The sequence below is a fragment of the Trifolium pratense genome, linkage group LG7, assembly GCF_020283565.1.
Source record: "Trifolium pratense cultivar HEN17-A07 linkage group LG7, ARS_RC_1.1, whole genome shotgun sequence".
Taxonomy (NCBI): domain Eukaryota; kingdom Viridiplantae; phylum Streptophyta; class Magnoliopsida; order Fabales; family Fabaceae; genus Trifolium; species Trifolium pratense.
The window spans coordinates 35,282,587-35,354,675 of record NC_060065.1 but is presented as its reverse complement, the minus strand read 5'-3'; the positions used below and the strand labels follow the sequence as shown (position 1 = coordinate 35,354,675).

The 72,089-nt window shown below is 30.5% G+C and overlaps 7 protein-coding genes across 23 annotated transcripts; 3 read left to right on the top strand and 4 right to left on the bottom strand.

Moving 5' to 3' along the window:
* The first annotated feature begins 2,127 nt into the window (after nucleotides 1-2,127).
* Nucleotides 2,128-2,968, top strand: LOC123899138. Its single transcript, XM_045950201.1, has one exon. It carries the CDS (start codon nucleotides 2,276-2,278, stop codon nucleotides 2,759-2,761), a length of 486 nt encoding a protein of 161 aa, XP_045806157.1. The 5' UTR covers nucleotides 2,128-2,275; the 3' UTR covers nucleotides 2,762-2,968.
* Nucleotides 2,969-8,472: 5,504 nt separating this feature from the next.
* On the bottom strand, nucleotides 8,473-11,215 carry LOC123899564 (nuclear intron maturase 1, mitochondrial-like). The gene is given in 2 exon segments (XM_045950730.1): nucleotides 8,473-10,645; nucleotides 10,647-11,215. Coding segments are annotated over 2 exon segments (2,070 nt in total). The 5' UTR covers nucleotides 11,087-11,215; the 3' UTR covers nucleotides 8,473-9,015.
* A 3,657-nt stretch (nucleotides 11,216-14,872) lies between these two features.
* Nucleotides 14,873-31,346, top strand: LOC123897127. Of its 9 annotated transcripts, none has more exons than XM_045947620.1 (12): nucleotides 14,873-14,960; nucleotides 15,079-15,135; nucleotides 15,900-15,961; nucleotides 27,828-27,889; nucleotides 28,570-28,672; nucleotides 28,754-28,819; nucleotides 28,913-28,978; nucleotides 29,072-29,137; nucleotides 29,227-29,289; nucleotides 29,383-29,520; nucleotides 30,464-30,711; nucleotides 30,787-31,346. In XM_045947620.1, exons 2-12 carry the CDS (start codon nucleotides 15,101-15,103, stop codon nucleotides 30,949-30,951), a joined length of 1,074 nt encoding a protein of 357 aa, XP_045803576.1. In that variant the 5' UTR covers nucleotides 14,873-14,960; nucleotides 15,079-15,100; the 3' UTR covers nucleotides 30,952-31,346. The 9 variants fall into 9 exon arrangements, with proteins under 9 accessions (XP_045803576.1, XP_045803573.1, XP_045803575.1 ...); XM_045947617.1 differs by having other exon boundaries at nucleotides 29,380-29,520; XM_045947619.1 differs by having other exon boundaries at nucleotides 29,224-29,289.
* On the bottom strand, nucleotides 21,338-23,142 carry LOC123897126 (nuclear intron maturase 1, mitochondrial-like). The gene has a single exon (XM_045947615.1). It carries the CDS (start codon nucleotides 23,012-23,014, stop codon nucleotides 21,473-21,475), a length of 1,542 nt encoding a protein of 513 aa, XP_045803571.1. The 5' UTR covers nucleotides 23,015-23,142; the 3' UTR covers nucleotides 21,338-21,472.
* Nucleotides 31,347-37,547: 6,201 nt separating the features above from the next.
* Nucleotides 37,548-40,288, bottom strand: LOC123899558 (nuclear intron maturase 1, mitochondrial-like). Its single transcript, XM_045950724.1, has one exon. It carries the CDS (start codon nucleotides 40,158-40,160, stop codon nucleotides 38,091-38,093), a length of 2,070 nt encoding a protein of 689 aa, XP_045806680.1. The 5' UTR covers nucleotides 40,161-40,288; the 3' UTR covers nucleotides 37,548-38,090.
* Nucleotides 40,289-43,952: 3,664 nt separating this feature from the next.
* LOC123897183 lies at nucleotides 43,953-71,003 on the top strand. Of its 9 annotated transcripts, none has more exons than XM_045947712.1 (12): nucleotides 43,953-44,040; nucleotides 44,161-44,217; nucleotides 44,982-45,043; nucleotides 67,484-67,545; nucleotides 68,226-68,328; nucleotides 68,410-68,475; nucleotides 68,569-68,634; nucleotides 68,728-68,793; nucleotides 68,883-68,945; nucleotides 69,040-69,177; nucleotides 70,121-70,368; nucleotides 70,444-71,003. In XM_045947712.1, the coding sequence occupies exons 2-12, from the start codon at nucleotides 44,183-44,185 to the stop codon at nucleotides 70,606-70,608; spliced, it is 1,074 nt and encodes a 357-aa protein (XP_045803668.1). In that variant the 5' UTR covers nucleotides 43,953-44,040; nucleotides 44,161-44,182; the 3' UTR covers nucleotides 70,609-71,003. The 9 variants fall into 9 exon arrangements, with proteins under 9 accessions (XP_045803668.1, XP_045803666.1, XP_045803667.1 ...); XM_045947710.1 differs by having other exon boundaries at nucleotides 69,037-69,177; XM_045947711.1 differs by having other exon boundaries at nucleotides 68,880-68,945.
* Nucleotides 60,935-62,803, bottom strand: LOC123897182 (nuclear intron maturase 1, mitochondrial-like). The gene has a single exon (XM_045947708.1). The coding sequence runs from the start codon at nucleotides 62,671-62,673 to the stop codon at nucleotides 61,132-61,134; it is 1,542 nt and encodes a 513-aa protein (XP_045803664.1). The 5' UTR covers nucleotides 62,674-62,803; the 3' UTR covers nucleotides 60,935-61,131.
* Nucleotides 71,004-72,089: the final 1,086 nt, after the last annotated feature.

The window sequence follows — 72,089 nt, the reverse complement described above, 5'->3', positions numbered from 1 at the left end:
TAATGGTGTGTTTGGTTTTGTGGAAAGCAAGTGTGGAAGAAAATAAAATTACGGAAATCAGTTGATGAACTTGGACTAAAGTTAGTACAAATTCATTTATCGGTTTCCGTCATTTTTTTTCCTCCCGCTTTTTTTTCTTCAAACCAAACAAAACCTAAATGTCCGATATATCAATATGATTAATTCTAGTGAAAAGAATTATAGAAAATAAAAAGAAAACAAATGAAGATACTATGATTTACTATAGAGATAAAAACAAAAACAACATTTTTTTAGTGAACATAATGTTTTATTAAATAGAGAAAAGCTGACAACCTGTTACAAATTAACAGGAATATTTCTTCCTTGCTTCATTTCTTCTCTTTTGTATTATTCCTTTTAGAATCTTCTCTTTGCTTTTAGTAGTATTATTTTATTTTTAAATTGTACGTTGCTGTTGTTCTAAGGTGTTAAAAAAAACAATAGAATCATTATGAGAATGGTTTCTTTTTTTTATAAATGAATGGTTACGTAATCCATAAGTAGCTTAGAACGAAGAAAGCAATGCAACTTATTATTCACTCTTTGACTATATATACACATCTAGACGGGGAAAAGAGGGTAAAAGGATGAGTAATAGTAACAAAACTTGTATTCAAAGTTTGAAACTTAAATTATATATGATGTAAAAATGAAATGAAAAACCATAAGTCATACTGATGCACATGTATGTTTTTTGAAATTAACATGTAGTCAATTTTTCTTTAAAAAATATAGTTAAATTGTTTTTATTTAAGTTGTAAGTTTTTGTAAATAAATTAGCTGTTAAAAAATTATTTTGTAAAAAAGCAAATTTTAGTTTGACTCCTAAATTAAATAAAATTGATTTTCATCTCTCAAACTTTGCATCACAATTTTTGGTGCCAAGAATTCATTTTAGAACAATCGAATAGAATTTTTATGTGATTTTGGACAGTCACAATACTAACACGACATCAAACACAATAATATATTTGAATGGTGAAAAATCACACTTTAATTTCTTAATGTTAATAATTATGGCATATTATAGAATACAAACTTCACTTCTCCTCCAAGCCAAATCCTAGATGACACTAACTTAATTATGGTTAAATCCATTTCATCAAAGGACTGCATAATGATCATACCATAATGAATGGCTAACAAAATGATGAGAATATATTTTAGTAAGAAAAAATGATAATGATATATTGTGTAGTGTCATGAAAATCATGACAATATTTGAACGGTATCTCTCATCGGTATAGTAATGTGATAGGATTCAACCCCATCCTTATTTTAACTACCACAAAAAAGTGTCATTGGTCCCTCCCTAGCTAAAAACAACACAACCCTTTTTCTTCCTATTCTAATTTCTTAAACTAGTGTTAATTTTAAGCGGATTTCAATAAAATTTGCTCATTCAAAAAGAAAAATAAAATTTACTGACTAGAATATATAACATACATTTCGAAGCATTTTTTATTTTGACGAAGCAACTTTTTTTTAAAAGCTAAATAGTCTGAACCCCTACTTCAGGTTCCTGGAGATGTCACTGGTCACAATACTAACACGACATCAAGCACAATAATATATTTGAATGGTGAAAAGTCACACTTTAAATTCTTATGTAAATAATTATGGCAAACCTCACTTCTCCTCCAAGCTAAATCCTAAATTACACTAATTAACTTAAGGGTCATGCTAAACAGTGCCCCTGGGGCACTAGTTAAGCATACTAAAAAAGGAAACAAAGGATAAAGTTAATGATGAGAGAGAATAACTTTTCACATCATTAAAACATTGAATGCACAATTTACAAGATAAAACTTTTATATTTGTATCCTTAACTAGTGCCCCGGGGGCACTGTTTAGCATTTTCCTTAACTTAATTATGCTTAAATCCATACCATAATGAATGGCTTTTTTTTGTTACAATACCATAATGAATGGCTAACAAAATGATGAGAATATATTTTAGTAAAAAAAAATGATAATGCTATACTAGTATTGTGTAGTGTCACGAAAATCATGACAATATTTGAACGGTTTCTCTCATCAGTATAATAATGTGATAGGTTTCAACCCCATTCTTATTTTAACTACCACAAAAAAGTGTCATTGGTCCCTCCCTAGCTAAAAACAACACTACCCTTTTTCTTCCTATTCTAAATCTAGGTAGTTCCCTTAAAAATTCCCATCTCATTGAACCTAAAACTAATTCCATAGCATTTTTCAACATGATCAAAAAATCAAATATATCAAACAAAAAAACATGGCAAACCCACATCAAATAATAGAACATCAAAGGGATGAGGCAGAGATATATGAGGGAGAGGAAATATGCAAGGAAAAATCACGTCTTCTCCTAGATGAAATTATGCTTCCAAAAGGATTGCTTCCTTTGGACAACATTTTTGAAATGGGTTATAATCGTATCACGGGTTTCGTGTGGCTCAAGCAACCACAAAAGAAGGTGCACCGGTTCGATGACATTGGTCGCACGGTTTCATTTGATACGGTTGTCACGGCCTTCGTGGAGGAATATCGTATGCGTAGAGTCACCGGTGTTAAGACTAAAGAGCTATTCGTGTGGGTCAATATATCGGATATCTTCGTCGATGAAGCTTCTTCTAATAAAATATCGTTTGCAAATTCCTCTGGGATTGCTAGGTCGTTTCCTCTCTCAGCCTTCAATCTTCAAGAAGAACACACACCGCACGAACATCTACATCCAGAGTCAACAATAAACTTAATTTGATTTTTTTTTTTATCTTTTCTTTTAGGATAATTTAATCAGGATTGAAATTAAAAATGAGTTACATATTTATACATACACTTCACAGATTTGTATTTTAATCTAGTGTTTGTTATTTTCCTGAATTTGGTTAGATATTTAATTAAAATAGTTATACAACATTTTCTTCATCTAAGAATGTTTTTTTATCCTGTTATGCATATAATAAATCTTTATTAATTCTCTAGTTGTTGGTATACGAACACTTATATTAACCTGTTGGCTAAACTTTTTTTTTTAATTTAAATATCCTAAATTACTCTACCAATATTCCCTTAAACCCTTTGCAATATAGGTATACGAAAGGAAAAAAAAAAAAGACTTTAGTAAAAGTTACTTTATTTTTTGGGTAAAAAAAAGGTACATTATACTGCGTAAAAAAAGTACTATAAGTAGTCCACAAATCCTAAATGTCGAAATTGCGTCGGGACTGGAGTTCGAACACTGGTCACTCCACTTTATGTGTGTGAGTTTTTAATGGTTTTGCCATTTTCGTCTATCAACCAAAAAAAATACTATAAGTAAAATAAAATGATCCATTTTTATTTTATTTAGTTTATTTTAAAATGATCCACTACTAAATACTAATACTATTAGGTGAGCACTCCGGTACACATCTTATGTGGACGTGTACCGGTACATTGTTAAGGTGTATACTTTTAATTGGTCCACATGTAATAATAATTTAACATGTCATTTCAAGACTTCTTTAAATAGAAATTTCCTAAATTACTCTTTTAATTTACAAAAAATTTAAAATGGAAATTAAAGAAATTTCCTAAATTGCCTTTTGTCAAAATAAATAGAGATGTTTTGTAAAAAATAAAATAAAAAGATATGGGATGGAGTAACATTTTCCTTTTAAATTCAATGTAAAGATGATGTATCTAGACTATAATGTTATCTAGATACATCAATTTTACAATAAATCTAAAAAATAAACTTTTTTTATATATATGATCGGATGGAGTAACATTTTCCTTTAGGGTATGTTTGTTTCAAAGTAGATGGAGTGAAGGGGAGGTGAGGAAATATTTGTAATAAAGGGTAATTTTGGTAGAAACTCTCAAATATCTCAAATGTTATATATTTTTTAAAAAACTCTCTCAAATATTATATATACGGTACCTTTTTTTTTTTGGAAAACTCTCAAATATATATATATATATATATATATATATATATTTGTAGAAACTCTCAAATATTTTTTTTGTACAATATTTGAGATATTTGAGAGTTTCTACCAAAATTACCCTTTACTAAAAATATTCCTTCAATTTTTTAAATCAAAAGACTGATTAACGGAGATGTCTTTAAGGGACCTATTCGGACTTTTTTTTCTTTAAGGGACCTATTTGGACTTTTTTTTTCTTTAAGGGACCAATATGAAACCAAAAATGTCTTTAAGGGACCATTTTACTAATTAAGCCAAAAAAAAAAGAAGTAATTCTACCAACTATGATTAAGGGTGCGTTTGATATGTTTAAACTTAAGGGACTTGACAGGACAACTTTAATTGTATTGTACGTGTTTGATTTTAATTTTTATCTCAAACAATTCAATACCACCTAATTGGAACGAGACCCATGACATTTAAATTTTTAGCAATATAATATTTCGATGTCAACTAATTGGATTACCTGTGAATCAAAAACCTAGTTATCAGAAAAGAATTATTAAGTTGCTACCAATTCTACCGATAAGAACCAAAGAAATAAATTGACCAAATTAAAATGTAAAACACTTAAGAATTTAAATGTCGATAATGTAACAGTTCAACATCAACTAGTTAGATTAACTATGACTCAAAAAACGTAATTCATATAAAATGAGTGTTAAGTCTCGACTAATTTTCTCAATTGTGACATAGGGAATCAATTCATCTCAGTTAATCTATTTAACTTGACCTAATTGAAATGATAAACACTTAAAAAATTGAATTTCAACATTCTAGCTAACAGTTCAATCTCATATTGTTGGACGAATTATTACACAAGAAACCTAGTTATTATGAAAGGATTGTTAAGTCACAACCAATTAGACTGAAAGGAACTAAGGAGATCAAACAATCTCAATCTCACTATTCAACTTGACCAAATAAGAATGAGAAACACTTAAGAATTCAAATTCTAAAATCAAACAATTTAACCTCAACTAGTTAGATTAACTATGACTTAAAAAAACATAGTTCAAATGAAATGACTATTAGGTCTCGACTAATAATGCCAATTGTGTAAACATAAATCAAAAAATTTAGATCAAACCCTTCAACTTGAAACATAGTTCATATGCAAACTTAACTAATTATACTTACTTTATTAAGGAATTAAATTTTTCTCAATCAAGTCGTTCAATATCACTTAATTGAACTAACAATAACTTATGAATTTAAATTTCGACAATTAAGCATGTCTAGAACAATATCAAAAGTTCATTTACAAAACTTTAACATTTTTTAATATGAGACGAATTAAATATGAATTTTGTAAATCAAAATATCAAGATAAAAGTAACGAATATTTTGATCTAGAAATCAAATTTTGTGCTCCTTACTTTTGGACAAACTTTTTATAATGCGCTATACATATTTGCAAAATCATCAGAAATATACATCAACTTTACAACATGACCAAAATTGCATGCATAAACATTTTGTGAGGATCAAAACATGACATTTTCTTATGAAGATGAAAAATTAAATTTAATAATTTTATATCGATAACAAACTTATTTAACCCTGTAAAATATAATGAATCACTAAAAATTAACAATATTACAATAAATATATAAACATATTAAAAAATTTAAGTTTTTTTTTACTAAAAAATAAATATTTTTTAATAATTATATGCACTAATGATTAGGTGGTAAATGAATATTAATTTTTATAAACTAATAATATTAAAAAAAATTGAAAGGTAATAATATTGAAATATTAAAATCGTAGTTGGATCAATCATATTAATAATTTTAAGTTTTTTTTGTTTGAATAATTAAAAAAGTTATTAAAATCATATTTTAATTTTTAAGAAAATAAAAAATACTAAAATAATATTATTTATAAGATATTAGAATAATATTAAAATATTTGAATTTTTTTTGAAGGAAAAATATTTGAATTTGTTGAAAATCATATATAAGTTGAAAGATATGATGCATGGTTTGATTTATTGTAGAATGATACATTTGCCAATATTAAAAAGTAGTGTTTAATATAAAAAACTTAATAAAGAAATAAAATCTGCATTCATTTTTTTTTGTTGACAAATCTGCATTAATTACTATATTACTTGTTAACCACATCAGCGGTGTACCGGTACACATCCACATAATATGTGTACCGAAGAATTCACCAACAAAAATTTCTCTCAAATCATTGGAAATTAGCGGCCGTGTTTGACATCGGACCACCGGTTCGCTGGCAATCTGGTGGGGTGGCGTGCCATAATTCTTTAAATATAATAATTTTTAAAATTACTCATTTTTAAATGCATGGAACATAGTGTTACTGTTGAGATTCTTAAGAAAATTGCACCAACAGATGTAAACTCTAAGGGGGTGTATTGGATTGAGATTTCGAAAGACTATTTTGGCAAAAAAAATCTTGAAGATTTTAAAAGACTTTGTGAGATTATATTGATTTTGTAAGATTTTAAAAAACTTTTTTAAAAGACTCTTTACAATCAAGAATCTGTGAGATTTTATAACAAGACTTTTGAGATTTCAAAAAACTTTATGAATTTTTAAGATTTAAATGACTCAATAAATTCAATACAAATTTCTTCTAAAAATATAATTAATCAATCAATCATTCCTTAAAATACATCAAGGACATAATATAAACAAATAAAATTATAAAAGTGAATAAAAAAAATGATAAATAAATTAAAATGTTTAAATAAAGAAAATAAAAATGGTTCTAATAATAATAACACAAAAAAGGAAAAAAAAATTAACGTTTTAACAAAAACAAATTGAAGAAAAATCAACATCATATTTATTTTTTACGGTAAGAAAAAAAGAAAAACATCATGTTTTTGTGCATATGTAATCGATATTTGAATAAAGAAACAAATGGATCAACGATATCATGTTGGTGTGATGATTAGCGTTTCAATCATATGCTATATATGTTAGGGTTCTTAACAAATGATGATATCCAGTGATTGAATCATGTTCCTGTAGTTTTTATTTGTGTGGACATATAATAACCTCAAGGTCGTTTAATTTAACCATATATATAGCAACATAAACAATAAACGATACAGGTATGCATAAAAATCGATGAACTTGATAGTAGTCTGCCGGTAAGTGGTAGAAAAAAAATTCTTGGAAAATTATAAAAAGTCTGAAGGGTTTGAGTGAGATTGTTGGATTGATGTTTTATGTGTATTTTTAACTAAAAAGTCTTTCAAAATCCATTCTACAAGAAAATCCATCAAAATCTATAGACTTTTGATTAGAGCTGTAAAAAGGGCCTTAAGGGGCCGGCCCTTTAAGGGGCGGACCCACTTATTCCTGATTATTAATTTTATTTAAATTTTAAACACAATTTTTTTAGGGTGCCGATCGTGGACAGTGCTGATTGAAGAAAAAGAGAATAAGTTCACGACACTAGAAAAATTGTTTAAAATTTAAATAAAATTAATAATCAGGAATAAGTGGGTCCGCCCCTTAAAGGGCCGACCCCTTAAGGCCCTAGCTCTACTTTTGAATACCAACAGACATTTTAAAAATACTAAGAAATCTTAATTGAATACCAACAAATTTTGTTGACTTAAAAAAATATCTTAATTGTCTTAATTGAATACCACAAGATTTATTTAACTTTTGTAAAAGTCTTGATTGAATACCACAAGATTTTTTTATCATAAAAAAGTCTTTTAAAATCCTTTGAAATCTCAATCCAATACACCCCCTAAAGTCGCGAATAAGACTATCCCTAAATCAAAGCAAGTCTTTGTTCAAACTAGGGATGATCGGAAAATTTCAGAGAAGAATGTGGTGGTGTTAATGCATGTACCTCAACGAATGATCAACAAAATCTTCTCGAAGATCCAAAGTTGATTACTGAGGTAACTGTTCTAAATGAGGGTAAGAATGATACTTCTGTAATCAATGATCATAGAGTTGACAACCCCGAGGTTGATGAAAATGTGTTTGTGGTCAATAATATTTCATCAGTGTTGAATCTACACAAGTTAATGATGATGAAATTCAGTTGCAAACTCTGAATTTGTTGATGAAATTCAAGTTCATAGTGATGAATGATGAGACTCAAAGCCCAAGTTCTGTAAATTTGGCTTCTCTTGAAAAGTTCTTTAGAGAGTCATGGACTAATATGGTTGAAATTGAGTCTCAAGAAAACATTGATGTTGCTTGTGGCAATAGTGATGATGATTTGATCAAAAGTTCAACTAGCCAATCTCCTCAAGCTGATGAGAGTCAATTTCAGTTGGTGAACAAGAAAAGTAGCAAGAATGAAAAGCCATATTACAAAGTCAATGGTCGGTAAATCCGAAATTGATCAATGAAGTGCCTCTTTTGGATTGGATCAGCTTTTTTTATTTGTCATCCGAAAACCGAACCGTGGGTAAATTTATTTTTGGATCGGATGAGTTTTTACCTCAAAACCGATTCAAACCGAACCCCGAGCACCCCTAACTGCAATACTTGAGCATCCGAAAGTGCAGACAATTGTAAATTGGATCAAACCTGTATTTGATCAGGTTTCTGAAAGGAAAAACAAAGTCATCCAAACATAACAAGAATTGTTACAACTTACAAGGTTACAGAAAATATATCACCAAACATTATGGTCTGATGCAGAGAGGAAAAGGATCCCAACATATTTAAATTTCAGCATTTATGTAAAATCTAATGAAAAAGCTTGACTTAAGCACAATTCTACAATGCAGAAAATTCTGTTAGTACATGTTGCCATGTTCAATATTGTTGGTAGTTAATTACAAGTTACAACACTGTGATATCTCAGTTTCACCCTTCCAAAGAACACATTCTACCTTTCATGTATAGATAATGTCAGCATGAACTAGTAACATTTCTTGTTAGATAGAATATAATCTAAAAGACTTTTACACTCAACATAGAAAATTGCTCAATAATGCACATAACCATATTTCTATGAGATGATCATCAATTTTGAAGCAGAGCCTTGATATTGAGAAGATTCCACTAATTTTCAATCAATACCAAACTTACTCAGTTATCTCCTTTAAATCAGCTTTTACTTCTTTATCCCTGTCAGATCGAAAATACCTAACACCGAGAGTTTTGTAGTCCCATACCATTTGAGAAATTTCATCTTGAGGAATACTTAAGCCTTTTTGCTTAATATATCTGAGCAGGTCACAGAAAAATTTAGGATTATCAAGTTTTATGTACTCATGCAACACCCTCTCATGATCTGGTATCCAGTTTCTCGGAAACGGAGTATAATCGCAAGATGGAATCAAGGACATATGCGAAAACTGAACACCTTCAATTGGATCAACCAACCCCATCCTCAAAAGATCTGAATACTCAGGTGCAGAATTGTTGGTACTCTCCCTCAGTGGCCGGCTGAGATTTCGCGAAGCTATTCCGTACACTTTGGCACGAGATTTCAGCCTATACCTAGCAGCATACAACTTAGCCAAAGAGCTGCGAACCACGTAGGCACAAAAGCCAACAACCTTTTTACGATTATCAGCATATTTATACCAATCAGCCATTGTCTCAAGGAACTTATTCATCTGTGAGTTTGTATGAGCTTGACCTGAATACAACATGGGATTACACGGAAGTGGCTCGGGGTCTTTATCACCCTTAACAAGCTCAATCCGCCTAAACTGACGAATGCATTGTTGTAAGCTAGCAGTAACCGAAAGCAAAGTTCCCACACCCTTCTTACTCACTATGTTACCTCCAGAACCTGTATATCTCAAGGTTGGATGTATCACCCTTCTGCATATTATATGATCCAAGAACTGAATACCCCTTGCAATATGGTCAATCTCCAACTTGGAATTATCTAACCTTATCCCAAAACTATTCTCACAAAACTCAACAATTTTCTTCCTAATTTCAACAGCATCCTCTCTAGGACCCCTAATCCCAATCAAAAAATGACCACCATATCTTATGTAATCCATCTTCCTAGTTTTCTCTTTACCACTCGACGGAACAAACTCAGGCCAAGCAGGGTTATGACAAGCATCATCAATTGAATATTTCCATATAGAATCAAACTTACAAGGTCTAAAAAACTCAACAACCATTTTTTCTATCATATGATCCAATTCATTAAGACAAACATTAGCAAGCAATGGACTTAAAATCCCACAATGACCATAACAAGGTACCTTAACAGCTTCCTCAGGAGCAAAACTAAAGAATGTTCTTAACCAATAAGGATCCGGTTTCGGTTCATTCTCTTTAAGAATCCTCTTCTTAGTAGCTTTCCTCTTCTTATCTTTCTTCAAAACCTCACCTTCCACTACTCTCCGTGACACACGACCCATCAATGCCGATTTTATCAAACCCAAAACTTTCTTATCTCTAGTACCCTTTTCAACACATTCCATCACAACATCAGTATCAACTCTATCAAAAATTTCACTCAAATCACCCTTCAAAAACCACAAATAACCTGCGAAATTACTCCGAATACTACGAATAACAGTATGTGCATTTCTCCCCGGTCTAAAAGCATGCGATTTCGGAGAAAACTTAGGTTCAAAAACCGGTTCCAGAATACTCAACAGAACCTCCTGAACAACCCTATCTTGAAAACAAGTCTCATTAGAATCAAGAAAAACTTGAAATTTCCGTTTTGATAATGGTTTTTTTGTAGGTTTTATCATTTGGGGGTTTAAGCAATTGATGAGTTTTATCATCCCAAACAAAACGACCGCGAATAACTGCGTTTCGCAAAGAAAGAAGATCGCGTAGGATATTGGTGTGAATGGCGTTTCTAGGAGGGAAAGTTCCGGTGACATGAGCACAAGAACGTTGATAAGAGAAGACCCAAAGATCGAAATTGGAGAGATAACCGGTGAGATATGGGAATGAAGTGGTTTTTGGGGAAGAGAAAGTTTTGACCCAAAGAGAAGTGCAAATTTCGATTGGGTCTTGTTTGAGAAGAGATTGTGGATCTTGGTATTGGTCTTGGTGGAGGGTTTGGGTTGTGGTTTGAAGAGAACGAGTGAAGAGAAAGGGAAATGGTGAGAGTTTTTTGGGTGTGATGTGAATGGGTTGAAGGTGTTTGATGAATTGCCTCAGTGACATGTTTTGTTTTTCACATTTTCGGGTTTGGGGGGAGTGGAGAAAAACTCAACACTGCGCTTTGTGTTATGCGAATTGTTTTGTAGGGGTTTACTGGGTTTGTTTGCGATGGAGGGAAAGAAAATGCCTTATACTACTTTGTTTGGTTTTCTAAAAATGAAATTGAGAGCAGAGAGGTGAGAAAAGAAGTTAAAAAAGTATATACTAAAATTGATTACCACCAAATTTACTAATTTATTATTTTTAGTTTTAACCACGTTGCAAGTTTTGTATATTTTGATTGTAATTTTACTAAAAAAAACATTAAAAAAATACAATAAAAAGATGATGTGTTTAAAAATAGAAACTAGACAGATTATGGATATAAATAAAACAGAACAATCTTTACATAAAAATAGAAACAAATAAAAAAATTATAAAATGTTTAGTTAATAATTTTTTTATAAAAAGAATATAAAAAAAAAAGAAATTGCATAAAACTAGAATATATAAATAACTCCGTTTAATTTAGTCTTTTCCATTAAGTTTTAATTTAGTCTTTTTCGTTAATTTTGTCACTAACTATGTTTGAACTATACACGTGTTAGTGTGTCCAAGTACCACGTGTATGTCCACATATGCAAACTGATTGCCACATGTGACAAAATTGACGGGAAAGACTAACTAATGTAAATAGTAAAAACGTAAAGGACCACATTGAAACCGAAAATAAACGTATGAGACTAAATGTGTAGTTAAGTCTATATAAACAATATTTTTCATAAAAAAAAAAATAAATAAAAAAAAACATAAAGTGAGTTCGCACTCGTGACAATATTTTATACTCAAATTCAATCAACATATACACCCCTAAATGAAAAAAGAGTTCGCTTTTTAGATAGTAAACTGAAAATCAAGTTTGCTTTATGGATAGAAAATTGCAAACCAAGTTCACTTTTTTGTTCATGAATTTTTTTCATTTAGGGAACGCAGACGATGGGTTTGCACTCAACACTTAGAGTACGAAAAGCAAGTCTCTTGGAATACTATTAAAAATACTCCATAAGCCTCTAACAGGCCATTTTGAATAAGCCCACAAACCAGTGACCCAAACAAAATGGTATAAATAAAAAAATATGTCTTAACAATTCTAAAAACCAGCCCTAATTTAACTGCTCGGCCGTAGCTCTTCTTCTCTTCCCTCTGTTTCTAATCTGCCGCCAGCTTCCATCCTCTTATTCTCTTCTCTTCCCTCTTAGATTATTTTTTTGATGATGTTGGTTGATAGAAAACAACAACGATCTCATCTATTATGAGATGAGATGAGATTGTTTATTTGACAATATCGGTCATTTATATTTTGTTCTTTGATTCAAAACACCTCATTTCTATGTTATTTGACACCATTATAATTTATCTCTCTATTTACTACTCCCTCCGGTCCTAATTATAAGAAGAGATTCATTATTTAGATACATTGAAGATTTGATACATCAAAATTTGAATATATAAGTGAATGTTTTCTTATAATTAGGACTAGAGGGATTATTATTATTATTATTATTATTATTATTATTATTATTATTATTATTATTATCCTAAGGTTTTTATCGATGGATTTGTTGCTTTTTATTTTTAACCTAGAACTGTTGTTAATTTATTTTTCCGATTTTGCAGTTTTAAACCAAGATCTGATTATGGCCCTGTTTGTTTCGGAATTTTCATCAAAAAATCTATTTTTATAAAAAAAATCATTTTTTTGATGTTACTTATGTTTGTTTAAGATTTTTCAAAAATCATTTTTGTAAAAAAAATAATTTTTTTTCTTCAAAATCATTTTTTTAAAAAGCATTTTCTAACAAAATAGATTTTTATGATTGTAAACAAAAAATCATTTTAGATTTTCTTCAAACAAATGGGGCCTATATTTTTAATATATATAGAAATTTTTCTTTTGGCTAAGATTTTTTCTATTTTTGTTGTTTATAACGATATAGCCTGAATGAATAAGCCATGAAAGGTAGTATTTATTTTATTTTCCTATTTGTGTTTTTATTACTGTTTATCTTTGTTTATTTAGTGTGATTTGAAGGTATGTACCATTTACACATGTTTATAAATGTCACACGTATACATTAAAGCTGGGTTTTTCATTTAAACTCTACGATCAGGCGGTTGTATGTTAAATATTTTAGATTATATAAGAATCAAAATTGTATCTGTATGATTTAAAATTGTAAAAATTTTATAAATGAAAAGTAGTAATTTTGCAATTTATATTAACTTATTAGTAAAGTTTTTTAAAACAACCCACTGAAGTGATTTGATATATGGGTTTTGGGTTAAGTTTAGTGATTATTTTATAAAATAATGCTATTAATATAGTTCAATAGCACGTAGGAAAACGTGTGAACGTCTTATTGGGAGTGTTGGCTTGCAATGTACATATGTTTTTTAAATAGATCATAAGTTTTAGAAGAGTGTTTAATTTAAGAATAATAATATTGTATTGATGGATTGCTATAATTTTAAAATCTAATGGTTGATTTTATTACTTGTATGCCATATTTTTACACATTAAGTAGCGGATATGTAAAAATTAGAAATTTTGAAAAAAAAAACCGTCTGATACTTAGATAGCAAACAATATTTAAGTAATCAGTATGACGACAAAAATAACTATCTATTTTTCCCTATTTTTTTATTGGTTCTAATTTTTTAACAACGCAAATATTTGTGACTGCGGGCCATTATTGGTTTAGATTTTTGTTCTAATCTAAACCCATAAACCCTCTTCTCTAGAGTAGCGAGTACTCAGTGAAGTAACTCTACTAAATCAGTTAAAAATAAGAATTACAGTAACAAATAAATATTTCATGACCCTCTAAGATCTGTTTGTTAATTTCCATTTTCCACTACTAGTACCTACTCTGGGCGATTGGATTCATCGCCCAACCTCACTCAGATCCCAAAATGTCGATCGGAGATTCTTTTCTGTGCTTACTACTCTTCGTTACTTATTCCATTTCATTTGCTTCTGCTGATTCCATCTATGGCTGCGGTGGATTTGTTCAGGTAAATAATCCAAACACCGATTTCGTCTTTTAGATCACTGTTTTAATTAGGTATTCGGATTGGAAAATTAAATGCACCGATCTGAAATTTATGCTCTAATCAACAATTCCTCTCGTTTTCAGCTGAATTCGGTTATTTATTTTTATTGTTACCGATTTCAGTATGTTGATATGATAGTGATGATATTTTTTTATTTTTTTTATTGTTATAACAGGCGAGCTCATCGTTGGTGAAGGCGAGAAAACAAACCGATGCTAAATTGGATTATTCACATGTCACGGTAAGTGTGTCTGCAATTTAATTCTGCTATTTGTTTTGTATTTGTAAATGATTTTGGATTTGAACTCTAATTATTTTGCACATTAACTATAATAATGCTAATCTGGCTTAGTGTTTTATTTGATATTTATTGGTCTCCTGCTGTTCCTATTGTTTATGGAATTTAATTCGTATACACTGCCAGTGTAAACAATTTTTACACTATCAGTTGACATCAATCATAAACGTCAGATCATTAGCAACAGTTGACTTTTATGGTAAATACTTCTAAAGTCAAACATATGATTGGCTGTGATCTGCTGACAGTATAGAACTTTTTACATCGACAGTGCATGAAAATTAAACTCTTTGTTTATTCGATAGATAGATGATATGATATACGTAGTACTACTTCGTCTAGACTAGTCTTATATTCACAACTTGTGCTGAACAACATTTAATTGTTTTTCTATTCTAGGTTGAGCTTCAAACAGTGGATGGATTGGTAAAGGATAGAACACAATGTGCTCCAAATGGATACTATTTTATTCCGGTTTATGACAAGGTAAAAATTGTTATTCTATTCAGCTTTTGCGCATGGAAAAAGAATCAGAAATGCTGAGTGTGTGTGTGTGTGTGTATTTTTTATTCAGTTCTTCTCAATGCAATTACTTTCATTGCAGGGTTCCTTTGTAATTAAAGTCAATGGACCTGATGGGTGGTCATGGGATCCTGAAAAGGTTTGTTATTTCTCTCTCGTTGATGAAATTTTTATCCTATGGATTTATTTTTCTCCTTTTTTGTCATATCTGTATGCAATTATGCATCTAATGGTTGATTTTATTCTGAAGAAGTACGGTATGAAACATTTGTTATAAGCTGTATCACTGTAATGAACATGGTTTTATTATATAAAAAATATGGTTATGGTAATTAATGCCCCGGATCCTTTACTAGTTAAGGAACCAAAAATAGTAACTTTTGCATTAAAAATATTTTTCATATTATAAATATATTTTTTGACTGCACAGATTATAAGATTAATATGCTATATTTGGTAAGTTATACCATAAATATGTTAAAGAAAGTAAAACGCAACATTGAAAGAGAGTCTTTGATATTTGAACTTTTGAAGATTATATATATTTATAACACTATGGAAAAAATATAACCAATGTTTGTAGGAAAGTTAATTGGATAAATATTTTAAGATACCAAATAGTTTTTCTTTTACTTCCATTTTTTTTTTAAATTTTTAAATAAAACTTAGTCTCTCCAATTGGGTTCCCATTTTTTCCCGCCAAAATATATATATATATATAGTGTTCCTTTTGGAGGAGCTAAATGCTTTCAATTAGAAATCACACATTGAGGTTTCAAGAAATTCTTTCTTTCTTTCATAGAAATCTCTTCTCATTTCTTTCAGGGTAGAAAAAAAACCACTTTGTTTATTTCTTCACTTTCAAGTAGAAACACGTTTCACTTCTTATTTCATCACTTTCAGGTGTCAAGAAATTCACACAATCCTCTCTTTCAAGAAGAAAACTCACATCAATTCTTTCACAGGTTGGTGTTTATTTTTCTCTGTGTTATCAGTGATCAATTACTTTTCAGATGTTGATGGTTACTTTTTTCTAATTAGTGTTTTTCAAATTAACATTATGGTGATTCTTGTGTTTTTACATCTTGATTATCCTAATATAATTTGATATTTATTCTAATTTAACATTGATTATGGTGATTCATTTTTGTTTACGGTGGTTCTTGTTGATTTTAACCAGTTTGTTAGAATTTGGTATCTAAGCAAAATTAACATTGATTAGGGTTTGAAAATGGAACATCAGAATTACTGTTTTCAAATTAACATTATGGTGATTCATGTGTTTTTACATTAGATCTTGATTATCCTAATATAATTTGATATTTATTCTAAGTTCAAATTGATTATGGTGATTCAATTGTGTTTACAGTGGTTCTTGTTGATTTTAACCAGTTTATTATAATTTGGTATCTAAGCAAAATTAACATTGATTAGGGTTTGAAAATGGATCATCAAAATTACTGTCTTTAAAATGATTATCATTGATAATTGTTGTTCTTTTATTTTTACACTCTGGTTCTTTTTTATGTTTATGACTGTTTGCCTATAATTGATATCTAATTCAATATTTGGTTATGTTAATTTTCAGTTTCTATGACTGTATAAGTTCAATGTGAATTTAATGTCAGTTATTGTCTTTGTTCAGTTTCAAAAAATGGATCATCAGAATGTAGGTCATCATCAGGTAGACCAGAACCTTAGGCCTATAGTGGAGCCATACCTCCCCCAAAATCCTCACTTTAATCAAGGTCTATATATGAAACCTTAGTCCTTTTAGTCTATTTTTCGTATTTTTAATTGTTGCTTTAATATTTTGTATTATTTTTCAGCTGTTCCGTTGATTGGCCAAAATCTGATGCCAATAATAGTCTATCAGCCATATCATATTCCTTTGGGTTCGTTTTTATAGAACCGTTTTATTCATTTGTTTAAAGTACCGTTTTATTCATATTTTTAATTGTTGCTTTATATTTTGTATTATTTTTCAGCTGTTCCGTTGATTGGCCAAAATCTGATGCCAATAATAGTCTATCAGCCATATCATATTCCTTTGGGTTCGTTTTTACAGCACTGTTTTATTCATTTGTTTAAAGTACCGTTTTATTCATATTTTTAATTGTTGCTTTATATTTTGTATTATTTTTCAGCTGTTCCATTGATTGGCCAAAATCTGATGCCAATAATAGTCTATCAGCCATATCATATTCCTTTAGGTTCGTTTGTATTGCTATTTTTTCCCTTTTTTAATATATGTATAATTTTAATCTGTTATTCTAATTTTGTTTGTTCCCTCTCCCAGCAGAATCTCAGAATTTAAATCCTATGGCCCAACCGTACTTTCCACAACCATATCATATTCCTTTAGGTTCGTTTGTATTGCTGTTTTTTTTTTTTCCTTTTTTAATATATACATAATTTTAATCTGTTATTCTAACTTTGTTTGTCCCCTCTCCAGCAGAATCTCAGAATTTAAATCCTATGGCCCAACCCTACTTAGGATCTGAGAACATACCGGGACCCTCTCATGCCCAAACTCAAGCTGGACCGTCACAACCTCAAAATGAGAAGCCAAGAGGCTTACCTCACGTACCTGCAGGTATGAATTTTGTTCTATTTAGTTCGTTTATTTATTCATAGTTTACTAATTTCATTCCTACATTATCCCAAAAATGGAAAACAGTTAGTAGTTTGTTTATTTATTCTACTTAGTAATCCATTTAATCTACAAGTAGCTCGTCATTTATTATTCTACCCAGTTTCATTGCTACTTTATAACAGTCCTGATTTTTCTCTGTGTTATCAGTGATCAATTACTTTTCAGATGTTGATGGTTACTTTTTTCTAATTAGTGTTTTTCAAATTAACATTATGGTGATTCTTGTGTTTTTACATCTTGATTATCCTAATATAATTTGATATTTATTCTAATTTAACATTGATTATGGTGATTCATTTTTGTTTACGGTGGTTCTTGTTGATTTTAACCAGTTTGTTAGAATTTGGTATCTAAGCAAAATTAACATTGATTAGGGTTTGAAAATGGAACATCAGAATTACTGTTTTCAAATTAACATTATGGTGATTCATGTGTTTTTACATTAGATCTTGATTATCCTAATATAATTTGATATTTATTCTAAGTTCAAATTGATTATGGTGATTCAATTGTGTTTACAGTGGTTCTTGTTGATTTTAACCAGTTTATTATAATTTGGTATCTAAGCAAAATTAACATTGATTAGGGTTTGAAAATGGATCATCAAAATTACTGTCTTTAAAATGATTATCATTGATAATTGTTGTTCTTTTATTTTTACACTCTGGTTCTTTTTTATGTTTATGACTGTTTGCCTATAATTGATATCTAATTCAATATTTGGTTATTAAGTTACAAGTAGCTCGTCATTTATTATTCTACCCAGTTTCATTGCTACTTTATAACAGTCCTGATTTTCTCCTGCATTATAAGTTATTAAGTTATTTTTCTTTCTTAGTGATGCTGGTTCCATAACTATTAATGCTTTCTTATTATAATGTAGGAAGAGACTATGTGATCAAGCCTGGTCATATGTTCTCAAAACGTTACGAAGATTTGTTTCCAGAACAGTACAAAGATTGTGCTAACTGTAGGCCAAACAACAATCATTTTTCGTTTCGTGCAAATTTGGTGCAGCCGGAGGACATTTGCGTTCGGTGTTTAGTTGCTGTTGGGCACTGGTCCAAAGACCTATATGCTGATTATATTGATGTGAAGAAACAAAATAGTGCTTTCTCAGCCCATTCGAAGGTCAATATTTTCTTATTTAACTTTATGGATTTCAATGTCAAGATAAATGCTAATAAATCTATTTTCTTGTTGTAGATTACATACAAAACAGAGTTATGTAAGTTTCATCCCAACTGCAATGAAGGTGTTGATTGTGTAAATGCTCATGGGGAAGCTGATAGAAGAGTGAATCAGCTTGAGCTTAATCCACATGTGCTTGCTGCTGTAATGAGTGTTGTGGAGGATGACAATCCTGAGTAATTTCAAGGCTTAGGGACTTCAGATCTGGGAAAATTTGTTACTGTACATTTTGCTTTTTAGTATTTTTACATTTAGGATTGGATATAGTTTAAGTTGTTTTCATTGTTCTATTCTCAGTTGTTTACATTTTGCTTTTTAGTGTTTTTACATTTAGGCTGTTGGATATAGTTTAAGTTGTTTACATTTGTGTTGCTTTTACTGATGTTTGTTAATATTACTTTCTTTGTGAGTTTTATTACTTTTTGGGTTTGTTTGACAGTTTTATTTCAATTTTAACTTCAGAGAAGGGATAACATCAGAGAAATGAGTCAAGTTCATGTTTTTTACAACCTATACTTGGCCAAGTATATGTTATGCAGATTTGCAAAAAATGGAATAACATTATGTTCATGTTATTTTGTGTCACTTATTAATGTAACGAGTATATTTTTTTTTTGTTGACAATGCTTTGCAAGTATTATTAGTTAAGTTCATGTTGTTTGTATCACTTATACTTGTAAAGCGACTTGCACTTTTTGCAAGTCACCCAATCCTTACAATGTTAGACATTGTTGCTTTATAGGTATAAGTTAAAATCAGCTATTGCAACAATGTCTAACCTTGTAAGGCTAAACTGTGTTATAGTGTCGAATACATCCCCGTCCCCTTGTCCCATAATCATGTTTCATTTCTTATTAACACAACACAGCGCTGCAAAACGAAAACCCTTGTCCCATATTCATGTTTCATTTCTGTTGCAGAGCATTGATTTGTCATAATCTCAGATTCAAAACCTAACACCTTCATTTCTTCTTCTTCTTTTTCTTCAACCTTTTTCTTCATCATCATCTTCACAAAATCTAACTTTCACAATCAACTACCTCATTGATCTTTGATTATCCCTAAAATTAGCTTCAAAACTCTCAACCCAAGTTCATTTCAACAATTCCCAAAACCCCAATCTAGTTCTTAACCTAATCAAATCCTATGGCTTTTCAACTTCCCAATTTTCATCCATCATCAAAATCTGCCCAATTATCCTCTCTTTTGATCCCAACAAAACCATTCTCCCTAAATTCAATTTCCTTCTCTCAAAGGGTGCTTCAAAATCCGATCTTGTTCACATCATCTCTCAAAATCCAAAAGTTTTTATATCAAAGTTTGGAAAATTCCATCACCCCCATTCTTACTTTCTGATCAAGCTACCATTGCCTCTATCAGACAACGACCTTCTTCGATTAATACTTGAATCCCATCTCAGAATATTCATTTTTTGATTCAAAATGGTGTCCCTCAATCAAAAGTTGTGATTTTGTTTAAAGATTGGTATCACATAAAGCTATTAGGGTTCGATCCTAAAACGACGTTTTTCATTACCGTGTTGCGTGCTAAGAGTTTGACATCTGATTGACAAAGGAAGGTTGGTGTGTATAAGAAATGGGGTTGGTATAAAGAAGATATTGTTTCAACATTTTTGAAACATCCTTGGTGTATGTTGGTATCCGTGGAGAAAATTGAGGCAGTGATGGAGTTTTTTGTGAAAGAGATTGGTTGGGAGTCTACTGTGCTTGCCAAATATCCGATAATTATTATGCTGAGTTTGGAGAAAAGGATTGTTCCTAGGGCTTATTCTACAAAGGTCTCTCTTAGAAGCCTAGACTCACAATTCCAATAAAGCTCGAAAATCATAATAATCAGTCTCTATTGTTGTTACTCATAAGACTTTCAAAGCTCTCTCATAGTATTTCATTGCTACAAATTAGCATGCATTATTAAAAAAAAGTTAAATGTTATTGGTTCTCTTAAATATTCAAAGTTTTGTTTTTAGTTCCTCTAAAAAATTTCATCGATTTTTAGTCCCCCAAAAATTTTCTATTTACACTTTTTATTCTCTGGTGTTAAATGGCTTTAACGGTAGCTGATGTGGCAGTGCCACATTGGCAATTCTTTATGATTGTACATTGACTAGACTATGCCATGTAGGATATTGATATACAATATTTTTTTTAAAAAAAATTGAAAAATGTATTTTAATTCTTTTCCCTCTCACCTACTCTCTGATTGTGATTTATGATCATCTTCTTCATCATCAAACTATCCAACAAATTTTCAGCCTACTTGACCATTTGTGTCTAGATTTATAATTTGTCATTTCTCCATTGTATTTGCACAATCGAATCACTTTTCTTTTTTGCCACGGTTTAAGTCATGTTTAGCCACGGTGGAACCGTGGTTAATCACCGGATTCCTTCATAACAAAAATACCATTTCTCCATCCAGATCTGTTTTCATTACGGAAAATAAAATCTTACAAATGGAGAACCATCGATTTGAAGAAACCACATAACTCATAAATTCATCCAAATAGTGTATATAAATTACCAATATTTATATATTATTAAGAAAATATCGTCAAAACAAAATATACAAATTGTGCATTTGAACAAATTATGTCATTGTCTCAAGGAACTTATTCATCTGTGAGTTTGTATGAGCTTGACCTGAATACAACATTCGGATTACACGGAAGTGGCTCGGGGTCTTTATCACCCTTAACAAGCTCAATCCGCCTAAACTGACGAATGCATTGTTGTAAGCTAGCAGTAACCGAAAGCAAAGTTCCCACACCCTTCTTACTCACTATGTTACCTCCAGAACCTGTATATCTCAAGGTTGGATGTATCACCCTTCTGCATATTATATGATCCAAGAACTGAATACCCCTTGCAATATGGTCAATCTCCAACTTGGAATTATCTAACCTTATCCCAAAACTATTCTCACAAAACTCAACAATTTTCTTCCTAATTTCAACAGCATCCTCTCTAGGACCCCTAATCCCAATCAAAAAATGACCACCATATCTTATGTAATCCATCTTCCTAGTTTTCTCTTTACCACTCGACGGAACAAACTCAGGCCAAGCAGGGTTATGACAAGCATCATCAATTGAATATTTCCATATAGAATCAAACTTACAAGGTCTAAAAAACTCAACAACCATTTTTTCTATCATATGATCCAATTCATTAAGACAAACATTAGCAAGCAATGGACTTAAAATCCCACAATGACCATAACAAGGTACCTTAACAGCTTCCTCAGGAGCAAAACTAAAGAATGTTCTTAACCAATAAGGATCCGGTTTCGGTTCATTCTCTTTAAGAATCCTCTTCTTAGTAGCTTTCCTCTTCTTATCTTTCTTCAAAACCTCACCTTCCACTACTCTCCGTGACACACGACCCATCAATGCCGATTTTATCAAACCCAAAACTTTCTTATCTCTAGTACCCTTTTCAACACATTCCATCACAACATCAGTATCAACTCTATCAAAAATTTCACTCAAATCACCCTTCAAAAACCACAAATAACCTGCGAAATTACTCCGAATACTACGAATAACAGTATGTGCATTTCTCCCCGGTCTAAAAGCATGCGATTTCGGAGAAAACTTAGGTTCAAAAACCGGTTCCAGAATACTCAACAGAACCTCCTGAACAACCCTATCTTGAAAACAAGTCTCATTAGAATCAAGAAAAACTTGAAATTTCCGTTTTGATAATGGTTTTTTGTAGGTTTTATCATTTGGGGGTTTAAGCAATTGATGAGTTTTATCATCCCAAACAAAACGACCGCGAATAACTGCGTTTCGCAAAGAAAGAAGATCGCGTAGGATATTGGTGTGAATGGCGTTTCTAGGAGGGAAAGTTCCGGTGACATGAGCACAAGAACGTTGATAAGAGAAGACCCAAAGATCGAAATTGGAGAGATAACCGGTGAGATATGGGAATGAAGTGGTTTTTGGGGAAGAGAAAGTTTTGACCCAAAGAGAAGTGCAAATTTCGATTGGGTCTTGTTTGAGAAGAGATTGTGGATCTTGGTATTGGTCTTGGTGGAGGGTTTGGGTTGTGGTTTGAAGAGAACGAGTGAAGAGAAAGGGAAATGGTGAGAGTTTTTTGGGTGTGATGTGAATGGGTTGAAGGTGTTTGATGAATTGCCTCAGTGACATGTTTTGTTTTTCACATTTTCGGGTTTGGGGGGAGTGGAGAAAAACTCAACACTGCGCTTTGTGTTATGCGAATTGTTTTGTAGGGGTTTACTGGGTTTGTTTGCGATGGAGGGAAAGAAAATGCCTTATACTACTTTGTTTGGTTTTCTAAAAATGAAATTGAGAGCAGAGAGGTGAGAAAAGAAGTTAAAAAAGTATATACTAAAATTGATTACCACCAAATTTACTAATTTATTATTTTTAGTTTTAACCACGTTGCAAGTTTTGTATCTTTTGATTGTAATTTTACTAAAAAAAACATTAAAAAAATACAATAAAAAGATGATGTGTTTAAAAATAGAAACTAGACAGATTATGGATATAAATAAAACAGAACAATCTTTACATAAAAATAGAAACAAATAAAAAAATTATAAAATGTTTAGTTAATAATTTTTTTATAAAAAGAATATAAAAAAAAAAGAAATTGCATAAAACTAGAATATATAAATAACTCCGTTTAATTTAGTCTTTTCCATTAAGTTTTAATTTAGTCTTTTTCGTTAATTTTGTCACTAACTATGTTTGAACTATACACGTGTTAGTGTGTCCAAGTACCACGTGTATGTCCACATATGCAAACTGATTGCCACATGTGACAAAATTGACGGGAAAGACTAACTAATGTAAATAGTAAAAACGTAAAGGACCACATTGAAACCGAAAATAAACGTATGAGACTAAATGTGTAGTTAAGTCTATATAAACAATATTTTTCATAAAAAAAAAAATAAATAAAAAAAAACATAAAGTGAGTTCGCACTCGTGACAATATTTTATACTCAAATTCAATCAACATATACACCCCTAAATGAAAAAAGAGTTCGCTTTTTAGATAGTAAACTGAAAATCAAGTTTGCTTTATGGATAGAAAATTGCAAACCAAGTTCACTTTTTTGTTCATGAATTTTTTTCATTTAGGGAACGCAGACGATGGGTTTGCACTCAACACTTAGAGTACGAAAAGCAAGTCTCTTGGAATACTATTAAAAATACTCCATAAGCCTCTAACAGGCCATTTTGAATAAGCCCACAAACCAGTGACCCAAACAAAATGGTATAAATAAAAAAATATGTCTTAACAATTCTAAAAACCAGCCCTAATTTAACTGCTCGGCCGTAGCTCTTCTTCTCTTCCCTCTGTTTCTAATCTGCCGCCAGCTTCCATCCTCTTATTCTCTTCTCTTCCCTCTTAGATTATTTTTTTGATGATGTTGGTTGATAGAAAACAACAACGATCTCATCTATTATGAGATGAGATGAGATTGTTTATTTGACAATATCGGTCATTTATATTTTGTTCTTTGATTCAAAACACCTCATTTCTATGTTATTTGACACCATTATAATTTATCTCTCTATTTACTACTCCCTCCGGTCCTAATTATAAGAAGAGATTCATTATTTAGATACATTGAAGATTTGATACATCAAAATTTGAATATATAAGTGAATGTTTTCTTATAATTAGGACTAGAGGGATTATTATTATTATTATTATTATTATTATTATTATTATTATTATTATTATTATCCTAAGGTTTTTATCGATGGATTTGTTGCTTTTTATTTTTAACCTAGAACTGTTGTTAATTTATTTTTCCGATTTTGCAGTTTTAAACCAAGATCTGATTATGGCCCTGTTTGTTTCGGAATTTTCATCAAAAAATCTATTTTTATAAAAAAAATCATTTTTTTGATGTTACTTATGTTTGTTTAAGATTTTTCAAAAATCATTTTTGTAAAAAAAATAATTTTTTTTCTTCAAAATCATTTTTTTAAAAAGCATTTTCTAACAAAATAGATTTTTATGATTGTAAACAAAAAATCATTTTAGATTTTCTTCAAACAAATGGGGCCTATATTTTTAATATATATAGAAATTTTTCTTTTGGCTAAGATTTTTTCTATTTTTGTTGTTTATAACGATATAGCCTGAATGAATAAGCCATGAAAGGTAGTATTTATTTTATTTTCCTATTTGTGTTTTTATTACTGTTTATCTTTGTTTATTTAGTGTGATTTGAAGGTATGTACCATTTACACATGTTTATAAATGTCACACGTATACATTAAAGCTGGGTTTTTCATTTAAACTCTACGATCAGGCGGTTGTATGTTAAATATTTTAGATTATATAAGAATCAAAATTGTATCTGTATGATTTAAAATTGTAAAAATTTTATAAATGAAAAGTAGTAATTTTGCAATTTATATTAACTTATTAGTAAAGTTTTTTAAAACAACCCACTGAAGTGATTTGATATATGGGTTTTGGGTTAAGTTTAGTGATTATTTTATAAAATAATGCTATTAATATAGTTCAATAGCACGTAGGAAAACGTGTGAACGTCTTATTGGGAGTGTTGGCTTGCAATGTACATATGTTTTTTAAATAGATCATAAGTTTTAGAAGAGTGTTTAATTTAAGAATAATAATATTGTATTGATGGATTGCTATAATTTTAAAATCTAATGGTTGATTTTATTACTTGTATGCCATATTTTTACACATTAAGTAGCGGATATGTAAAAATTAGAAATTTTGAAAAAAAAAACCGTCTGATACTTAGATAGCAAACAATATTTAAGTAATCAGTATGACGACAAAAATAACTATCTATTTTTCCCTATTTTTTTATTGGTTCTAATTTTTTAACAACGCAAATATTTGTGACTGCGGGCCATTATTGGTTTAGATTTTTGTTCTAATCTAAACCCATAAACCCTCTTCTCTAGAGTAGCGAGTACTCAGTGAAGTAACTCTACTAAATCAGTTAAAAATAAGAATTACAGTAACAAATAAATATTTCATGACCCTCTAAGATCTGTTTGTTAATTTCCATTTTCCACTACTAGTACCTACTCTGGGCGATTGGATTCATCGCCCAACCTCACTCAGATCCCAAAATGTCGATCGGAGATTCTTTTCTGTGCTTACTACTCTTCGTTACTTATTCCATTTCATTTGCTTCTGCTGATTCCATCTATGGCTGCGGTGGATTTGTTCAGGTAAATAATCCAAACACCGATTTCGTCTTTTAGATCACTGTTTTAATTAGGTATTCGGATTGGAAAATTAAATGCACCGATCTGAAATTTATGCTCTAATCAACAATTCCTCTCGTTTTCAGCTGAATTCGGTTATTTATTTTTATTGTTACCGATTTCAGTATGTTGATATGATAGTGATGATATTTTTTTATTTTTTTTATTGTTATAACAGGCGAGCTCATCGTTGGTGAAGGCGAGAAAACAAACCGATGCTAAATTGGATTATTCACATGTCACGGTAAGTGTGTCTGCAATTTAATTCTGCTATTTGTTTTGTATTTGTAAATGATTTTGGATTTGAACTCTAATTATTTTGCACATTAACTATAATAATGCTAATCTGGCTTAGTGTTTTATTTGATATTTATTGGTCTCCTGCTGTTCCTATTGTTTATGGAATTTAATTCGTATACACTGCCAGTGTAAACAATTTTTACACTATCAGTTGACATCAATCATAAACGTCAGATCATTAGCAACAGTTGACTTTTATGGTAAATACTTCTAAAGTCAAACATATGATTGGCTGTGATCTGCTGACAGTATAGAACTTTTTACATCGACAGTGCATGAAAATTAAACTCTTTGTTTATTCGATAGATAGATGATATGATATACGTAGTACTACTTCGTCTAGACTAGTCTTATATTCACAACTTGTGCTGAACAACATTTAATTGTTTTTCTATTCTAGGTTGAGCTTCAAACAGTGGATGGATTGGTAAAGGATAGAACACAATGTGCTCCAAATGGATACTATTTTATTCCGGTTTATGACAAGGTAAAAATTGTTATTCTATTCAGCTTTTGCGCATGGAAAAAGAATCAGAAATGCTGAGTGTGTGTGTGTGTGTGTGTATTTTTTATTCAGTTCTTCTCAATGCAATTACTTTCATTGCAGGGTTCCTTTGTAATTAAAGTCAATGGACCTGATGGGTGGTCATGGGATCCTGAAAAGGTTTGTTATTTCTCTCTCGTTGATGAAATTTTTATCCTATGGATTTATTTTTCTCCTTTTTTGTCATATCTGTATGCAATTATGCATCTAATGGTTGATTTTATTCTGAAGAAGTACGGTATGAAACATTTGTTATAAGCTGTATCACTGTAATGAACATGGTTTTATTATATAAAAAATATGGTTATGGTAATTAATGCCCCGGATCCTTTACTAGTTAAGGAACCAAAAATAGTAACTTTTGCATTAAAAATATTTTTCATATTATAAATATATTTTTTGACTGCACAGATTATAAGATTAATATGCTATATTTGGTAAGTTATACCATAAATATGTTAAAGAAAGTAAAACGCAACATTGAAAGAGAGTCTGATATTTGAACTTTTGAAGATTATATATATTTATAACACTATGGAAAAAATATAACCAATGTTTGTAGGAAAGTTAATTGGATAAATATTTTAAGATACCAAATAGTTTTTCTTTTACTTCCATTTTTTTTTTAAATTTTTAAATAAAACTTAGTCTCTCCAATTGGGTTCCCATTTTTTCCCGCCAAAATATATATATATATATAGTGTTCCTTTTGGAGGAGCTAAATGCTTTCAATTAGAAATCACACATTGAGGTTTCAAGAAATTCTTTCTTTCTTTCATAGAAATCTCTTCTCATTTCTTTCAGGGTAGAAAAAAAACCACTTTGTTTATTTCTTCACTTTCAAGTAGAAACACGTTTCACTTCTTATTTCATCACTTTCAGGTGTCAAGAAATTCACACAATCCTCTCTTTCAAGAAGAAAACTCACATCAATTCTTTCACAGGTTGGTGTTTATTTTTCTCTGTGTTATCAGTGATCAATTACTTTTCAGATGTTGATGGTTACTTTTTTCTAATTAGTGTTTTTCAAATTAACATTATGGTGATTCTTGTGTTTTTACATCTTGATTATCCTAATATAATTTGATATTTATTCTAATTTAACATTGATTATGGTGATTCATTTTTGTTTACGGTGGTTCTTGTTGATTTTAACCAGTTTGTTAGAATTTGGTATCTAAGCAAAATTAACATTGATTAGGGTTTGAAAATGGAACATCAGAATTACTGTTTTCAAATTAACATTATGGTGATTCATGTGTTTTTACATTAGATCTTGATTATCCTAATATAATTTGATATTTATTCTAAGTTCAAATTGATTATGGTGATTCAATTGTGTTTACAGTGGTTCTTGTTGATTTTAACCAGTTTATTATAATTTGGTATCTAAGCAAAATTAACATTGATTAGGGTTTGAAAATGGATCATCAAAATTACTGTCTTTAAAATGATTATCATTGATAATTGTTGTTCTTTTATTTTTACACTCTGGTTCTTTTTTATGTTTATGACTGTTTGCCTATAATTGATATCTAATTCAATATTTGGTTATGTTAATTTTCAGTTTCTATGACTGTATAAGTTCAATGTGAATTTAATGTCAGTTATTGTCTTTGTTCAGTTTCAAAAAATGGATCATCAGAATGTAGGTCATCATCAGGTAGACCAGAACCTTAGGCCTATAGTGGAGCCATACCTCCCCCAAAATCCTCACTTTAATCAAGGTCTATATATGAAACCTTAGTCCTTTTAGTCTATTTTTCGTATTTTTAATTGTTGCTTTAATATTTTGTATTATTTTTCAGCTGTTCCGTTGATTGGCCAAAATCTGATGCCAATAATAGTCTATCAGCCATATCATATTCCTTTGGGTTCGTTTTTATAGAACCGTTTTATTCATTTGTTTAAAGTACCGTTTTATTCATATTTTTAATTGTTGCTTTATATTTTGTATTATTTTTCAGCTGTTCCGTTGATTGGCCAAAATCTGATGCCAATAATAGTCTATCAGCCATATCATATTCCTTTGGGTTCGTTTTTACAGCACTGTTTTATTCATTTGTTTAAAGTACCGTTTTATTCATATTTTTAATTGTTGCTTTATATTTTGTATTATTTTTCAGCTGTTCCATTGATTGGCCAAAATCTGATGCCAATAATAGTCTATCAGCCATATCATATTCCTTTAGGTTCGTTTGTATTGCTATTTTTTCCCTTTTTTAATATATGTATAATTTTAATCTGTTATTCTAATTTTGTTTGTTCCCTCTCCCAGCAGAATCTCAGAATTTAAATCCTATGGCCCAACCGTACTTTCCACAACCATATCATATTCCTTTAGGTTCGTTTGTATTGCTGTTTTTTTTTTTTCCTTTTTTAATATATACATAATTTTAATCTGTTATTCTAACTTTGTTTGTCCCCTCTCCAGCAGAATCTCAGAATTTAAATCCTATGGCCCAACCCTACTTAGGATCTGAGAACATACCGGGACCCTCTCATGCCCAAACTCAAGCTGGACCGTCACAACCTCAAAATGAGAAGCCAAGAGGCTTACCTCACGTACCTGCAGGTATGAATTTTGTTCTATTTAGTTCGTTTATTTATTCATAGTTTACTAATTTCATTCCTACATTATCCCAAAAATGGAAAACAGTTAGTAGTTTGTTTATTTATTCTACTTAGTAATCCATTTAATCTACAAGTAGCTCGTCATTTATTATTCTACCCAGTTTCATTGCTACTTTATAACAGTCCTGATTTTTCTCTGTGTTATCAGTGATCAATTACTTTTCAGATGTTGATGGTTACTTTTTTCTAATTAGTGTTTTTCAAATTAACATTATGGTGATTCTTGTGTTTTTACATCTTGATTATCCTAATATAATTTGATATTTATTCTAATTTAACATTGATTATGGTGATTCATTTTTGTTTACGGTGGTTCTTGTTGATTTTAACCAGTTTGTTAGAATTTGGTATCTAAGCAAAATTAACATTGATTAGGGTTTGAAAATGGAACATCAGAATTACTGTTTTCAAATTAACATTATGGTGATTCATGTGTTTTTACATTAGATCTTGATTATCCTAATATAATTTGATATTTATTCTAAGTTCAAATTGATTATGGTGATTCAATTGTGTTTACAGTGGTTCTTGTTGATTTTAACCAGTTTATTATAATTTGGTATCTAAGCAAAATTAACATTGATTAGGGTTTGAAAATGGATCATCAAAATTACTGTCTTTAAAATGATTATCATTGATAATTGTTGTTCTTTTATTTTTACACTCTGGTTCTTTTTTATGTTTATGACTGTTTGCCTATAATTGATATCTAATTCAATATTTGGTTATTAAGTTACAAGTAGCTCGTCATTTATTATTCTACCCAGTTTCATTGCTACTTTATAACAGTCCTGATTTTCTCCTGCATTATAAGTTATTAAGTTATTTTTCTTTCTTAGTGATGCTGGTTCCATAACTATTAATGCTTTCTTATTATAATGTAGGAAGAGACTATGTGATCAAGCCTGGTCATATGTTCTCAAAACGTTACGAAGATTTGTTTCCAGAACAGTACAAAGATTGTGCTAACTGTAGGCCAAACAACAATCATTTTTCGTTTCGTGCAAATTTGGTGCAGCCGGAGGACATTTGCGTTCGGTGTTTAGTTGCTGTTGGGCACTGGTCCAAAGACCTATATGCTGATTATATTGATGTGAAGAAACAAAATAGTGCTTTCTCAGCCCATTCGAAGGTCAATATTTTCTTATTTAACTTTATGGATTTCAATGTCAAGATAAATGCTAATAAATCTATTTTCTTGTTGTAGATTACATACAAAACAGAGTTATGTAAGTTTCATCCCAACTGCAATGAAGGTGTTGATTGTGTAAATGCTCATGGGGAAGCTGATAGAAGAGTGAATCAGCTTGAGCTTAATCCACATGTGCTTGCTGCTGTAATGAGTGTTGTGGAGGATGACAATCCTGAGTAATTTCAAGGCTTAGGGACTTCAGATCTGGGAAAATTTGTTACTGTACATTTTGCTTTTTAGTATTTTTACATTTAGGATTGGATATAGTTTAAGTTGTTTTCATTGTTCTATTCTCAGTTGTTTACATTTTGCTTTTTAGTGTTTTTACATTTAGGCTGTTGGATATAGTTTAAGTTGTTTACATTTGTGTTGCTTTTACTGATGTTTGTTAATATTACTTTCTTTGTGAGTTTTATTACTTTTTGGGTTTGTTTGACAGTTTTATTTCAATTTTAACTTCAGAGAAGGGATAACATCAGAGAAATGAGTCAAGTTCATGTTTTTTACAACCTATACTTGGCCAAGTATATGTTATGCAGATTTGCAAAAAATGGAATAACATTATGTTCATGTTATTTTGTGTCACTTATTAATGTAACGAGTATATTTTTTTTTTGTTGACAATGCTTTGCAAGTATTATTAGTTAAGTTCATGTTGTTTGTATCACTTATACTTGTAAAGCGACTTGCACTTTTTGCAAGTCACCCAATCCTTACAATGTTAGACATTGTTGCTTTATAGGTATAAGTTAAAATCAGCTATTGCAACAATGTCTAACCTTGTAAGGCTAAACTGTGTTATAGTGTCGAATACATCCCCGTCCCCTTGTCCCATAATCATGTTTCATTTCTTATTAACACAACACAGCGCTGCAAAACGAAAACCCTTGTCCCATATTCATGTTTCATTTCTGTTGCAGAGCATTGATTTGTCATAATCTCAGATTCAAAACCTAACACCTTCATTTCTTCTTCTTCTTTTTCTTCAACCTTTTTCTTCATCATCATCTTCACAAAATCTAACTTTCACAATCAACTACCTCATTGATCTTTGATTATCCCTAAAATTAGCTTCAAAACTCTCAACCCAAGTTCATTTCAACAATTCCCAAAACCCCAATCTAGTTCTTAACCTAATCAAATCCTATGGCTTTTCAACTTCCCAATTTTCATCCATCATCAAAATCTGCCCAATTATCCTCTCTTTTGATCCCAACAAAACCATTCTCCCTAAATTCAATTTCCTTCTCTCAAAGGGTGCTTCAAAATCCGATCTTGTTCACATCATCTCTCAAAATCCAAAAGTTTTTATATCAAAGTTTGGAAAATTCCATCACCCCCATTCTTACTTTCTGATCAAGCTACCATTGCCTCTATCAGACAACGACCTTCTTCGATTAATACTTGAATCCCATCTCAGAATATTCATTTTTTGATTCAAAATGGTGTCCCTCAATCAAAAGTTGTGATTTTGTTTAAAGATTGGTATCACATAAAGCTATTAGGGTTCGATCCTAAAACGACGTTTTTCATTACCGTGTTGCGTGCTAAGAGTTTGACATCTGATTGACAAAGGAAGGTTGGTGTGTATAAGAAATGGGGTTGGTATAAAGAAGATATTGTTTCAACATTTTTGAAACATCCTTGTTTCAACATTTTCAAAGGAAGTTTTTTTTTTTGTGAAATTGACAAAAGGGTTTTAATATGTGTGTTTTTTTGCTTTTCATCAATTTCTATTATTTTTTATACTTATAGCACCACTCGTTTTGAAGTATTTCTTTCAATTTCTCGTAAAGTTCATATTTTTGTTTCATATATGCAATTTCAAGGTTTTTCAATTTCCGGCGGGTTTTTTTTTGTTTTTTTTTTTGTTTTAGGTTGTGGGTATCATTCTTCTCTTTCTTGCATCAAAAAATTCTTACTAAATACCCCCTCCGATCCTATATATAAGAAAAAATTTATTTTTAAATTCAATGTAAAGATGATGTATCTAGACTATAATGTTATCTAGATACATCAATTTTACAATAAATCTAAAAAATAAACTTTTTTTATATATATGATCGGATGGAGTAACATTTTCCTTTAGGGTATGTTTGTTTCAAAGTAGATGGAGTGAAGGGGAGGTGAGGAAATATTTGTAATAAAGGGTAATTTTGGTAGAAACTCTCAAATATCTCAAATGTTATATATTTTTTAAAAAACTCTCTCAAATATTATATATACGGTACCTTTTTTTTTTTGGAAAACTCTCAAATATATATATATATATATATATATATATATTTGTAGAAACTCTCAAATATTTTTTTTGTACAATATTTGAGATATTTGAGAGTTTCTACCAAAATTACCCTTTACTAAAAATATTCCTTCAATTTTTTAAATCAAAAGACTGATTAACGGAGATGTCTTTAAGGGACCTATTCGGACTTTTTTTTCTTTAAGGGACCTATTTGGACTTTTTTTTTCTTTAAGGGACCAATATGAAACCAAAAATGTCTTTAAGGGACCATTTTACTAATTAAGCCAAAAAAAAAAGAAGTAATTCTACCAACTATGATTAAGGGTGCGTTTGATATGTTTAAACTTAAGGGACTTGACAGGACAACTTTAATTGTATTGTACGTGTTTGATTTTAATTTTTATCTCAAACAATTCAATACCACCTAATTGGAACGAGACCCATGACATTTAAATTTTTAGCAATATAATATTTCGATGTCAACTAATTGGATTACCTGTGAATCAAAAACCTAGTTATCAGAAAAGAATTATTAAGTTGCTACCAATTCTACCGATAAGAACCAAAGAAATAAATTGACCAAATTAAAATGTAAAACACTTAAGAATTTAAATGTCGATAATGTAACAGTTCAACATCAACTAGTTAGATTAACTATGACTCAAAAAACGTAATTCATATAAAATGAGTGTTAAGTCTCGACTAATTTTCTCAATTGTGACATAGGGAATCAATTCATCTCAGTTAATCTATTTAACTTGACCTAATTGAAATGATAAACACTTAAAAAATTGAATTTCAACATTCTAGCTAACAGTTCAATCTCATATTGTTGGACGAATTATTACACAAGAAACCTAGTTATTATGAAAGGATTGTTAAGTCACAACCAATTAGACTGAAAGGAACTAAGGAGATCAAACAATCTCAATCTCACTATTCAACTTGACCAAATAAGAATGAGAAACACTTAAGAATTCAAATTCTAAAATCAAACAATTTAACCTCAACTAGTTAGATTAACTATGACTTAAAAAAACATAGTTCAAATGAAATGACTATTAGGTCTCGACTAATAATGCCAATTGTGTAAACATAAATCAAAAAATTTAGATCAAACCCTTCAACTTGAAACATAGTTCATATGCAAACTTAACTAATTATACTTACTTTATTAAGGAATTAAATTTTTCTCAATCAAGTCGTTCAATATCACTTAATTGAACTAACAATAACTTATGAATTTAAATTTCGACAATTAAGCATGTCTAGAACAATATCAAAAGTTCATTTACAAAACTTTAACATTTTTTAATATGAGACGAATTAAATATGAATTTTGTAAATCAAAATATCAAGATAAAAGTAACGAATATTTTGATCTAGAAATCAAATTTTGTGCTCCTTACTTTTGGACAAACTTTTTATAATGCGCTATACATATTTGCAAAATCATCAGAAATATACATCAACTTTACAACATGACCAAAATTGCATGCATAAACATTTTGTGAGGATCAAAACATGACATTTTCTTATGAAGATGAAAAATTAAATTTAATAATTTTATATCGATAACAAACTTATTTAACCCTGTAAAATATAATGAATCACTAAAAATTAACAATATTACAATAAATATATAAACATATTAAAAAATTTAAGTTTTTTTTTACTAAAAAATAAATATTTTTTAATAATTATATGCACTAATGATTAGGTGGTAAATGAATATTAATTTTTATAAACTAATAATATTAAAAAAAATTGAAAGGTAATAATATTGAAATATTAAAATCGTAGTTGGATCAATCATATTAATAATTTTAAGTTTTTTTTGTTTGAATAATTAAAAAAGTTATTAAAATCATATTTTAATTTTTAAGAAAATAAAAAATACTAAAATAATATTATTTATAAGATATTAGAATAATATTAAAATATTTGAATTTTTTTTGAAGGAAAAATATTTGAATTTGTTGAAAATCATATATAAGTTGAAAGATATGATGCATGGTTTGATTTATTGTAGAATGATACATTTGCCAATATTAAAAAGTAGTGTTTAATATAAAAAACTTAATAAAGAAATAAAATCTGCATTCATTTTTTTTTGTTGACAAATCTGCATTAATTACTATATTACTTGTTAACCACATCAGCGGTGTACCGGTACACATCCACATAATATGTGTACCGAAGAATTCACCAACAAAAATTTCTCTCAAATCATTGGAAATTAGCGGCCGTGTTTGACATCGGACCACCGGTTCGCTGGCAATCTGGTGGGGTGGCGTGCCATAATTCTTTAAATATAATAATTTTTAAAATTACTCATTTTTAAATGCATGGAACATAGTGTTACTGTTGAGATTCTTAAGAAAATTGCACCAACAGATGTAAACTCTAAGGGGGTGTATTGGATTGAGATTTCGAAAGACTATTTTGGCAAAAAAAATCTTGAAGATTTTAAAAGACTTTGTGAGATTATATTGATTTTGTAAGATTTTAAAAAACTTTTTTAAAAGACTCTTTACAATCAAGAATCTGTGAGATTTTATAACAAGACTTTTGAGATTTCAAAAAACTTTATGAATTTTTAAGATTTAAATGACTCAATAAATTCAATACAAATTTCTTCTAAAAATATAATTAATCAATCAATCATTCCTTAAAATACATCAAGGACATAATATAAACAAATAAAATTATAAAAGTGAATAAAAAAAATGATAAATAAATTAAAATGTTTAAATAAAGAAAATAAAAATGGTTCTAATAATAATAACACAAAAAAGGAAAAAAAAATTAACGTTTTAACAAAAACAAATTGAAGAAAAATCAACATCATATTTATTTTTTACGGTAAGAAAAAAAGAAAAACATCATGTTTTTGTGCATATGTAATCGATATTTGAATAAAGAAACAAATGGATCAACGATATCATGTTGGTGTGATGATTAGCGTTTCAATCATATGCTATATATGTTAGGGTTCTTAACAAATGATGATATCCAGTGATTGAATCATGTTCCTGTAGTTTTTATTTGTGTGGACATATAATAACCTCAAGGTCGTTTAATTTAACCATATATATAGCAACATAAACAATAAACGATACAGGTATGCATAAAAATCGATGAACTTGATAGTAGTCTGCCGGTAAGTGGTAGAAAAAAAATTCTTGGAAAATTATAAAAAGTCTGAAGGGTTTGAGTGAGATTGTTGGATTGATGTTTTATGTGTATTTTTAACTAAAAAGTCTTTCAAAATCCATTCTACAAGAAAATCCATCAAAATCTATAGACTTTTGATTAGAGCTGTAAAAAGGGCCTTAAGGGGCCGGCCCTTTAAGGGGCGGACCCACTTATTCCTGATTATTAATTTTATTTAAATTTTAAACACAATTTTTTTAGGGTGCCGATCGTGGACAGTGCTGATTGAAGAAAAAGAGAATAAGTTCACGACACTAGAAAAATTGTTTAAAATTTAAATAAAATTAATAATCAGGAATAAGTGGGTCCGCCCCTTAAAGGGCCGACCCCTTAAGGCCCTAGCTCTACTTTTGAATACCAACAGACATTTTAAAAATACTAAGAAATCTTAATTGAATACCAACAAATTTTGTTGACTTAAAAAAATATCTTAATTGTCTTAATTGAATACCACAAGATTTATTTAACTTTTGTAAAAGTCTTGATTGAATACCACAAGATTTTTTTATCATAAAAAAGTCTTTTAAAATCCTTTGAAATCTCAATCCAATACACCCCCTAAAGTCGCGAATAAGACTATCCCTAAATCAAAGCAAGTCTTTGTTCAAACTAGGGATGATCGGAAAATTTCAGAGAAGAATGTGGTGGTGTTAATGCATGTACCTCAACGAATGATCAACAAAATCTTCTCGAAGATCCAAAGTTGATTACTGAGGTAACTGTTCTAAATGAGGGTAAGAATGATACTTCTGTAATCAATGATCATAGAGTTGACAACCCCGAGGTTGATGAAAATGTGTTTGTGGTCAATAATATTTCATCAGTGTTGAATCTACACAAGTTAATGATGATGAAATTCAGTTGCAAACTCTGAATTTGTTGATGAAATTCAAGTTCATAGTGATGAATGATGAGACTCAAAGCCCAAGTTCTGTAAATTTGGCTTCTCTTGAAAAGTTCTTTAGAGAGTCATGGACTAATATGGTTGAAATTGAGTCTCAAGAAAACATTGATGTTGCTTGTGGCAATAGTGATGATGATTTGATCAAAAGTTCAACTAGCCAATCTCCTCAAGCTGATGAGAGTCAATTTCAGTTGGTGAACAAGAAAAGTAGCAAGAATGAAAAGCCATATTACAAAGTCAATGGTCGGTAAATCCGAAATTGATCAATGAAGTGCCTCTTTTGGATTGGATCAGCTTTTTTTATTTGTCATCCGAAAACCGAACCGTGGGTAAATTTATTTTTGGATCGGATGAGTTTTTACCTCAAAACCGATTCAAACCGAACCCCGAGCACCCCTAACTGCAATACTTGAGCATCCGAAAGTGCAGACAATTGTAAATTGGATCAAACCTGTATTTGATCAGGTTTCTGAAAGGAAAAACAAAGTCATCCAAACATAACAAGAATTGTTACAACTTACAAGGTTACAGAAAATATATCACCAAACATTATGGTCTGATGCAGAGAGGAAAAGGATCCCAACATATTTAAATTTCAGCATTTATGTAAAATCTAATGAAAAAGCTTGACTTAAGCACAATTCTACAATGCAGAAAATTCTGTTAGTACATGTTGCCATGTTCAATATTGTTGGTAGTTAATTACAAGTTACAACACTGTGATATCTCAGTTTCACCCTTCCAAAGAACACATTCTACCTTTCATGTATAGATAATGTCAGCATGAACTAGTAACATTTCTTGTTAGATAGAATATAATCTAAAAGACTTTTACACTCAACAGAGAAAATTGCTCAATAATGCACATAACCATATTTCTATGAGATGATCATCAATTTTGAAGCAGAGCCTTGATATTGAGAAGATTCCACTAATTTTCAATCAATACCAAACTTACTCAGTTATCTCCTTTAAATCAGCTTTTACTTCTTTATCCCTGTCAGATCGAAAATACCTAACACCGAGAGTTTTGTAGTCCCATACCATTTGAGAAATTTCATCTTGAGGAATACTTAAGCCTTTTTGCTTAATATATCTGAGCAGGTCACAGAAAAATTTAGGATTATCAAGTTTTATGTACTCATGCAACACCCTCTCATGATCTGGTATCCAGTTTCTCGGAAACGGAGTATAATCGCAAGATGGAATCAAGGACATATGCGAAAACTGAACACCTTCAATTGGATCAACCAACCCCATCCTCAAAAGATCTGAATACTCAGGTGCAGAATTGTTGGTACTCTCCCTCAGTGGCCGGCTGAGATTTCGCGAAGCTATTCCGTACACTTTGGCACGAGATTTCAGCCTATACCTAGCAGCATACAACTTAGCCAAAGAGCTGCGAACCACGTAGGCACAAAAGCCAACAACCTTTTTACGATTATCAGCATATTTATACCAATCAGCCATTGTCTCAAGGAACTTATTCATCTGTGAGTTTGTATGAGCTTGACCTGAATACAACATGGGATTACACGGAAGTGGCTCGGGGTCTTTATCACCCTTAACAAGCTCAATCCGCCTAAACTGACGAATGCATTGTTGTAAGCTAGCAGTAACCGAAAGCAAAGTTCCCACACCCTTCTTACTCACTATGTTACCTCCAGAACCTGTATATCTCAAGGTTGGATGTATCACCCTTCTGCATATTATATGATCCAAGAACTGAATACCCCTTGCAATATGGTCAATCTCCAACTTGGAATTATCTAACCTTATCCCAAAACTATTCTCACAAAACTCAACAATTTTCTTCCTAATTTCAACAGCATCCTCTCTAGGACCCCTAATCCCAATCAAAAAATGACCACCATATCTTATGTAATCCATCTTCCTAGTTTTCTCTTTACCACTCGACGGAACAAACTCAGGCCAAGCAGGGTTATGACAAGCATCATCAATTGAATATTTCCATATAGAATCAAACTTACAAGGTCTAAAAAACTCAACAACCATTTTTTCTATCATATGATCCAATTCATTAAGACAAACATTAGCAAGCAATGGACTTAAAATCCCACAATGACCATAACAAGGTACCTTAACAGCTTCCTCAGGAGCAAAACTAAAGAATGTTCTTAACCAATAAGGATCCGGTTTCGGTTCATTCTCTTTAAGAATCCTCTTCTTAGTAGCTTTCCTCTTCTTATCTTTCTTCAAAACCTCACCTTCCACTACTCTCCGTGACACACGACCCATCAATGCCGATTTTATCAAACCCAAAACTTTCTTATCTCTAGTACCCTTTTCAACACATTCCATCACAACATCAGTATCAACTCTATCAAAAATTTCACTCAAATCACCCTTCAAAAACCACAAATAACCTGCGAAATTACTCCGAATACTACGAATAACAGTATGTGCATTTCTCCCCGGTCTAAAAGCATGCGATTTCGGAGAAAACTTAGGTTCAAAAACCGGTTCCAGAATACTCAACAGAACCTCCTGAACAACCCTATCTTGAAAACAAGTCTCATTAGAATCAAGAAAAACTTGAAATTTCCGTTTTGATAATGGTTTTTTGTAGGTTTTATCATTTGGGGGTTTAAGCAATTGATGAGTTTTATCATCCCAAACAAAACGACCGCGAATAACTGCGTTTCGCAAAGAAAGAAGATCGCGTAGGATATTGGTGTGAATGGCGTTTCTAGGAGGGAAAGTTCCGGTGACATGAGCACAAGAACGTTGATAAGAGAAGACCCAAAGATCGAAATTGGAGAGATAACCGGTGAGATATGGGAATGAAGTGGTTTTTGGGGAAGAGAAAGTTTTGACCCAAAGAGAAGTGCAAATTTCGATTGGGTCTTGTTTGAGAAGAGATTGTGGATCTTGGTATTGGTCTTGGTGGAGGGTTTGGGTTGTGGTTTGAAGAGAACGAGTGAAGAGAAAGGGAAATGGTGAGAGTTTTTTGGGTGTGATGTGAATGGGTTGAAGGTGTTTGATGAATTGCCTCAGTGACATGTTTTGTTTTTCACATTTTCGGGTTTGGGGGGAGTGGAGAAAAACTCAACACTGCGCTTTGTGTTATGCGAATTGTTTTGTAGGGGTTTACTGGGTTTGTTTGCGATGGAGGGAAAGAAAATGCCTTATACTACTTTGTTTGGTTTTCTAAAAATGAAATTGAGAGCAGAGAGGTGAGAAAAGAAGTTAAAAAAGTATATACTAAAATTGATTACCACCAAATTTACTAATTTATTATTTTTAGTTTTAACCACGTTGCAAGTTTTGTATCTTTTGATTGTAATTTTACTAAAAAAAACATTAAAAAAATACAATAAAAAGATGATGTGTTTAAAAATAGAAACTAGACAGATTATGGATATAAATAAAACAGAACAATCTTTACATAAAAATAGAAACAAATAAAAAAATTATAAAATGTTTAGTTAATAATTTTTTTATAAAAAGAATATAAAAAAAAAAGAAATTGCATAAAACTAGAATATATAAATAACTCCGTTTAATTTAGTCTTTTCCATTAAGTTTTAATTTAGTCTTTTTCGTTAATTTTGTCACTAACTATGTTTGAACTATACACGTGTTAGTGTGTCCAAGTACCACGTGTATGTCCACATATGCAAACTGATTGCCACATGTGACAAAATTGACGGGAAAGACTAACTAATGTAAATAGTAAAAACGTAAAGGACCACATTGAAACCGAAAATAAACGTATGAGACTAAATGTGTAGTTAAGTCTATATAAACAATATTTTTCATAAAAAAAAAAATAAATAAAAAAAAACATAAAGTGAGTTCGCACTCGTGACAATATTTTATACTCAAATTCAATCAACATATACACCCCTAAATGAAAAAAGAGTTCGCTTTTTAGATAGTAAACTGAAAATCAAGTTTGCTTTATGGATAGAAAATTGCAAACCAAGTTCACTTTTTTGTTCATGAATTTTTTTCATTTAGGGAACGCAGACGATGGGTTTGCACTCAACACTTAGAGTACGAAAAGCAAGTCTCTTGGAATACTATTAAAAATACTCCATAAGCCTCTAACAGGCCATTTTGAATAAGCCCACAAACCAGTGACCCAAACAAAATGGTATAAATAAAAAAATATGTCTTAACAATTCTAAAAACCAGCCCTAATTTAACTGCTCGGCCGTAGCTCTTCTTCTCTTCCCTCTGTTTCTAATCTGCCGCCAGCTTCCATCCTCTTATTCTCTTCTCTTCCCTCTTAGATTATTTTTTTGATGATGTTGGTTGATAGAAAACAACAACGATCTCATCTATTATGAGATGAGATGAGATTGTTTATTTGACAATATCGGTCATTTATATTTTGTTCTTTGATTCAAAACACCTCATTTCTATGTTATTTGACACCATTATAATTTATCTCTCTATTTACTACTCCCTCCGGTCCTAATTATAAGAAGAGATTCATTATTTAGATACATTGAAGATTTGATACATCAAAATTTGAATATATAAGTGAATGTTTTCTTATAATTAGGACTAGAGGGATTATTATTATTATTATTATTATTATTATTATTATTATTATTATTATTATTATTATTATCCTAAGGTTTTTATCGATGGATTTGTTGCTTTTTATTTTTAACCTAGAACTGTTGTTAATTTATTTTTCCGATTTTGCAGTTTTAAACCAAGATCTGATTATGGCCCTGTTTGTTTCGGAATTTTCATCAAAAAATCTATTTTTATAAAAAAAATCATTTTTTTGATGTTACTTATGTTTGATTAAGATTTTTCAAAAATCATTTTTGTAAAAAAAATAATTTTTTTTCTTCAAAATCATTTTTTTAAAAAGCATTTTCTAACAAAATAGATTTTTATGATTGTAAACAAAAAATCATTTTAGATTTTCTTCAAACAAATGGGGCCTATATTTTTAATATATATAGAAATTTTTCTTTTGGCTAAGATTTTTTCTATTTTTGTTGTTTATAACGATATAGCCTGAATGAATAAGCCATGAAAGGTAGTATTTATTTTATTTTCCTATTTGTGTTTTTATTACTGTTTATCTTTGTTTATTTAGTGTGATTTGAAGGTATGTACCATTTACACATGTTTATAAATGTCACACGTATACATTAAAGCTGGGTTTTTCATTTAAACTCTACGATCAGGCGGTTGTATGTTAAATATTTTAGATTATATAAGAATCAAAATTGTATCTGTATGATTTAAAATTGTAAAAATTTTATAAATGAAAAGTAGTAATTTTGCAATTTATATTAACTTATTAGTAAAGTTTTTTAAAACAACCCACTGAAGTGATTTGATATATGGGTTTTGGGTTAAGTTTAGTGATTATTTTATAAAATAATGCTATTAATATAGTTCAATAGCACGTAGGAAAACGTGTGAACGTCTTATTGGGAGTGTTGGCTTGCAATGTACATATGTTTTTTAAATAGATCATAAGTTTTAGAAGAGTGTTTAATTTAAGAATAATAATATTGTATTGATGGATTGCTATAATTTTAAAATCTAATGGTTGATTTTATTACTTGTATGCCATATTTTTACACATTAAGTAGCGGATATGTAAAAATTAGAAATTTTGAAAAAAAAAACCGTCTGATACTTAGATAGCAAACAATATTTAAGTAATCAGTATGACGACAAAAATAACTATCTATTTTTCCCTATTTTTTTATTGGTTCTAATTTTTTAACAACGCAAATATTTGTGACTGCGGGCCATTATTGGTTTAGATTTTTGTTCTAATCTAAACCCATAAACCCTCTTCTCTAGAGTAGCGAGTACTCAGTGAAGTAACTCTACTAAATCAGTTAAAAATAAGAATTACAGTAACAAATAAATATTTCATGACCCTCTAAGATCTGTTTGTTAATTTCCATTTTCCACTACTAGTACCTACTCTGGGCGATTGGATTCATCGCCCAACCTCACTCAGATCCCAAAATGTCGATCGGAGATTCTTTTCTGTGCTTACTACTCTTCGTTACTTATTCCATTTCATTTGCTTCTGCTGATTCCATCTATGGCTGCGGTGGATTTGTTCAGGTAAATAATCCAAACACCGATTTCGTCTTTTAGATCACTGTTTTAATTAGGTATTCGGATTGGAAAATTAAATGCACCGATCTGAAATTTATGCTCTAATCAACAATTCCTCTCGTTTTCAGCTGAATTCGGTTATTTATTTTTATTGTTACCGATTTCAGTATGTTGATATGATAGTGATGATATTTTTTTATTTTTTTTATTGTTATAACAGGCGAGCTCATCGTTGGTGAAGGCGAGAAAACAAACCGATGCTAAATTGGATTATTCACATGTCACGGTAAGTGTGTCTGCAATTTAATTCTGCTATTTGTTTTGTATTTGTAAATGATTTTGGATTTGAACTCTAATTATTTTGCACATTAACTATAATAATGCTAATCTGGCTTAGTGTTTTATTTGATATTTATTGGTCTCCTGCTGTTCCTATTGTTTATGGAATTTAATTCGTATACACTGCCAGTGTAAACAATTTTTACACTATCAGTTGACATCAATCATAAACGTCAGATCATTAGCAACAGTTGACTTTTATGGTAAATACTTCTAAAGTCAAACATATGATTGGCTGTGATCTGCTGACAGTATAGAACTTTTTACATCGACAGTGCATGAAAATTAAACTCTTTGTTTATTCGATAGATAGATGATATGATATACGTAGTACTACTTCGTCTAGACTAGTCTTATATTCACAACTTGTGCTGAACAACATTTAATTGTTTTTCTATTCTAGGTTGAGCTTCAAACAGTGGATGGATTGGTAAAGGATAGAACACAATGTGCTCCAAATGGATACTATTTTATTCCGGTTTATGACAAGGTAAAAATTGTTATTCTATTCAGCTTTTGCGCATGGAAAAAGAATCAGAAATGCTGAGTGTGTGTGTGTGTGTGTGTATTTTTTATTCAGTTCTTCTCAATGCAATTACTTTCATTGCAGGGTTCCTTTGTAATTAAAGTCAATGGACCTGATGGGTGGTCATGGGATCCTGAAAAGGTTTGTTATTTCTCTCTCGTTGATGAAATTTTTATCCTATGGATTTATTTTTCTCCTTTTTTGTCATATCTGTATGCAATTATGCATCTAATGGTTGATTTTATTCTGAAGAAGTACGGTATGAAACATTTGTTATAAGCTGTATCACTGTAATGAACATGGTTTTATTATATAAAAAATATGGTTATGGTAATTAATGCCCCGGATCCTTTACTAGTTAAGGAACCAAAAATAGTAACTTTTGCATTAAAAATATTTTTCATATTATAAATATATTTTTTGACTGCACAGATTATAAGATTAATATGCTATATTTGGTAAGTTATACCATAAATATGTTAAAGAAAGTAAAACGCAACATTGAAAGAGAGTCTTTGATATTTGAACTTTTGAAGATTATATATATTTATAACACTATGGAAAAAATATAACCAATGTTTGTAGGAAAGTTAATTGGATAAATATTTTAAGATACCAAATAGTTTTTCTTTTACTTCCATTTTTTTTTTAAATTTTTAAATAAAACTTAGTCTCTCCAATTGGGTTCCCATTTTTTCCCGCCAAAATATATATATATATATAGTGTTCCTTTTGGAGGAGCTAAATGCTTTCAATTAGAAATCACACATTGAGGTTTCAAGAAATTCTTTCTTTCTTTCATAGAAATCTCTTCTCATTTCTTTCAGGGTAGAAAAAAAACCACTTTGTTTATTTCTTCACTTTCAAGTAGAAACACGTTTCACTTCTTATTTCATCACTTTCAGGTGTCAAGAAATTCACACAATCCTCTCTTTCAAGAAGAAAACTCACATCAATTCTTTCACAGGTTGGTGTTTATTTTTCTCTGTGTTATCAGTGATCAATTACTTTTCAGATGTTGATGGTTACTTTTTTCTAATTAGTGTTTTTCAAATTAACATTATGGTGATTCTTGTGTTTTTACATCTTGATTATCCTAATATAATTTGATATTTATTCTAATTTAACATTGATTATGGTGATTCATTTTTGTTTACGGTGGTTCTTGTTGATTTTAACCAGTTTGTTAGAATTTGGTATCTAAGCAAAATTAACATTGATTAGGGTTTGAAAATGGAACATCAGAATTACTGTTTTCAAATTAACATTATGGTGATTCATGTGTTTTTACATTAGATCTTGATTATCCTAATATAATTTGATATTTATTCTAAGTTCAAATTGATTATGGTGATTCAATTGTGTTTACAGTGGTTCTTGTTGATTTTAACCAGTTTATTATAATTTGGTATCTAAGCAAAATTAACATTGATTAGGGTTTGAAAATGGATCATCAAAATTACTGTCTTTAAAATGATTATCATTGATAATTGTTGTTCTTTTATTTTTACACTCTGGTTCTTTTTTATGTTTATGACTGTTTGCCTATAATTGATATCTAATTCAATATTTGGTTATGTTAATTTTCAGTTTCTATGACTGTATAAGTTCAATGTGAATTTAATGTCAGTTATTGTCTTTGTTCAGTTTCAAAAAATGGATCATCAGAATGTAGGTCATCATCAGGTAGACCAGAACCTTAGGCCTATAGTGGAGCCATACCTCCCCCAAAATCCTCACTTTAATCAAGGTCTATATATGAAACCTTAGTCCTTTTAGTCTATTTTTCGTATTTTTAATTGTTGCTTTAATATTTTGTATTATTTTTCAGCTGTTCCGTTGATTGGCCAAAATCTGATGCCAATAATAGTCTATCAGCCATATCATATTCCTTTGGGTTCGTTTTTATAGAACTGTTTTATTCATTTGTTTAAAGTACCGTTTTATTCATATTTTTAATTGTTGCTTTATATTTTGTATTATTTTTCAGCTGTTCCGTTGATTGGCCAAAATCTGATGCCAATAATAGTCTATCAGCCATATCATATTCCTTTGGGTTCGTTTTTACAGCACTGTTTTATTCATTTGTTTAAAGTACCGTTTTATTCATATTTTTAATTGTTGCTTTATATTTTGTATTATTTTTCAGCTGTTCCATTGATTGGCCAAAATCTGATGCCAATAATAGTCTATCAGCCATATCATATTCCTTTAGGTTCGTTTGTATTGCTATTTTTTCCCTTTTTTAATATATGTATAATTTTAATCTGTTATTCTAATTGTTTGTTCCCTCTCCCAGCAGAATCTCAGAATTTAAATCCTATGGCCCAACCGTACTTTCCACAACCATATCATATTCCTTTAGGTTCGTTTGTATTGCTGTTTTTTTTTTTTTCCTTTTTTAATATATACATAATTTTAATCTGTTATTCTAACTTTGTTTGTCCCCTCTCCAGCAGAATCTCAGAATTTAAATCCTATGGCCCAACCCTACTTAGGATCTGAGAACATACCGGGACCCTCTCATGCCCAAACTCAAGCTGGACCGTCACAACCTCAAAATGAGAAGCCAAGAGGCTTACCTCACGTACCTGCAGGTATGAATTTTGTTCTATTTAGTTCGTTTATTTATTCATAGTTTACTAATTTCATTCCTACATTATCCCAAAAATGGAAAACAGTTAGTAGTTTGTTTATTTATTCTACTTAGTAATCCATTTAATCTACAAGTAGCTCGTCATTTATTATTCTACCCAGTTTCATTGCTACTTTATAACAGTCCTGATTTTTCTCTGTGTTATCAGTGATCAATTACTTTTCAGATGTTGATGGTTACTTTTTTCTAATTAGTGTTTTTCAAATTAACATTATGGTGATTCTTGTGTTTTTACATCTTGATTATCCTAATATAATTTGATATTTATTCTAATTTAACATTGATTATGGTGATTCATTTTTGTTTACGGTGGTTCTTGTTGATTTTAACCAGTTTGTTAGAATTTGGTATCTAAGCAAAATTAACATTGATTAGGGTTTGAAAATGGAACATCAGAATTACTGTTTTCAAATTAACATTATGGTGATTCATGTGTTTTTACATTAGATCTTGATTATCCTAATATAATTTGATATTTATTCTAAGTTCAAATTGATTATGGTGATTCAATTGTGTTTACAGTGGTTCTTGTTGATTTTAACCAGTTTATTATAATTTGGTATCTAAGCAAAATTAACATTGATTAGGGTTTGAAAATGGATCATCAAAATTACTGTCTTTAAAATGATTATCATTGATAATTGTTGTTCTTTTATTTTTACACTCTGGTTCTTTTTTATGTTTATGACTGTTTGCCTATAATTGATATCTAATTCAATATTTGGTTATTAAGTTACAAGTAGCTCGTCATTTATTATTCTACCCAGTTTCATTGCTACTTTATAACAGTCCTGATTTTCTCCTGCATTATAAGTTATTAAGTTATTTTTCTTTCTTAGTGATGCTGGTTCCATAACTATTAATGCTTTCTTATTATAATGTAGGAAGAGACTATGTGATCAAGCCTGGTCATATGTTCTCAAAACGTTACGAAGATTTGTTTCCAGAACAGTACAAAGATTGTGCTAACTGTAGGCCAAACAACAATCATTTTTCGTTTCGTGCAAATTTGGTGCAGCCGGAGGACATTTGCGTTCGGTGTTTAGTTGCTGTTGGGCACTGGTCCAAAGACCTATATGCTGATTATATTGATGTGAAGAAACAAAATAGTGCTTTCTCAGCCCATTCGAAGGTCAATATTTTCTTATTTAACTTTATGGATTTCAATGTCAAGATAAATGCTAATAAATCTATTTTCTTGTTGTAGATTACATACAAAACAGAGTTATGTAAGTTTCATCCCAACTGCAATGAAGGTGTTGATTGTGTAAATGCTCATGGGGAAGCTGATAGAAGAGTGAATCAGCTTGAGCTTAATCCACATGTGCTTGCTGCTGTAATGAGTGTTGTGGAGGATGACAATCCTGAGTAATTTCAAGGCTTAGGGACTTCAGATCTGGGAAAATTTGTTACTGTACATTTTGCTTTTTAGTATTTTTACATTTAGGCTATTGGATATAGTTTAAGTTGTTTTCATTGTTCTATTCTCAGTTGTTTACATTTTGCTTTTTAGTGTTTTTACATTTAGGCTGTTGGATATAGTTTAAGTTGTTTACATTTGTGTTGCTTTTACTGATGTTTGTTAATATTACTTTCTTTGTGAGTTTTATTACTTTTTGGGTTTGTTTGACAGTTTTATTTCAATTTTAACTTCAGAGAAGGGATAACATCAGAGAAATGAGTCAAGTTCATGTTTTTTACAACCTATACTTGGCCAAGTATATGTTATGCAGATTTGCAAAAAATGGAATAACATTATGTTCATGTTATTTTGTGTCACTTATTAATGTAACGAGTATATTTTTTTTTTGTTGACAATGCTTTGCAAGTATTATTAGTTAAGTTCATGTTGTTTGTATCACTTATACTTGTAAAGCGACTTGCACTTTTTGCAAGTCACCCAATCCTTACAATGTTAGACATTGTTGCTTTATAGGTATAAGTTAAAATCAGCTATTGCAACAATGTCTAACCTTGTAAGGCTAAACTGTGTTATAGTGTCGAATACATCCCCGTCCCCTTGTCCCATAATCATGTTTCATTTCTTATTAACACAACACAGCGCTGCAAAACGAAAACCCTTGTCCCATATTCATGTTTCATTTCTGTTGCAGAGCATTGATTTGTCATAATCTCAGATTCAAAACCTAACACCTTCATTTCTTCTTCTTCTTTTTCTTCAACCTTTTTCTTCATCATCATCTTCACAAAATCTAACTTTCACAATCAACTACCTCATTGATCTTTGATTATCCCTAAAATTAGCTTCAAAACTCTCAACCCAAGTTCATTTCAACAATTCCCAAAACCCCAATCTAGTTCTTAACCTAATCAAATCCTATGGCTTTTCAACTTCCCAATTTTCATCCATCATCAAAATCTGCCCAATTATCCTCTCTTTTGATCCCAACAAAACCATTCTCCCTAAATTCAATTTCCTTCTCTCAAAGGGTGCTTCAAAATCTGATCTTGTTCACATCATCTCTCAAAATCCAAAAGTTTTTATATCAAAGTTTGGAAAATTCCATCACCCCCATTCTTACTTTCTGATCAAGCTACCATTGCCTCTATCAGACAACGACCTTCTTCGATTAATACTTGAATCCCATCTCAGAATATTCATTTTTTGATTCAAAATGGTGTCCCTCAATCAAAAGTTGTGATTTTGTTTAAAGATTGGTATCACATAAAGCTATTAGGGTTCGATCCTAAAACGACGTTTTTCATTACCGTGTTGCGTGCTAAGAGTTTGACATCTGATTGACAAAGGAAGGTTGGTGTGTATAAGAAATGGGGTTGGTATAAAGAAGATATTGTTTCAACATTTTTGAAACATCCTTGGTGTATGTTGGTATCCGTGGAGAAAATTGAGGCAGTGATGGAGTTTTTTGTGAAAGAGATTGGTTGGGAGTCTACTGTGCTTGCCAAATATCCGATAATTATTATGCTGAGTTTGGAGAAAAGGATTGTTCCTAGGGCTTATGTAACAATTAACAATTAGAGATCGAATATATTATATGAAATTAGAACACACTTACTTGATAGTCAGCAATCATGTTTACCGGAATAGCAGATATCGGAACCACCGATATGTTAGACAAGGTCTTCCTTTGCCTATCACATGCTCCGGTCTTTGAGGTCTTTGATGGGGAAGACAACAAATGAGCGTTCGATTGACAACGTGACGACAAAGGGGACCTAGCCTATCTATTTATAAGATAACAACCCTAGTACCACCCATCATGGACTCTAGAGTTGGGCCTACACTTTGTTTCTACACAAATCAGAATTAGTGTTCAAGCCCATTATTACTGATCACAATTATCGGGCTTAAGCATCATCAAATGGATCACAACATCAACCCGTTTTTATTAAAACCAAAACCCACAATTGATTGCAGCTCACATAATATTAGAAAATACTCTAACATTCTCCCACTTGGGCAAAATCAATTGTGTATAAATAATTTGAATAAAACATTTTGAAAAACGACTCTCGGGTTGATAACATATTTTAACGTGGCCACAAAGATCCCAAGATGCAACATCTAATTAAGACTCCGTCCAACAAAAGTTAAATGATATCGAATCATAGCGGTAATTATATCATTATCGATACAACACCTTCCATGGTTACAAATACCACCAAACTCCGTCGACTAGTCATCTGTGTAGAGTGTAGCGAGAAAACGATATGTTTGTGATCTCAACCATACTATCATTTTCTTCGTCAGTCCTCAATTTCTCTCAAATGCATTAAAGCCAGAGAAATTCAATGGTCCATAAGATACCACAAGTCCAAGCTCCCAAATGATGTTGACTACCGCGGTATAATGATCTAATCAACATCGAGCTCCAATATTTTTAGACATAATTTCTCTCAAATGCCTCAAAGCCAGAGAAATTACATGGTCCTTAAGATACCATAATGCCTCAGCTCCAAAATAGTGTTGATCACCGGCTAAGTGATCCCGACAACACTGAGCTTAAATTTATTTATGTTTACACATAATGCCTCAGCTCCAAAATAGTGTTGATCACCGGCATAGTGATCCCAACAACACTGAGCTATAATTTACTTATATAATATATCAACTTATCAACTTATATAATTTATGCCAGAAGCACATCATTGAAAATAAACAATTGTTTTATCATCATGGACAAATAAACTGCAGCTCATATTCAAATAAGTTAACACAAAAAGTCATGTCCCTGTTGTATCATGAAAATAAGCAATTTATATGATCCAAAGCCAAAACCATAATATCGTAAGCAATTTATCAGGAGAATAAATTCATGTAAAATTAAGGCTTGGACATGGGATTGATAAATCAATCTTCTAATACCACCAGATAAATAAACGTGATTGATTAGAAAAACAAATATATGGCATATATGAATTATGTTTATACGAGATTCATGTATCTCAATTTAACGATGCCTCGAATATATATCTCCATAAAACCATGATAGATGGTTATTTTAAAATGAATAAAAATTACCAAAAACTTCCAGCTGAAGAAAGGTAAAAGAACGTGTGAATGGATCTGCAACCATACTTTGTAAAATGGCACACTCAAACTCACACAAGCTTAGTTTAAATCAACAACCTGTTGATCTCTGCAACATATTAGCAAATCAAACTAAACCAAAATGGAGACTCAGAAAAATTATATAAAACTGGAATTCATTCATATCGAACTATATATATAAGGCAAAAGTAATGCATCACCAGTAGCATGAAAATTTTATAACCAATAGACTATTAAAATTATGTAAAAGAAAAGGATACACAAGTTTTACTCTTACATGATAGCAATCAAAACAAACTAGCAGTGACGGATTCACAGCGAACAACTTCATTTATTTATTAAAATTTTGATACAATATGAATGAAGACCCGGTCGATCTCAAATCACTTAAAACCAAATAAAAATAATTTAACATTACAAAGGAGTTAACATAAAATTTAAACTCCCACTAGTCAAGCATATCAAAGTAATCTTAATTATCTGTCACTTAATCAAATGTTCTTTTCAAACTCCCACTAATCAAGCATATTAAAAGAACTCACAATGTCCGTGTTTGCAATGTTACTCTTGAAAACAACGGACCTAAGTTTCTTGATTAAGGGATCAACTAATATAAATTTTTTAACAAGATCAATGTGACAATCAAGTAGTCAATTCTCTCCCACTTACCCAAATAATCCATTTATTCAGGTGTGCTCTCCACATTAATCATAGGCTTATTCTCCAAATATTGCTTCCATTTCTTATAATTTTATGATGTTTAAAATTTTGATGGAAGCATAACAATTATATGTGGAGAAATTCATACTTGAATTAAAACCAGAATGCATTAGTATTATCATAAGAGGCCAATATAATAGTGCAATCACCTTTGGGCATAATGCACAAACTAAGATTAATATCTCAGTAAAACCTCATGAGTCAATTATCTCAAGGACAAGATGTAGCTCAAAATCAAGAAGCTATCACAACGAGGCCAATATAATAGTACAATCACCTTTGGGCAGAATGTACAAACTAAGGTCAAATTCTCAGTCAAAACCTCAGATGAGTTAATCAATGAGTATACATTGAACTTTGAGATTTGTCACCTTTAGGCAGGCAAATTCCTCCGATCAATACATCCTCCAATAACTTCATCTTAAATTAATTTTTTTTTAATTATAACATATAATCATCACCTTTAGGCAGAAAATCACATGTCACAATTAAAAACATTCCTCAAGCTACAAAGAAAATTTCATCAAATCAATAATATAAGCGGTCCCAATTTGATGGTAACGGCCTATCAATGCATGAAATCTCTTGCATAGGAATCAATAATTAAAAGTTTCATTTATAACTATATGTCTTTAGTTGGGAGAGAGATCATTACTATGAAACAATCAACTGATAAGAGATCGTTACTGTGAAACAGTCAACTCATTATAATAAATAAATAATTTACGCAGCGGAAAAAATAAGAGACTTCAATTTTAAATCAAATGAGGATAAAAACCAAATAGTCCCGAACTTTTATAAATAACATAGGACCATATTTCATCAATTCAAGTCTCTATAAACATTTAGAAAATTGACATGTAAAACTCTCCCACTTGATAGAGAATTATAGTTGAATTACCAATCCAAAAGTGTTAAAATATTTAAACAAATACTCAACTATTTTCTCAATCACACAATGGACATGTCAAACAATGTCACACTAAATTTATATTTTTCCATAATAGAACTCTCAAAATATTAAACTTGAAATACTCCCACTCATTAGAGTAAAATTTTAAAATCGGAGTATATAACAAAAAATCAATTAATGATTATATAGAGAGTTTATAATTTAGAATATTCTGGAAAAACAACAAATCTTTCATATATAATTGCATATTTACTGTTTCAAAACAAATTTAGAAGCAAATTTCTCCTCATAAGCAATTATATATGCAGTCACAAGAGGACAAGTAATTGCACCACTAACCTCCAAGAGTGTGACTTTCATCCTTGCAAGTAGAGCCAATGAATTTTGTTGACTTGAGAGTATAGTCTTTTACGGTTTCATCTCAAACATTTCACAAATCATTAGTAAACCGTTATATCGTAATAAAAATACTCTAATAATAAATCAATGCAAGGACAATACAATTTTCAATTGCCTTTAATAATTGCTCAGAAGAATACTTTCAACAATAGTTTGTAAGTGAACATTCGAATAATAACAAGACATGCACTTATAAATAAGTCAACCAAAAAAAAAAAATTGATTTGAAAGCATAAGATCACCAAAACTAAATTCAAAAGTTTATATTTAATTTTAGAGTGATATAAAACATCCATATCCAAATAATTATCCTATTTTATCACACATATGGAAGCATTAGTCTGCTTTCAAAACTGTCAGCAAACCAAATTTACAAACATTATAAATTAATATAATGCCCAAGAATTACGCACTTTACAAAAACAATCATGTCTTGTTACCATAATTATCGATCCACATTATCAGTAAAACTTTAATTCCACAGTAGGAACTTATATAATATAAGTGACCAATTCCAAATAAAGTAATAATAATAACCACTGATATAAAAATAAGAAAAATATGGATCTCTCTGATTTATAAAGGAAACTTATATCGGTTCCAAAATTAAGGAAACAACCGAAACACTAATGTGTCGAAATTAAACAATACTATAATAGTGATTAACCGATATTATCTGGACATGCCAAATTGAATCCACATGTTTAGGAAATAAATAAGCTGACAAACATATCAAAAAGGTAAAATATTAGCAAAGCAAATTCAGTTTAATATTTCCCCAATATTTCAACGCATTCCCCATTCTTAGTTTTTAAATACTTCTCACACAAGGTCTTATTCAATAATTAAAATCACATTATTTTAGGACTCAAGAAATTTGATGATCAAGCATAAACTTATGCCAAGAGAACAAAAGGCATAATTGCAACCATTACACCGATATTTAACAATACCTCAAATTAAATTGATGGTTTCAACAAAGCTTTAATTCCCAATTATGAGAAATCATGTGTGTGCGTAAAAGGTGCAAGATTGCACAAATTTGTCTTATACTGTACCAATTTACATAAAACAGTGTCTATGATGAAAGACCCACGATGAACAATCTTTTACTTATACAAAGACAATTGAATCACAAAGTTAAAAAAAAAAATGTACAAGTCCGTTAAAACTTGATCCAAATAAAACATGAATCATGTAGCGGAAGGCTATAAACAAAAATTGTATCATGTGAATAAAGCAATACCTCAATGACCTTTAAGAAATAATTTTTGTTATACTCCATCAAGAAACTAAAACTAAAAGTCAATTGAATAAATTGAAAAATCAGTCCAAGGAAAAAGACATTTTTATGTCACGATTCACAAGTTACGTGCCTAGTCTTGTTACACTCGTTTTATAACTTCAAATAGTGACAATTCTGGAAGATGAATTTTACATAGCACATAAAACAAATCGAGAATCATGAAAAGCTAATCGAAATAAAATAAATTCATTCCAATGATATATTGAACTGATACCTAACACCGTATATTAAACTTCGCGTAACCAAAACAAATTATTGATTTTCGGTGGGAGTATTTTTATCATAAGAGGCTAAACCATATGAATAATGATAATCAAACTTAATTATATACATCAAAATCGATAAAACATATAATTGCATCACATGATGAACCCAAAAACTAGTTCATATATGCAGAGAAGCCGAAAACATTAGCACAGTAAATAAATAAATCCTTGCTAATAGCCAAAAATCAAATAAAATATCATCACATGGTATAGCCGAAATCATCAAAAAACATGATACGATAGGTACTATCTCATTAACGCAGAACACAACAATAAAGTATGAAAACTAACCATGCTCGAAGATACAATTCAAAATATTATAGCCGAAACAGTGTTTACACGGTTGATCCTCAAAAACAAGGGTTAGCTTTCACAATTAAAATTAGGGTTCTAAATCATATAATAAAAGCTCTGATACCACATGTAATAATTAATAATTTAGAGATCGAATATATTATATGAAATTAGAACACACTTACTTGATAGTCAGCAATCATGTTTACCGGAATAGCAGATATCGGAACCACCGATATGTTAGACAAGGTCTTCCTTTGCCTATCACATGCTCCGGTCTTTGAGGTCTTTGATAGGGAAGACAACAAATGAGCGTTCGATTGACAACGTGACGACAAAGGGGACCTAGCCTATCTATTTATAAGATAACAACCCTAGTACCACCCATCATGGACTCTAGAGTTGGGCCTACACTTTGTTTCTACACAAATCAGAATTAGTGTTCAAGCCCATTATTACTGATCACAATTATCGGGCTTAAGCATCATCAAATGGATCACAACATCAACCCGTTTTTATTAAAACCAAAACCCACAATTGATTGCAGCTCACATAATATTAGAAAATACTCTAACAATGGACATGTCAAACAATGTCACACAATAGGCAGAAAATCACATATAATTTGGAGATGAATTGATATAATGGTTTTCGATTCTGAAAACAAATTGAATAGGCAGCAGACTAATGTTCAGGTTTTGGCATATTATTGTATCAATAAGTAGTGCATCAAAATTCTTTATTGCTTTCTGTTACTTTTTCATGGCTATTCCTTGGTTTGATCGATAAATATTTTGTGGACATGGGTCTACGTTTTTGAGTAAGAGAGTATTTGGTCAATACACATTGTTGGCTGATTGATCAAAATATTGAATTGTACAGCGCATATATCCAATCATCCATCTGGTGTTTCGCCAACACTTATTTAGCCTATTCTCATGATATCTAACAATGAATTCAGGCATTATAAATTACTGCACCTTGGCCTTTGGTTATTTGATTAAATTTGTTTATTCAGATTTGTATTTATTTGCATCAGGATTATAATAAGGAAATATATTGTTTTCTTTGATTAATATTCATATATCAAAGGCAACTGCAGTTTGGTTTCATATTTAAGAGTTTGATTGATTTTCTTTTGTTCTATTAACCGATTGGTGCTTATGGTAAACCACATGAAAGTTTGTTTTGAAAATTGAAAGATTAATTTATTTATTTTGTTTGAGGTTGATCTTGGATAAAATCAACTCTTGTGCAGCAAGACTATGTATTATATGCCATCATGATTAGTATGATAATTATGCAAAACAATTTTTAATTTTGATGGCCTGTTTTCTGGTTAATGATTTGCTTGCTAATTGATATTTGCCGCTCTCTTTCTCATAAGAATACTACTCAGTTGTGGAATTTATTTTTAGTTTTGGTCTGACCTAAAACTTCTAGGCATAAGTATATTGCCTCTATCTGTAAATTGGTTGATGTAGTTTCAGCTATTGCTACAATTTTGTTTTTTGTCGACGAGTGATAATGTTTCATACTTTCATCAAATATATATATATATATATATATATATATATATATATGAATACTTTGCAAATTTCCCGTCTTGTTTGCAATTGAAACGGTAGTTTTCCATTATGTATCAAAGATTGTACTCTGTTCCTTTTCAAATCAATTAATTTGTTATTTGCTTCCACATAATATTGAGACCAAAGTACTTGAAGCCTGGGATAAAATATTATGCAATCGTTTGAAAATAATCTTAATTCCTTGCTTGCTTAAATCTATATCCCACTGTATCATTTTGATTATTTCTCAAATCAATGAATGACAGTATAAATACATTAAAAAACAGGATGGATTTTTGTTTCAAGTTTGATTGTAGAAAAGGAACATTAAGGAAAAGAAAGGCAGTAGAAATCACTGATTGATTTAGAACTCTAATTTTGGTTGAAATATCAAAGAAGAAAGATTCTTGGCATTTATATATCATTTTCTCCCACTGATTTGCTTAGTGATGATTTTTTTTGTTTTTTAATTTTCCTTATTTTTATTGACACTTTGATAAATATCACTCTCCCAATTTATGTGTCATATTAAGGAATTTATTCCATAATCATCTAATTCGATTTTTGTTTTATTTATGGAATAAAATTGTGATTTCATTTATGCCCAAATTTTCCTTATATATAATCAATTCAAGAATATTTGATTGATTTGAAAATTATATTATTAGTTCTTAGGAATGAGATTATTTTGTTAAATTTTTAAGTATTTGGTGTTGATTAATGTGAGAATCGTATACAATTTTTTTTTTAAAATTATATTCTCAAGTTTTGAGCCTAAAACATTATTTAAGAAAATCCCTTTTAAAGTTGTAACACTAATATTGTTAAATATTTTGTTAAGGTGTTACAAGTAGGAAATTAGTTTAGACTCAATTTTATTAATTATCACACGAAATATTTTAAGTTGCCTTGTGTTTTCTAACATGTTCACTTTTAAAAATTACTTATAATGTTTGTGAGCAATTATTAATTAAGGCAATTGGAAATTGAATTATCCTTGTATTGTTTATTATTAGAGTCGTTTTATTATGATATAACGGTTTATTGTTGATTTGTGAACTGTTTGAGATGACACCGTAAAAGACTTCATGGTACTCTCGGATCATCAAAGTTCATTGACTCTATTTGCAAGGATGTAAGTCACACTCTTGAAGGTTAGTTGTGCAATTATTTTTCATGTTGTGACTTATTATACAATTGCATATAAGGAGAAATTTGTTTTCAATATCGTCTACTCCTTTTGAAATAATAAATGTGCAATTATATATGAAATTTTATTGTTATTTTCCAGAATATTCTAAAATTAGAAACTCTCTAATCATTGATTGATTTTTTTGTTGTGTACTCCAATTTTAAAAACTTTACTTTATTGAGTGGGAGTATTTTAAGTTTAATATTTTGAGAGTTTTATTCTGGATAAAATACAATTTTAAATTTAGTGTGACATTACTTGTCATGTCCATTGTGTGATAGAGAAAATAGTTGAATATTTGTTTAAATATTTTAACACTTTTGGATTAGTAATTCAACTATAATTCTCTATCAAGTGGGAGAGTTTTACCTGTCAACTATTTATAAATGTTTATAGAGACTTATATTGAGGAGTCCTATGTTATTTATAAAAGTTCGGGACTATTTGCTTTATATCCTCAATAATATTCAAATAAAGTCTCCTATTATTCCGCTGCATAAATTATTTATTTATTATATTGAGTTGACTGTTTCACAGTAATGATCTCTTATGAGTTGACTGTTTCATAGTAATGATATCTCTCCCCAACTAAAGACATATAATTATATGTGAAAATTTTTAATTATTGTTTCCTATGCAAGAGATTTCGTGCGTTGGTATAGGCCGTTACCATCAAAGTGAGACTGCTTATATTAATTTATGGAATTTTCTTTGTAGTTTGAGGAATGTTTTTAATTATAACATGTAATTTTCTGCCCAAAGGTGATTATTATATGTTACGATTAAAAATTAATTTGAGATGAAGTTATTGGAGGATGTATTGATCGGAGGAATTTGCCTGCCTAAAGGTGACAACTTTCAAAGTTCAGTGTATACTCATTGATTAACTCATCTGAGGTTTTGACTAAGGTTTTGACCTTAGTTGGTGCATTCTGCCCAAAGGTGATTGTACTATTATATTGGCCTCTTATGATAATATTAATCCAATTTGGTTTTGATTCAAATGAATTTCTCCAGTTATGTTTCCATTGAAATGTTGAACATCTTAAAAATTATAAGAAATGGAAGCAAGTATTGGAGTTTTCTTTAAAAATTGTGAAGGAACGTTTGGATAAGTGGGAGTTTTAATATACCACTTGATTAGTGGGAGATAACTCATATTCTTTTGATATGCTTGATTAGTGGGAGTTTGAATTTTATATTAACTCCTTTTATAAATTTGAAATTATTTGAAATATAAAAATATTTGAGCTCAGTGTTGTTGGGATCACTATGCCGGTAATCAACACTATTTTGGAGCTGAGGCATTATGTGAAAACATAAATAAATAAGCTCAGTGTTGTCGGGATCACTTAGCCGGTGATTAACACTATTTTGGAGCTGAGGCATTATGGTATCTTAAGAACCATGTAATTTCTCTGGCTTTGAGGCATTTGAGAGAAATTATGTCTAAAATATTGGAGCTCGATGTTGATTAGATCATTATACCGCGGTAGTCGACATTGTTTTGGAGCTTGGACTTCTGGTATCTTATGGACCATAGAATTTCTCTGGCTTTAAGGCATTTGAGAGAAATTGAGGACTGACGAAGAAAATGATAGTATGGTTGAGATCACAAACATATCATTTTCTCGCTACACTCTACACAAATGACTAGTCGACGGAGTTTGGTGGTATTTGTAACCATGGAAGGTGTTGTGTCGATAATGATATAATTACCGCTATGATTCGATATCATTTAACTTTTGTTGGACGGAGTCTTAATTAGATGTTGCATCTTGGGATCAATGTGGCCACGTTAAAATATGTTGTCAACCCGAGAGTCGTTTTCAAAATGTTTTCTTCAAATTAAATATACACAATTGATTTTGCCCAAGTGGGAGAATGTTAGAATATTTTCTAATATTCTGTGGGCTGCAATCAATTGTGGGTTTTGGTTTTAATAAAAACGGGTTGATGTTGTTGTGATCCATTTGATGATGCTTAAGCCCGATAATTGTGATCAGTAATAATGGGCTTGAACACTAATTCTGATTTGTGTAGAAACAAAGTGTAGGCCCAACTCTAGAGTCCATGATGGGTGGTACTAGGGTTGTTATCTTATAAATAGATAGGCTAGGTCCCCTTTGCCGTCACGTCGTCAAGCTAGCAATAAGCTGAACGCTCATTTGTTGTCTTCCCCATCAAAGACCTCAAAGACTGGAGCATGTAATTAGGCAGAGGAAGACCTTGTCTAATATATCGATGTTTTCGATATTGGCGCGCTTCCGGTAACGATGGTTTGTGATTATGATTATCAAGTAAGTGTGTTCTAATTTCATATAATATGTCGATCTCTAAATTATTAATTATTACATGAGGCTTATTCTACAAAGGTCTCTCTTAGAAGCCTAGACTCACAATTCCAATAAAGCTCGAAAATCATAATAATCAGTCTCTATTGTTGTTACTCATAAGACTTTCAAAGCTCTGTCATAGTATTTCATTGCTACAAATTAGCATGCATTATTAAAAAAAAGTTAAATGTTATTGGTTCTCTTAAATATTCAAAGTTTTGTTTTTAGTTCCTCTAAAAAATTTCATCGATTTTTAGTCCCCCATAAATTTTCTATTTACACTTTTTATTCTCTGGTGTTAAATGGCTTTAACGGTAGCTGATGTGGCAGTGCCACATTGGCAATTCTTTATGATTGTACATTGACTAGACTATGCCATGTAGGATATTGATATACAATATTTTTTTTAAAAAAAAATTGAAAAATGTATTTTAATTCTTTTCCCTCTCACCTACTCTCTGATTGTGATTTATGATCATCTTCTTCATCATCAAACTATCCAACAAATTTTCAGCCTACTTGACCATTTGTGTCTAGATTTATAATTTGTCATTTCTCCATTGTATTTGCACAATCGAATCACTTTTCTTTTTTGCCACGGTTTAAGTCATGTTTAGCCACGGTGGAACCGTGGTTAATCACCGGATTCCTTCATAACAAAAATACCATTTCTCCATCCAGATCTGTTTTCATTACGGAAAATAAAATCTTACAAATGGAGAACCATCGATTTGAAGAAACCACATAACTCATAAATTCATCCAAATAGTGTATATAAATTACCAATATTTATATATTATTAAGAAAATATCGTCAAAACAAAATATACAAATTGTGCATTTGAACAAATTATGTCATTGTCTCAAGGAACCTATTCATCTGTGAGTTTGTATGAGCTTGACCTGAATACAACATTCGGATTACACGGAAGTGGCTCGGGGTCTTTATCACCCTTAACAAGCTCAATCCGCCTAAACTGACGAATGCATTGTTGTAAGCTAGCAGTAACCGAAAGCAAAGTTCCCACACCCTTCTTACTCACTATGTTACTTCCAGAACCTGTATATCTCAAGGTTGGATGTATCACCCTTCTGCATATTATATGATCCAAGAACTGAATACCCCTTGCAATATGGTCAATCTCCAACTTGGAATTATCTAACCTTATCCCAAAACTATTCTCACAAAACTCAACAATTTTCTTCCTAATTTCAACAGCATCCTCTCTAGGACCCCTAATCCCAATCAAAAAATGACCACCATATCTTATGTAATCCATCTTCCTAGTTTTCTCTTTACCACTCGACGGAACAAACTCAGGCCAAGCAGGGTTATGACAAGCATCATCAATTGAATATTTCCATATAGAATCAAACTTACAAGGTCTAAAAAACTCAACAACCATTTTTTCTATCATATGATCCAATTCATTAAGACAAACATTAGCAAGCAATGGACTTAAAATCCCACAATGACCATAACAAGGTACCTTAACAGCTTCCTCAGGAGCAAAACTAAAGAATGTTCTTAACCAATAAGGATCCGGTTTCGGTTCATTCTCTTTAAGAATCCTCTTCTTAGTAGCTTTCCTCTTCTTATCTTTCTTCAAAACCTCACCTTCCACTACTCTCCGTGACACACGACCCATCAATGCCGATTTTATCAAACCCAAAACTTTCTTATCTCTAGTACCCTTTTCAACACATTCCATCACAACATCAGTATCAACTCTATCAAAAATTTCACTCAAATCACCCTTCAAAAACCACAAATAACCTGCGAAATTACTCCGAATACTACGAATAACAGTATGTGCATTTCTCCCCGGTCTAAAAGCATGCGATTTCGGAGAAAACTTAGGTTCAAAAACCGGTTCCAGAATACTCAACAGAACCTCCTGAACAACCCTATCTTGAAAACAAGTCTCATTAGAATCAAGAAAAACTTGAAATTTCCGTTTTGATAATGGTTTTTTGTAGGTTTTATCATTTGGGGGTTTAAGCAATTGATGAGTTTTATCATCCCAAACAAAACGACCGCGAATAACTGCGTTTCGCAAAGAAAGAAGATCGCGTAGGATATTGGTGTGAATGGCGTTTCTAGGAGGGAAAGTTCCGGTGACATGAGCACAAGAACGTTGATAAGAGAAGACCCAAAGATCGAAATTGGAGAGATAACCGGTGAGATATGGGAATGAAGTGGTTTTTGGGGAAGAGAAAGTTTTGACCCAAAGAGAAGTGCAAATTTCGATTGGGTCTTGTTTGAGAAGAGATTGTGGATCTTGGTATTGGTCTTGGTGGAGGGTTTGGGTTGTGGTTTGAAGAGAACGAGTGAAGAGAAAGGGAAATGGTGAGAGTTTTTTGGGTGTGATGTGAATGGGTTGAAGGTGTTTGATGAATTGCCTCAGTGACATGTTTTGTTTTTCACATTTTCGGGTTTGGGGGGAGTGGAGAAAAACTCAACACTGCGCTTTGTGTTATGCGAATTGTTTTGTAGGGGTTTACTGGGTTTGTTTGCGATGGAGGGAAAGAAAATGCCTTATACTACTTTGTTTGGTTTTCTAAAAATGAAATTGAGAGCAGAGAGGTGAGAAAAGAAGTTAAAAAAGTATATACTAAAATTGATTACCACCAAATTTACTAATTTATTATTTTTAGTTTTAACCACGTTGCAAGTTTTGTATCTTTTGATTGTAATTTTACTAAAAAAAACATTAAAAAAATACAATAAAAAGATGATGTGTTTAAAAATAGAAACTAGACAGATTATGGATATAAATAAAACAGAACAATCTTTACATAAAAATAGAAACAAATAAAAAAATTATAAAATGTTTAGTTAATAATTTTTTTATAAAAAGAATATAAAAAAAAAAGAAATTGCATAAAACTAGAATATATAAATAACTCCGTTTAATTTAGTCTTTTCCATTAAGTTTTAATTTAGTCTTTTTCGTTAATTTTGTCACTAACTATGTTTGAACTATACACGTGTTAGTGTGTCCAAGTACCACGTGTATGTCCACATATGCAAACTGATTGCCACATGTGACAAAATTGACGGGAAAGACTAACTAATGTAAATAGTAAAAACGTAAAGGACCACATTGAAACCGAAAATAAACGTATGAGACTAAATGTGTAGTTAAGTCTATATAAACAATATTTTTCATAAAAAAAAAAATAAATAAAAAAAAACATAAAGTGAGTTCGCACTCGTGACAATATTTTATACTCAAATTCAATCAACATATACACCCCTAAATGAAAAAAGAGTTCGCTTTTTAGATAGTAAACTGAAAATCAAGTTTGCTTTATGGATAGAAAATTGCAAACCAAGTTCACTTTTTTGTTCATGAATTTTTTTCATTTAGGGAACGCAGACGATGGGTTTGCACTCAACACTTAGAGTACGAAAAGCAAGTCTCTTGGAATACTATTAAAAATACTCCATAAGCCTCTAACAGGCCATTTTGAATAAGCCCACAAACCAGTGACCCAAACAAAATGGTATAAATAAAAAAATATGTCTTAACAATTCTAAAAACCAGCCCTAATTTAACTGCTCGGCCGTAGCTCTTCTTCTCTTCCCTCTGTTTCTAATCTGCCGCCAGCTTCCATCCTCTTATTCTCTTCTCTTCCCTCTTAGATTATTTTTTTGATGATGTTGGTTGATAGAAAACAACAACGATCTCATCTATTATGAGATGAGATGAGATTGTTTATTTGACAATATCGGTCATTTATATTTTGTTCTTTGATTCAAAACACCTCATTTCTATGTTATTTGACACCATTATAATTTATCTCTCTATTTACTACTCCCTCCGGTCCTAATTATAAGAAGAGATTCATTATTTAGATACATTGAAGATTTGATACATCAAAATTTGAATATATAAGTGAATGTTTTCTTATAATTAGGACTAGAGGGATTATTATTATTATTATTATTATTATTATTATTATTATTATTATTATTATCCTAAGGTTTTTATCGATGGATTTGTTGCTTTTTATTTTTAACCTAGAACTGTTGTTAATTTATTTTTCCGATTTTGCAGTTTTAAACCAAGATCTGATTATGGCCCTGTTTGTTTCGGAATTTTCATCAAAAAATCTATTTTTATAAAAAAAATCATTTTTTTGATGTTACTTATGTTTGTTTAAGATTTTTCAAAAATCATTTTTGTAAAAAAAATAATTTTTTTTCTTCAAAATCATTTTTTTAAAAAGCATTTTCTAACAAAATAGATTTTTATGATTGTAAACAAAAAATCATTTTAGATTTTCTTCAAACAAATGGGGCCTATATTTTTAATATATATAGAAATTTTTCTTTTGGCTAAGATTTTTTCTATTTTTGTTGTTTATAACGATATAGCCTGAATGAATAAGCCATGAAAGGTAGTATTTATTTTATTTTCCTATTTGTGTTTTTATTACTGTTTATCTTTGTTTATTTAGTGTGATTTGAAGGTATGTACCATTTACACATGTTTATAAATGTCACACGTATACATTAAAGCTGGGTTTTTCATTTAAACTCTACGATCAGGCGGTTGTATGTTAAATATTTTAGATTATATAAGAATCAAAATTGTATCTGTATGATTTAAAATTGTAAAAATTTTATAAATGAAAAGTAGTAATTTTGCAATTTATATTAACTTATTAGTAAAGTTTTTTAAAACAACCCACTGAAGTGATTTGATATATGGGTTTTGGGTTAAGTTTAGTGATTATTTTATAAAATAATGCTATTAATATAGTTCAATAGCACGTAGGAAAACGTGTGAACGTCTTATTGGGAGTGTTGGCTTGCAATGTACATATGTTTTTTAAATAGATCATAAGTTTTAGAAGAGTGTTTAATTTAAGAATAATAATATTGTATTGATGGATTGCTATAATTTTAAAATCTAATGGTTGATTTTATTACTTGTATGCCATATTTTTACACATTAAGTAGCGGATATGTAAAAATTAGAAATTTTGAAAAAAAAAACCGTCTGATACTTAGATAGCAAACAATATTTAAGTAATCAGTATGACGACAAAAATAACTATCTATTTTTCCCTATTTTTTTATTGGTTCTAATTTTTTAACAACGCAAATATTTGTGACTGCGGGCCATTATTGGTTTAGATTTTTGTTCTAATCTAAACCCATAAACCCTCTTCTCTAGAGTAGCGAGTACTCAGTGAAGTAACTCTACTAAATCAGTTAAAAATAAGAATTACAGTAACAAATAAATATTTCATGACCCTCTAAGATCTGTTTGTTAATTTCCATTTTCCACTACTAGTACCTACTCTGGGCGATTGGATTCATCGCCCAACCTCACTCAGATCCCAAAATGTCGATCGGAGATTCTTTTCTGTGCTTACTACTCTTCGTTACTTATTCCATTTCATTTGCTTCTGCTGATTCCATCTATGGCTGCGGTGGATTTGTTCAGGTAAATAATCCAAACACCGATTTCGTCTTTTAGATCACTGTTTTAATTAGGTATTCGGATTGGAAAATTAAATGCACCGATCTGAAATTTATGCTCTAATCAACAATTCCTCTCGTTTTCAGCTGAATTCGGTTATTTATTTTTATTGTTACCGATTTCAGTATGTTGATATGATAGTGATGATATTTTTTTATTTTTTTTATTGTTATAACAGGCGAGCTCATCGTTGGTGAAGGCGAGAAAACAAACCGATGCTAAATTGGATTATTCACATGTCACGGTAAGTGTGTCTGCAATTTAATTCTGCTATTTGTTTTGTATTTGTAAATGATTTTGGATTTGAACTCTAATTATTTTGCACATTAACTATAATAATGCTAATCTGGCTTAGTGTTTTATTTGATATTTATTGGTCTCCTGCTGTTCCTATTGTTTATGGAATTTAATTCGTATACACTGCCAGTGTAAACAATTTTTACACTATCAGTTGACATCAATCATAAACGTCAGATCATTAGCAACAGTTGACTTTTATGGTAAATACTTCTAAAGTCAAACATATGATTGGCTGTGATCTGCTGACAGTATAGAACTTTTTACATCGACAGTGCATGAAAATTAAACTCTTTGTTTATTCGATAGATAGATGATATGATATACGTAGTACTACTTCGTCTAGACTAGTCTTATATTCACAACTTGTGCTGAACAACATTTAATTGTTTTTCTATTCTAGGTTGAGCTTCAAACAGTGGATGGATTGGTAAAGGATAGAACACAATGTGCTCCAAATGGATACTATTTTATTCCGGTTTATGACAAGGTAAAAATTGTTATTCTATTCAGCTTTTGCGCATGGAAAAAGAATCAGAAATGCTGAGTGTGTGTGTGTGTGTGTATTTTTTATTCAGTTCTTCTCAATGCAATTACTTTCATTGCAGGGTTCCTTTGTAATTAAAGTCAATGGACCTGATGGGTGGTCATGGGATCCTGAAAAGGTTTGTTATTTCTCTCTCGTTGATGAAATTTTTATCCTATGGATTTATTTTTCTCCTTTTTTGTCATATCTGTATGCAATTATGCATCTAATGGTTGATTTTATTCTGAAGAAGTACGGTATGAAACATTTGTTATAAGCTGTATCACTGTAATGAACATGGTTTTATTATATAAAAAATATGGTTATGGTAATTAATGCCCCGGATCCTTTACTAGTTAAGGAACCAAAAATAGTAACTTTTGCATTAAAAATATTTTTCATATTATAAATATATTTTTTGACTGCACAGATTATAAGATTAATATGCTATATTTGGTAAGTTATACCATAAATATGTTAAAGAAAGTAAAACGCAACATTGAAAGAGAGTCTTTGATATTTGAACTTTTGAAGATTATATATATTTATAACACTATGGAAAAAATATAACCAATGTTTGTAGGAAAGTTAATTGGATAAATATTTTAAGATACCAAATAGTTTTTCTTTTACTTCCATTTTTTTTTTAAATTTTTAAATAAAACTTAGTCTCTCCAATTGGGTTCCCATTTTTTCCCGCCAAAATATATATATATATATAGTGTTCCTTTTGGAGGAGCTAAATGCTTTCAATTAGAAATCACACATTGAGGTTTCAAGAAATTCTTTCTTTCTTTCATAGAAATCTCTTCTCATTTCTTTCAGGGTAGAAAAAAAACCACTTTGTTTATTTCTTCACTTTCAAGTAGAAACACGTTTCACTTCTTATTTCATCACTTTCAGGTGTCAAGAAATTCACACAATCCTCTCTTTCAAGAAGAAAACTCACATCAATTCTTTCACAGGTTGGTGTTTATTTTTCTCTGTGTTATCAGTGATCAATTACTTTTCAGATGTTGATGGTTACTTTTTTCTAATTAGTGTTTTTCAAATTAACATTATGGTGATTCTTGTGTTTTTACATCTTGATTATCCTAATATAATTTGATATTTATTCTAATTTAACATTGATTATGGTGATTCATTTTTGTTTACGGTGGTTCTTGTTGATTTTAACCAGTTTGTTAGAATTTGGTATCTAAGCAAAATTAACATTGATTAGGGTTTGAAAATGGAACATCAGAATTACTGTTTTCAAATTAACATTATGGTGATTCATGTGTTTTTACATTAGATCTTGATTATCCTAATATAATTTGATATTTATTCTAAGTTCAAATTGATTATGGTGATTCAATTGTGTTTACAGTGGTTCTTGTTGATTTTAACCAGTTTATTATAATTTGGTATCTAAGCAAAATTAACATTGATTAGGGTTTGAAAATGGATCATCAAAATTACTGTCTTTAAAATGATTATCATTGATAATTGTTGTTCTTTTATTTTTACACTCTGGTTCTTTTTTATGTTTATGACTGTTTGCCTATAATTGATATCTAATTCAATATTTGGTTATGTTAATTTTCAGTTTCTATGACTGTATAAGTTCAATGTGAATTTAATGTCAGTTATTGTCTTTGTTCAGTTTCAAAAAATGGATCATCAGAATGTAGGTCATCATCAGGTAGACCAGAACCTTAGGCCTATAGTGGAGCCATACCTCCCCCAAAATCCTCACTTTAATCAAGGTCTATATATGAAACCTTAGTCCTTTTAGTCTATTTTTCGTATTTTTAATTGTTGCTTTAATATTTTGTATTATTTTTCAGCTGTTCCGTTGATTGGCCAAAATCTGATGCCAATAATAGTCTATCAGCCATATCATATTCCTTTGGGTTCGTTTTTATAGAACTGTTTTATTCATTTGTTTAAAGTACCGTTTTATTCATATTTTTAATTGTTGCTTTATATTTTGTATTATTTTTCAGCTGTTCCGTTGATTGGCCAAAATCTGATGCCAATAATAGTCTATCAGCCATATCATATTCCTTTGGGTTCGTTTTTACAGCACTGTTTTATTCATTTGTTTAAAGTACCGTTTTATTCATATTTTTAATTGTTGCTTTATATTTTGTATTATTTTTCAGCTGTTCCATTGATTGGCCAAAATCTGATGCCAATAATAGTCTATCAGCCATATCATATTCCTTTAGGTTCGTTTGTATTGCTATTTTTTCCCTTTTTTAATATATGTATAATTTTAATCTGTTATTCTAATTTTGTTTGTTCCCTCTCCCAGCAGAATCTCAGAATTTAAATCCTATGGCCCAACCGTACTTTCCACAACCATATCATATTCCTTTAGGTTCGTTTGTATTGCTGTTTTTTTTTTTTTCCTTTTTTAATATATACATAATTTTAATCTGTTATTCTAACTTTGTTTGTCCCCTCTCCAGCAGAATCTCAGAATTTAAATCCTATGGCCCAACCCTACTTAGGATCTGAGAACATACCGGGACCCTCTCATGCCCAAACTCAAGCTGGACCGTCACAACCTCAAAATGAGAAGCCAAGAGGCTTACCTCACGTACCTGCAGGTATGAATTTTGTTCTATTTAGTTCGTTTATTTATTCATAGTTTACTAATTTCATTCCTACATTATCCCAAAAATGGAAAACAGTTAGTAGTTTGTTTATTTATTCTACTTAGTAATCCATTTAATCTACAAGTAGCTCGTCATTTATTATTCTACCCAGTTTCATTGCTACTTTATAACAGTCCTGATTTTTCTCTGTGTTATCAGTGATCAATTACTTTTCAGATGTTGATGGTTACTTTTTTCTAATTAGTGTTTTTCAAATTAACATTATGGTGATTCTTGTGTTTTTACATCTTGATTATCCTAATATAATTTGATATTTATTCTAATTTAACATTGATTATGGTGATTCATTTTTGTTTACGGTGGTTCTTGTTGATTTTAACCAGTTTGTTAGAATTTGGTATCTAAGCAAAATTAACATTGATTAGGGTTTGAAAATGGAACATCAGAATTACTGTTTTCAAATTAACATTATGGTGATTCATGTGTTTTTACATTAGATCTTGATTATCCTAATATAATTTGATATTTATTCTAAGTTCAAATTGATTATGGTGATTCAATTGTGTTTACAGTGGTTCTTGTTGATTTTAACCAGTTTATTATAATTTGGTATCTAAGCAAAATTAACATTGATTAGGGTTTGAAAATGGATCATCAAAATTACTGTCTTTAAAATGATTATCATTGATAATTGTTGTTCTTTTATTTTTACACTCTGGTTCTTTTTTATGTTTATGACTGTTTGCCTATAATTGATATCTAATTCAATATTTGGTTATTAAGTTACAAGTAGCTCGTCATTTATTATTCTACCCAGTTTCATTGCTACTTTATAACAGTCCTGATTTTCTCCTGCATTATAAGTTATTAAGTTATTTTTCTTTCTTAGTGATGCTGGTTCCATAACTATTAATGCTTTCTTATTATAATGTAGGAAGAGACTATGTGATCAAGCCTGGTCATATGTTCTCAAAACGTTACGAAGATTTGTTTCCAGAACAGTACAAAGATTGTGCTAACTGTAGGCCAAACAACAATCATTTTTCGTTTCGTGCAAATTTGGTGCAGCCGGAGGACATTTGCGTTCGGTGTTTAGTTGCTGTTGGGCACTGGTCCAAAGACCTATATGCTGATTATATTGATGTGAAGAAACAAAATAGTGCTTTCTCAGCCCATTCGAAGGTCAATATTTTCTTATTTAACTTTATGGATTTCAATGTCAAGATAAATGCTAATAAATCTATTTTCTTGTTGTAGATTACATACAAAACAGAGTTATGTAAGTTTCATCCCAACTGCAATGAAGGTGTTGATTGTGTAAATGCTCATGGGGAAGCTGATAGAAGAGTGAATCAGCTTGAGCTTAATCCACATGTGCTTGCTGCTGTAATGAGTGTTGTGGAGGATGACAATCCTGAGTAATTTCAAGGCTTAGGGACTTCAGATCTGGGAAAATTTGTTACTGTACATTTTGCTTTTTAGTATTTTTACATTTAGGATTGGATATAGTTTAAGTTGTTTTCATTGTTCTATTCTCAGTTGTTTACATTTTGCTTTTTAGTGTTTTTACATTTAGGCTGTTGGATATAGTTTAAGTTGTTTACATTTGTGTTGCTTTTACTGATGTTTGTTAATATTACTTTCTTTGTGAGTTTTATTACTTTTTGGGTTTGTTTGACAGTTTTATTTCAATTTTAACTTCAGAGAAGGGATAACATCAGAGAAATGAGTCAAGTTCATGTTTTTTACAACCTATACTTGGCCAAGTATATGTTATGCAGATTTGCAAAAAATGGAATAACATTATGTTCATGTTATTTTGTGTCACTTATTAATGTAACGAGTATATTTTTTTTTTGTTGACAATGCTTTGCAAGTATTATTAGTTAAGTTCATGTTGTTTGTATCACTTATACTTGTAAAGCGACTTGCACTTTTTGCAAGTCACCCAATCCTTACAATGTTAGACATTGTTGCTTTATAGGTATAAGTTAAAATCAGCTATTGCAACAATGTCTAACCTTGTAAGGCTAAACTGTGTTATAGTGTCGAATACATCCCCGTCCCCTTGTCCCATAATCATGTTTCATTTCTTATTAACACAACACAGCGCTGCAAAACGAAAACCCTTGTCCCATATTCATGTTTCATTTCTGTTGCAGAGCATTGATTTGTCATAATCTCAGATTCAAAACCTAACACCTTCATTTCTTCTTCTTCTTTTTCTTCAACCTTTTTCTTCATCATCATCTTCACAAAATCTAACTTTCACAATCAACTACCTCATTGATCTTTGATTATCCCTAAAATTAGCTTCAAAACTCTCAACCCAAGTTCATTTCAACAATTCCCAAAACCCCAATCTAGTTCTTAACCTAATCAAATCCTATGGCTTTTCAACTTCCCAATTTTCATCCATCATCAAAATCTGCCCAATTATCCTCTCTTTTGATCCCAACAAAACCATTCTCCCTAAATTCAATTTCCTTCTCTCAAAGGGTGCTTCAAAATCCGATCTTGTTCACATCATCTCTCAAAATCCAAAAGTTTTTATATCAAAGTTTGGAAAATTCCATCACCCCCATTCTTACTTTCTGATCAAGCTACCATTGCCTCTATCAGACAACGACCTTCTTCGATTAATACTTGAATCCCATCTCAGAATATTCATTTTTTGATTCAAAATGGTGTCCCTCAATCAAAAGTTGTGATTTTGTTTAAAGATTGGTATCACATAAAGCTATTAGGGTTCGATCCTAAAACGACGTTTTTCATTACCGTGTTGCGTGCTAAGAGTTTGACATCTGATTGACAAAGGAAGGTTGGTGTGTATAAGAAATGGGGTTGGTATAAAGAAGATATTGTTTCAACATTTTTGAAACATCCTTGGTGTATGTTGGTAT

Excerpts from the sequence above, each read along its gene's own strand:
- LOC123899138 (XM_045950201.1), top strand. The coding sequence starts at position 2,276 with ATGGCAAACCCACATCAAATAATAGAACATCAAAGGGATGAGGCAGAG.
- LOC123897127 (XM_045947616.1), top strand. The coding sequence starts at position 15,101 with ATGGACCTGATGGGTGGTCATGGGATCCTGAAAAG. Across the intron at positions 15,136-15,899 it reads GGTCATGGGATCCTGAAAAG|GTGTCAAGAAATTCACACAA; the intron begins GTTTGTTATTTC and ends CATCACTTTCAG. Across the intron at positions 27,890-28,569 it reads TCACATCAATTCTTTCACAG|TTTCAAAAAATGGATCATCA; the intron begins GTTGGTGTTTAT and ends GTCTTTGTTCAG.
- LOC123899558 (XM_045950724.1), bottom strand. The coding sequence starts at position 40,160 with ATGTCACTGAGGCAATTCATCAAACACCTTCAACCCATTCACATCACA.
- LOC123897183 (XM_045947709.1), top strand. The coding sequence starts at position 44,183 with ATGGACCTGATGGGTGGTCATGGGATCCTGAAAAG. Across the intron at positions 68,476-68,568 it reads GCCATATCATATTCCTTTGG|CTGTTCCGTTGATTGGCCAA; the intron begins GTTCGTTTTTAT and ends ATTATTTTTCAG. Across the intron at positions 68,635-68,727 it reads GCCATATCATATTCCTTTGG|CTGTTCCATTGATTGGCCAA; the intron begins GTTCGTTTTTAC and ends ATTATTTTTCAG.
- LOC123897126 (XM_045947615.1), bottom strand. The coding sequence starts at position 23,014 with ATGTCACTGAGGCAATTCATCAAACACCTTCAACCCATTCACATCACA.
- LOC123897182 (XM_045947708.1), bottom strand. The coding sequence starts at position 62,673 with ATGTCACTGAGGCAATTCATCAAACACCTTCAACCCATTCACATCACA.